At 50.2% G+C, this 68,704-nt stretch overlaps 1 protein-coding gene across 2 annotated transcripts; it reads right to left on the bottom strand.

Annotated features, from left to right (window-relative positions):
* Positions 1–12,888: 12,888 nt before the first annotated feature.
* Positions 12,889–40,599, bottom strand: RSPO4 (R-spondin 4; the record flags this gene model as incomplete). 2 transcript variants are annotated; one of them, XM_084247453.1, is made up of 5 exons in its annotated part: positions 12,889–13,045; positions 14,308–14,493; positions 15,690–15,830; positions 16,465–16,653; positions 40,521–40,599. In XM_084247453.1, the coding sequence occupies 5 exons, from the start codon at positions 40,597–40,599 to the stop codon at positions 12,942–12,944; spliced, it is 699 nt and encodes a 232-aa protein (XP_084103579.1). In that variant the 3' UTR covers positions 12,889–12,941. The 2 variants fall into 2 exon arrangements, with proteins under 2 accessions (XP_084103579.1, XP_084103580.1); XM_084247454.1 differs by lacking the exon at positions 14,308–14,493.
* Between the last annotated feature and the right edge of the window lie 28,105 nt (positions 40,600–68,704).

Below are 68,704 nucleotides of genomic sequence, written 5' to 3'. Positions count from 1 at the left end.
CCTTCCCACAGCACGGCCTTTGCTTGGGGCTCGGACCTTCTTTCCATGATGTGCCAGGAACTATTTATGGGGGGTGAGAACACAGTGGTGAGCAAAATAGATGGAAATTCTCATGGGGAAAATGGGCAATAAACACATAAGCAAACAAGAATTCAGACCAAGACGAGTAACCCAAGACAGTCAGTCGCGGGCAATGGGAAGGCAAGGGGAGGCGTGCTGCCGCGAACTCCCGAGCTTCATGTCAGAGGAATGTCCCTGACCTGGAGCTGAGAACATAAGGTGTGGGCCACATGAAGGTCTGGGTGAGGGTATTCCCGGCAGAGGGCATAGCATGTGCAAAGTGAAAGTGCAAAGGCCCTGAGGCTGGAATAAGCTTGTCATCTTCAAGGAACAGAAGGGAGGTCAGTGTGGCTGGAGAGGAGTGAGCAGGAGAGGAAGGGACAGGCCGCAGAGGGGGCCGGGATGGGACAAAGGAGACACTTTGATGGGCAATAGTGGGGGGAGTAGAGAACTCTCCTGTAGGAAGGGGGTGGCCAAGACCGGAGTCTCAGCCCACATTTCCCTCTTCCTCACTTGACATCTCTTTCCCCTGCCCTTCTGCCCAGTAGATCCTGCATCCCTTACAAGAATGAGGCCCACACTGGAACCCACAGACCCTTGGAATGGCAGGGGCACCCTCCTGCCCTCCTGGAGAGTCTGACATGGAGTAAAGGAAAGGGACAGACAGCCCTGAGTCAGGGTCCTCCCAGTCCCTGCCCGCCTCTACCTTGCTGCGTGACCTGAGGCTGGTCCCGGCCCCCATCCCGGCCTCTGGGCCAGTTTCCAGTTCTCTGTCCTCGGACAAGTTATTCAGTCACCAGTGCTGTAGTTTTCTCTTCTGTGCATTGCAAATGGCCTTGTTCCGGGGTGATGGTGAGGAGGAAATGTAACTGGAGAAGCAGTAACTGCTAGGAATTGCTGTCTCCTGATTACCATTCCATTGTGGTGAGTACCAGTGCGGAGGCTGCCTGAGGCCCTGAAGGTTTTCAGATTGTCCTGGCTGTTGCCTCTTCCTCTGCCCCTCTGTCAGTGTTGAGGGCCAGTGTCCCTGCACCTCACCTTCCTGGAGTGGGGGTGTGAGAATCGGGTTGGGCTCCTCTCTAGAGATGGACCCAATTCCCCCCTTCCTGCCCAGCCTTGCGCTGCTCGCCCGCCTGCCTTCTGCAGAGGTCCTCATTCCGCTCTCTGAAAAAGATGCTGCACGGAGAGTTGAAGATAGGATCAGAAATTGTCCCTGAGACAAAATGACTACAGGCAGCCTTATTTTACAGCCTGGGGAGCGCAAAATGGTGCATGAAAGAGACAGGAGGACACAGAGAAGAACCCGGAGCCCGCTGCTCCTGGCAGGAGAACTGGCCGGGGTGCAGGGGGCTAGCTCCCCCCACATCCTTCTTGCTTCCCTGCCCCTCCCCACCTCCCTGCTCCAGTCCCATCCTCCCACTTTCCTGAGGATGCTCCTTCTCCCCCAGTTCTGCCCCAGCCCCACGGCAGAGCAGCAACTTAGGCTGGTCTCTCGATGCCCTGCGTGATTAAAATGCAGAAGGCCCCTGTGTCCAAACACTTGGCGAGGCCCTAATGGCTCCCAGCCTTCTTGGCAGAGCCGTCGCCGGCTGCTGGCCGTCCTCATCCAGCACTGGAAGGGGCTTGCGGAGGCCACAGCAGGTCTTGAGCTGGGCCGTGCAGCCAGCCAGGCAGGAAGGGTGGCAAGAGGAGGGTGAGGTGGGCATCTCCCACCTCGCAGGGAGCATTCACTCTGGGCTTCCGTTTCCTCATCTGCAAACGAGGGTGATAATGGAATATTCTGTGCTCTGAACAGCCTGACCCAGGGTAAGCAGTCAATTCTCTTGACTTCAGCCTTCACCCGCTGGCCCCTCCTCCTGCCCTCCCTCCCATCTCCCAGGACTTCCACGGAAAAGGCTCTTTTAGGGACTAGAGCCACAGTCCTGGAAGGGGCCCTGGCTGCCTCTTCAGAGCTCTGCCATCACGAAGCTTTCACCAGGGGCCCAAAATGCCTTTGCCAATTTTGGTTGCTTCTCCTCCACGTGCCACGTGCTGCTCTCCCCCTGATCCTGGCACAGTTGCTGATTTAGTGAAAAAAATTCTACAAGGGTGCAAAGCAAAGAGTTACAGCTGAGGTCCTCCCCTCATTGCTCTCTTCCTGCCCCTCCCAGTCTCTACGCACAGACAGAACCCTGGACGCCCCTGCACTTGCCGCCCGCGGCCCCCTTTGTCCCACACAATGGGATCTGGGGGGGGCATCAACACGAGAGACTTGCGTCAAGCTTTTTCATCACTGCATAGTTTGCCACAGCAGGGCTGGGCCACTGTCAGGGGAGCCAGTGCCCCGAGGACCGCTGGGCTGTGGCTGTGCCTTCTGTCCAACAGGCCTGCAGAGAAGTCCTCGTTCAGGCCTCATCATCTGCACGGGCACCCTTCTCTAAGGCAGTTCCCTGTACGTGAGGCTGGTGGACGGCACGTGAGCTTGACAAGTGGAGTTGCCATCGAACCCCACCACTCTTCTGCGCATGCACCCCCCACCCAGTCCATGTGCAAGTGGACCCCCACTCCTCCAACCTGGCCGCCCCCTGCCTCCTTTCCTCTCTCATCTGCTCTTCCACTGCCAGCGAGGAGATGGCTGAGCATCCTTCCGGGGCCGTGCTGCGGTGCTTATCTTTGAGTCAAGCACCACTGGTCAGCATCAGCATGGTCTCCGTCTCAGGGAAATCAGGGATCAGTAGGAAAGGGTTCACAGAGGCAGTGCAGGGAACACTTTGGAGTTGGGGGTAGTGGAGCCAGGTGGTGTGGGTTTGAACTCTTTGCTGGCTGTGTGACCTTGAGCAAGTTACTTAACATCTCTGAGCCTCAGCTGCATCATCATCAGGAGAGTCCAGCGAGAGGGAGTGTCTAGCTCAGATGGCTGCTGTCAAGTTTGGATGAGTTAGTACATACTCAGTGCTTAAAGAACTGCTGGGCACAATGCTGGTTGGCATCGTTTGGGCACCCAGAATCTCATATTGAGACCTGGAAGGATATCAGGGCAGTAAAAACTATTATTTAGTGAATGCAGGCGGAGACGGCTTTGCATGAACTGGCTTACTTAATCCTAACAACTGGGTAACCGAATGTCTGAGAGGTGCGGGGCTGAGCCGGCCTAGAGCTGGAAGCCCCCCACCATGTGCATTGTTCTGGTCCCATCGGGGAGTGTGGCTGGTGTAAGGGTGGCCTGACCCGGCCGGCCGGGAAATGGGATTTCCAGGGCTGGAGCCCAGTCCAGAGCGAGAGCCTTGATGAGGAACAGATGCACACGGAGTCGGCCCGCCCCCCTCCTCTGCAGGGCGGGATGGCTTCCAGATGGCTGGACTCGGAGCTGTGCCTTGAGTGGCTCAGTCAGGGTGCCCTCAGGCGGGGACTGCAGGTCTCTTTCCTGGCTCTCAGCCCCTCTGGCGCTGGGAGATACTTGACAAGTTAGCTCAGGCAGGTGCCCCTGGGCATGCTGCCTTTGCTCAGAACCTCAGTTTCTAGTCTGAGAAAATGACATTCTCCATCAAGCCGGCCTGCCCGGCCCTTGTGTGCAGGGAGCCTGCGGGGAAGGAACCGTGGAGCAACCGGGCACCCCTGGGGAAGAAGGGCTTTTTGCTCGGTTTTAATTTTTTACTCATATTTATTTTCAGAACATGCAATCCTCTCCGCAGGACAAAATCTCAAAGGCACCAAAGGGGACGTAGTGAAAAGTGAGTCTCCCACTTCTGTCCTCCAGACGCCCCTTTCCCCAAGGTGACCCCTGTCACCAATTCCTTGTGAGCTGTCACATGTACATGCAAGAAAATAGACACAGGATCTTGAACCTGATCACAGCAAACTGCACACTCTTATTATTTAATAATACAATCCAGAGATCTTTCTATGTTCCTCCAAACATCACACAACTGTCCTGCGTGGTCACTGTCGCTGGTCAGAGTGCCTCTCAGCAGAGCGTGGCCTGCGGCTGGCGGCGCTGGGTCTGCGCTGTAGCTGTGTCACTACGTGGATGTGCTGGCGTGTAGCTGAACAGTCTTCAAGTGATGGGCCCCTAGGCTCTTCACAAGGTTTTCCTTATTCAGTCAAGGTTGTAGTGAATAGCCATCTTGTACAAAAGTGAGAGGATACAAGTAACATCATTTCCTAAAAGTAAAATTGCATTTTCTAGTCATAGATTAAAAAAAATAATTCAACCTTCACCTAATACCATGCACAAGAATTAGCAATAGGAGAAAGTCTTTGTCAAAACCTTGGGTTAGGCAGATTATTTATTTATTTAAATAATTATTTATTTATACAAGAACCTGAGTACAGGCCAGATGCGCAGGAGGGTGAGAAGATTCACCAGAGACAGAACAGGGAGCAGAACAAGCAGACTGATGAAATACACTGCTGAGGGGAGCAGCGGGCAAGACAGGAGAGGTCTGCCAGGCCATGTGGGACCCTCGCCGGTCAGCCAGGATTGAACCCGCGCTGCAGAGGCCGCGGACAGCTTCACAGCGTAGCACTCAACCGCCTGTGCCACCAGGGAGGCCCAAGCAGAGATTTTTTTAGATGGCATAAAAAAGCATGAATCATAAAAGAAAAAAGAGATATATTTGACCTGTGAAAATGAAAACTTTTCCTCTAATGTTACTATTAAGACAAAGAAAAGACCAGCTGTGGATTAGGAGAAAAAATATTTGCAAAATTCATCTTGGATAAAAGTCTTGCATCTAGAATAATATAAAGAGCTTTCACAGATGAAAACAGATAGTCCAATGAAATAGTGGGCAGAAGATTTAAAAAGATACTTCTCCCAGGAACAACACCATGTCAGTCAGCCAGGCAGAAGTGGGGAGGGCACTGGGTCTGCAGGGCCAGCCCCTGTCCAGCTTTGGGGCAGTGGAGAGGAACTGTAGAAGTTACCCTAGAATTCCTCTATTTAAAAATAGTGTTACAGTTTACCTACAGTGAAATGCAGAGACTTTAAGCATACAATTAGATGAGTCTTGACAAATGCATACCCCAGTAGTACCATCCATCACCCCCAAGAGTTCCATTATGTCCTTTTTCTAAAGGCACTACTGCTCTAACTGGCCACACGTAGCCTGCTCTAAGACATCCCAGAAATGGCATTGCTTTGTTCTCTCGTGTGTGTGCCTGCTTTCTTTTGCTCAACATGCAGATGCTGACAGGTAGCTGTGTATATCAAAGTCCTTTTCATTTTTTCTTGTTGAGTAATATTCCATGTAGAATGTGATTTGAATGCATTCAACAATAAAGGAAATAACATTCATTTCACCAACTGTCTGAGCCTACACTGGCTTTGAGCTGAGTTTCAAGGACACAACAATGACCTGGCAGACAGGGCCCTGCCTTTAGGTTGAGGGTCTCAGGAGGGGGAGCAGGAGTGTTCAGGCTGGGGTGGGGTGGGACTGGGACCAGAGGAAAGCATGCAGGGAGGGGCCAGAGGGACAAGGGGCCTCACCAGGGCTTCCAGGCTGGGCTGGGCTCTCCCGGAGGCCCAGCGCCCTCTGTGAGTGATGGTGGGAGCTGTGGGGATAAGGTAGTGGTGCCTCTGGAAACATCTTGATATAAGTGGGGGAATAAACCAGCCCAACAGCAGCTGCTGGTTATTAACCCTGTCCAGGACCTCCAAGTGGCCCGGGGCCTCTACTCTGGACTCTGGGAAAATATCACCCCTCAGGGAGGCTCCCTGACCACTACCCCTCTGTGCCCCCTATTTGGCATGGATCGTCACCTGACTTGTGTAGTCCTGTGTTGCTTAATGATGGGGATATTTCCTGAGAAAAGAGTTGAGCAATTTTATCTCTGTGCAAATGGTGGGAAACAACCTAGGAGAGATCTGCAACCCCAATCCAGGTCTCTAAACAAGACCACACAAACCCACAAAACATCCCTATGTGGTTCACAAGGACTCACACGTATTCAAGACCAGAGAACGGACTCTGGAGAGCCACTGCTGGGACAGGAAGGGGAACGGGCAGGAGGCATCAATAGAGAAATTCAATTAAGTGATAGAGCGGTTTGCATCAATTGAGAAATCACTAATTCAGCTCTCCTGACACCCAATGTCTTTTAAAAGGAATGGAAAAGAAGATAAAATAGCGATGATAGAAGGATGGTCACAGTAGGGCCCTCCTCCAATGAGCTAAAACGTGCAGAGCACTCAGCATGCCTGTCACACAGTAGGGGCCTCAGAGTTGTGCCCCCAGGTGAGGGCATTCATCTCCATCCTGGCCCTAGAATTTCGGGCTTGTTCTTTTGATTTCTTGGGCAGCACTGCCCCCTAGTGGCCTACACCATCTAGGACTCAGGGCGCTCCCCAGGGTCTCAGAGGAAGCGTGTGGAAGGAGAAGGGGCTTAGAGCCACACAAGGAGGATGGCTTCTGTTTCAGGAAGACAATGTGTGTATCAGGTAAGGCTTCCTGGAGGGGAAGGTCTATGTTGAAGCACTGAGAGGATTTGGAGTCAAGGAGATTGATGAGCAAATGAAAGAATCGAGTTATAATACCCAAAGTTACCATCACTATGCCCTGTTATATGCCAGGGCCTTATGTAAACCATATCATATCATTTTCTATCACTCCCGAGAATGCGTGTTATAGTTTTTAGCCCCATTTGAGGGGTAAAGTGACACAACCAAATTCTCGCTAACCATTGGTGTGTTCCTCTGTCCTCAGTTAAGGCTGAACCCAGGAAGTCCAGTGAGCTCAAGCACCATTTACCACTGAGTCCCGGTGTCTGGATAGTTTCAGTTGAATTTCACACCAGGTTAGCATGGGGTGGGGGATGGAAACAGAAGCTGTGTGGACAGAAGAAAGCTCATCGTGGCCAGTGTGCAGGGGCTCCCCTTGAAAACATGGCCCTCAGATACTCAAAAATGCCTCTAATCAGAGTTTATGTCCACATCATTTGAATCTTTTTATTTTTTTTTATTATAGAGGCATGTTTATTTATTTGTTTGTTTTGTTTATACATGCACTGGGTACAGTCAGAAGCGCGGGAGGGTGAGAGAATTCACCAGAGCCAGAGCGGGGAACAGAACAGGCAGACTGACGAAATACACTGCTGAGGGGAGCAGTGGGCGGCAGGAGAGGTCTGCGCGCCATGTGGGACCCTCCTCCAGTGGCAGGGGAGCAGCCGGGGATCGAACCGACGCCCCAGAGGCCACGGGCAGCTTCGCAACCCAACGCTCAACCGCTGCGCCACCGGGGAGGCCCCTCATTTGAATCTTTTTAAAGACCAGTTTGCTAAGTGTCTCCAAAGTGTTTCATTTTTATTTTTTTTGGACTTGGCAATGTATTTCCATGTCTTAAAAGTGTAGAGGAACAAGGAGAAAAGCAAGTCTCCTTTGAACCCGCGCCAACCCCAGCCCCCTGCACACTGTTCTGCAAGGGGGGGTGATGCTCTACGACTGCTCAGGGTCAGCATGCCGGCGTTCCCGGGAGACCCTCCTCCTCATGTGCTGTCCCACTGCGTGCCCATGACTGGATTGTAATGAGATCTCCCACAGATACTGAGGGTGCGTTGTTTTTGTGTGATCACCTAGTGGTTGCAGGGAGCAGCTGTATTGCACACACACTTGTCATTTTGCAAATGGGCAAGACTAATTAGAGGCAAAAGCCCTCCACGCAGATTGCTGGGGCAGGGGATGTGCACGATGTAATTTTGATAGATGTTGTCAATGCACCTTCTGTGCAAGCCACATGCCTCCCTGGAGGAAGCTAAGACAGCATCCGACTCAGCCACAGCTGGGTCAAGACCCCGTGATTTCAAATTTTGGCTCCTGGACAATCAGATAGGTGAAAAATGGTGGCAGCTCTGTGTGATTTCATTGTCATTTAATTTGAGTGAGGTTGACCATATTTTCCGGTGAGTGTGTACGAGGCCAACTGGAGTTCCTTTGGGGGTGAAGCTTTTGCTGTGCGGAGCCACACTGAGTGGAAGACAGCAGCTGAGCTCTGGAGGCCTTTCTGCTCACTTCCCTGGGCTGAGAGGGACAGCCCCACTGGGGCCCCACTGAGCTCCCATTCCACTCCTTATTTTTTGAGCCTCAGATTCCTCATCTGTAAAAAATCAGATTAACAAAATCCACTTCAGAAGGCTCTGGGGAGGATGAATATAAGTTTTTTTTAATGTTAAGTATCTGACCCTGGCACAGTTCCTGGCTCAGACTTAATGCTTAAGAAATATTTGTTGAATGAATAAATGAATAGATGTTAAATAAATATATGTAAATAATAAAAGCATTTCTTGAGTAAGTATATACTGAGTAAGTACATACCCTTTCTCAGGTACTTACTTATTTAAATCTCATAGTGACACGAGAGGAATACTCTCATTATCTCTTTTCATTAGTAAGGAAACTGAGGCACAGAAGATATGCAGGATCTTGCCTAAGGATTCATCACTGGTCAGTTGGGGAGATGAGATTTGTGGCCCCACCGTCTAACTCTTACCTACTTCATTTTCCTGACGCTTCACCCTAGGAGAAAAGTATCACTATGAACTCTCACTAACCCCGTTTCAGTTGTCCACTGCTGCAAAACACACAGCATGGGTTCTGCAGATCAGGAGTTGAGACAGGGCAGAGCTGGCTTGTCTCTGCTGGCACCGTAGCTGGGAAACCTACAGCTGGGGCAGGAGCAGCTAGGCCTGGAGGACACACTTCCCAGACGGCTTCCTCAGAGGCAGGTCTGGCTGGCTGACCTGTCCCACCTGATGGGTGCAGGTTGGATGAGAGACTAGGCTGGGGCTGAGGCTGGGAGTCGGGCCAGGCTGGGAGGGTGAAGTGGCCAGCAGCCCCAGGGCTGGGTTCCTGTGTTCCAGGGCCACGCAGGAGGCTTGGGGGTCAGCACCCCTTCGAATAGCTTCTTTTCCAGGCCTTGCACATGTTGCTTTCTCCAGCCACAACTCTCACCTATGTCAAGGCCTCCTCATTCTCCCCGCTCTCACAGGCTGCAGACTTGCTGCCCCTCCTCCTAGGTCCCCTGTGGAGGCCTTGTCACCCCTTTGAGGGGACTTGTCTACAGAACGAAAGCTCCAGAGACAAGGCCTGGGTGCTACCTCTGCATGAGGCACGGGGCAGGCACGCAGCGGGCACTCATGCATGTTCATTGAATGGATGAAGAGACTGGTGAATTGTGTGTGACTTTACTTGAGCCTCAGTTTCCTCTTCTCTAAGGCAGCTTGAAGGATTGCCGTGGTGGTGGCAGGAGAAAAGGGGTGTGAAAATGTAGGGCATACCGAGGACAGCAGAAAAATGGGCCTTACGATGAATATTGAGGAGAGAAGAGCAAAGGCAATGAGATCCTGCACTTAAAGCGCTTAGTGGGGTCTGCACACAGTAGGTGTTCAATACATAAAAGCCAAGCTTATTGTTATCATTATCATCATTACTGTTACTGTTGTTACTGTAAGAACGCGCATTTCCTGAGTCAGAAGAGCGACATCAGATGGTTTGAGATGTTCTTATAAATGAAATGGAGATGTGTGGCCTCCGTGAGTCACCGTGGGCTGGAGGGGAGGGCTGGGGTGCCCTGGCAGGAGGTCGGAATTGCCGCAGTCATTGGAACTGGCTGTGATGTGTCAGGCTGGGGATGGTGGGGTTGGGGGGGAGTCCCCCGCTGACTCAGTTTCTCACCTGTGCAAAAAAGGACTTTCTCTCAACCTTCAAAGTCTGACACACTCATTGCTGCTGTGCACACCATGCAGCCAAAGAACCACCACAGCTGGTGTTGTTTGACCACACCAGCTTCTGGTGGCTTCTCTCCACCCCCCATCCACGGCTCTACCATCCACTCCAGCCCACTTTCAGAAAAGTGCCCCTTTACCACCCCGTCTGGCCTTGTTCCTGACCCCCCCTACTGATGGATGTGGGATGACAGGTCAGCTGCGGGGCAGCTTCCGGTAGGAATGGGGACGAGAGCATAGGCTGTGGGGGAGTATAGGCAGCATAGGCTGCAGAGATGACCCAGGTGTGACCCGGATGGAGGTGGGGCAGTAGCAGTGGGCAGGAGCATCCAGATCCCACCCAGCCTTGTTCTCTCCCACTGGAATAGCACCCAGTAAGGCCCAAGCAGCTGGAACCTCCCCGGGGCTCTGCCCCTCTTCCTCTTACGGGGTGAATAGGCCAGTTTCTGAGCTTCTCTCTGAGCTGTGCTTGTAAAAGCCAATTATTTGGGAGGGTTTTCTTCCTCGTAAAGTGGTTCACTTCTCGGTACCGTGTGGGCGTGACTGGAATTAGAAAAGATTAGGAGCTCTGGGTGGGGCTGGAGCATCTGAGACCCCAAAGGTTGAGGAGGGTTTCAGGCCCTGAAGAGGGCCAGGGTGGTCGAGAGCTGGGGGTCTCCCAACTTGAAAATGTTAACAACAAAACCTTGCTGGGGACAGAGGGCCAGGTCCCTCTCAAGGAAATAACACAACCAGGGAACTGCAGGACTAGAATCTTCCACTCTTGTCTTAGACCCTGATCTTAGCACATGATCTTAGAACTGGAATTTACAACCTTGGGGATCTCAGAATTTGAGTCTTCTTAGGAAACGATATGTGCCTCTTTGTAGACGCTGAATTCTCTAGAGTCCGACTGTGGAGGCTGAGGTCAGAATCAGACTTGCAGTCCTCAGGTTTGGACCCCAGCACTCTGCAGCTGGAGTTACGGGAGAGCCCCCCTCTCCCTGAGCTTGTCTACCCTGCTTCTCAATTTGCTAGCAATTAATGTCAGAGGGGTACCCTGAAATCTGATTTTTTGAGAAGCTCCCCAGAGGATGCTGTTGGATCACCCAGATTTGGGCAATGGAGCTAATCCAGCCATGCCTCCGCCTTCCCTCCGTTCACCAGATGGGGACACTAAGACCCAGAGAGAGGAAATGGTTTGGCCTAGACCCCAAGAACAGCTGGTGGTAGGCTGGGTCTCCAGCCCGTGCCTCCCAGTGCTATGGCGGCTCCCACCGGCAAGTTGGGGTGTTTAGATGACCACAGGATTGTCACCCCTCCTAGGTGCCCTGGCCCCTCAGCAATGTCATACAGGGCACTGAAGGGCCTGCGGCCACATCTTCAAATCATGCGGCTGAGAGGCACCAGGACTGGGGGAATGGAGAGTGGCTCCCTTCTGTCTCCGGTTGAACCGCCTTCTCGAGATGGACCAAAGTACCCCCCGTCCCTGGCCCTCGACACACCCTGGCCTCTCAGGCCTGCGCATTCCAGTGAAAACCACCCCACATGGTTTAGATTCAGCTACTCCAAACTCATCAGCATCAGGGTTTTGTAACACCCGCTTGATGCACAAGAAGCATTTGCAAGTTTCTTTTTTTTGTTTGTTTCCCTTTATTAAAAAAAAAAAAAAAAGTTGGGGTATTAAAACAATGACAACAGAGCACTTCGGAGGCACAAACTTTTGCAGAAGAGAAGCTGGTAGTCTGGCCAGGCACGGCGGGGGAGGACCCTGCCCGTGCTAGGGAGTAGGGGGCAGTGAGGGTGGGTCTTGGGCAGACAGGAGGTCCCCAGGTGCCAGGCAGGGGAGGTCTGGGGTGGGCACCCTCAGGGTGGGGGAGGTGTGACTCTGTCCCTTTACCCCTCCTCCAGCCTGCTGACCCCCTTCCCTAGGCCATCCCTGAGCCCTGAGGCTCTCAGGCTCATCCGCTCCTGGCTGCTCGCCCCTTTCCACGCAAGCGGAGGCCGGTGCAACGGGGGAGCCCCTCCCTGGGCACGAGGGGGCCGCGGGGCGGTGGGACGACCAGCAGCGAGAACAAACTTGCTGCTAAGCTGGGCCCAACTTGAGACTCCTCCCACTGCTCCTCCTGCCTGGTGATGGGGCTCACAGTGACACACAAACACTTGGGGGCCAGTGGTGGTGAGGGTAAGGGGGGAGTCTTTCCTTACTCTCAACCCGGTAACTCCATCGCTTCCCCCAGAGGCCCCCAAAGTTTCCGCTCAGCTGGACAACCAATGGCTGGAAGGCGCAGCACCTGGCCGCCCTGGGGGCCTTTGGGTGAGTCCCTACTCAGGCCTCAGTTTCCCCGTGGGTACCACAGGCAGGAGGTGTGAGGGTGGGGTGCTGTGTGCCCTGGATAGCAGCCTCTTCCGGATTGCGTGGGTGGTTCGCCCAGGGGCGACAGCCTCCTGATGCAGCGCTTGGGTCCCCAAAGGACACGGGAACACAGTCAATTTGGGAAGAGAGGGCAGGGGGCTGTGAGAGGGAGGAGGGTGAGGGGGCCCTGGGGGTGCAGCAGGCAGCTTCAGCGGGCAGGCTGTCCAGCCGGATGCTGCGTGGTTCCTCCACTGTCAGCAGGGAATGTCCGGACTGTACCTGGACACCCCAGAACCTCCTCTGGGGACTCCAAGGAGAGCTGGTGGCAGAGGGCTTGGGAAGGGCCTCCAGGGACTGGCAGGGCAGGAGGCAGCCCTGCCCGGCTCTGGGGTCTCCTCTGGAGCAGAAGCTGGGCTCCCAGGACCCAGCCAGCCTGCTCTGCTGCGCCAGCCCTGGGGAGCCCCTTCTTTGCAAAGGTGGGGTCAGAGAAAGGCCGAGAGAAAGATGTTTGCTTTCTTTAAAGAGGGAGTGGCTGGGGGCCAGGGGGTGGGTAAATAATTTCTTAACGTGTGTGAGAGACAGAGAGAGAGAGAACAATGAAAGCTTGAGGAAAATGGGCGGAAAGGAAAAGCCAGCCAGCCAGCCAGCGGCAAAGGGGGAAAGGAACGAGGGAGGGAGGGAGAAGAAGACAGAGATGGGGGAAAAAGTGAAAAATGAATATACAATAAAAGAGGGAGATCGCCCCATAGACGGGAGAGGGGAGGCGGCGGGGAGGGGACGGAGGAAGAGCAGGCGGGCTGGAGGGCAGCAAGGCGGCAAGACGTGGTCTCGGGGCAGCCCAGCCCCGCGGTCAGGCCGGCGGCGGGCCAGGCCTCACGTCCAGCTTCCGGTCCAGTTTCTTGTCCTTGCGCGGGCGCCGGGCTTTCCGGCCCTTCTTCTGGTTGGGGTTTCTCTCTGCAGCAGGAGCACATGGTGGCGTTTCTGAGATTGCTTAGTTTGCAGGAGGCCTCTCAACTCTGGACGATGAGGGTATCCCCTCCGCCCCACGCCCCCATGTCAGGTGCCGATTTTGGAGTTTGGCCCACAGGTCAACTTCATTCCAGCTGAACTCTCCGCTCAGTGCCTTAGGAGGCGATGAGGGCTGCCCCCTCACGCCAGGCATCTGCTTGTGAGGCCTGGAGGTTGACCAGCAGTCCCCAGGGAGCACCACACCCCCAACCCACCCCCAATAGCAATAGCAACAGCAGTAGCAGTTAGCAGTTAGCTAGTGCTTCCCAAGGCCCGCCACGGCACCAAGTGCTCTCTGCTGTTCAACTCAGGACAGCCCCACGGCTCCCTTGAGGCAGGCATCCCTGGTCCGGACCTTACCCAGTTCCCACTGTGTGAAAACAGGAGGCTAACTAAGAATCTTAGCCCCACAGTGCAGGGGACCCTCCTGGAGCTGGGCAGGCTTCCGACACAAACACCTGATTAGTCCCACTTCTCAGATGGCCCGACTGGCACAGTGAGGGGTCTCCCTTGCTCAGGGGCCATCCTGGACTGGAGCTCCTAGTGTCCAGTCCTGGGCTTGCCCTTCTAGGTGGCAAACTTTGGCAGAGAGTTGAGTGCTGGTGGCTGGGAGGCTGGGAGAAATAGAAAGAGTCCCAGCAGGCCTGCTTGCCCCCATGTTTGAAGGCCTCTGAGGGAGCCAGGGGATGTGTGTTCTCCTGGCCTGCTGTGCCTTGACCTCCGACCTCCTCCCATGCCAGTCGCTGGCCTCCTCGCTGGCCCCCCAACACAGCAGGTCCATGCCACCACCACACCCCATCCTGGGCGGTGCTCTCTGCCTGGAATGCTCCTCCCGGAAGTTGTCATTATTATCAGTAGGTGAGGAGCCTGGCCCTGGGACTGCCGGATGAACTTTCTTTGACTTCACTTTTATATTACAGTTAGGGCACTAGACAGAATTTAAAAACACTAATCTGTGCAATTTCAGAATAGTAAAGGGTGCATTCCAAAATCCTTATTATTCAAAGGGAGGTGGGGGTTTGAAAGGATTGAGAACTTCTGACATGGTCAGCCTTCCTGCTGTGTCAGCGACTGACCCAGCAAAGAAGACCCTCTTTTGGAAGGTCACCAGGGAAATCATTGCTGACACACATGAGGGGGTGGGTAAAGGTGGACTTGAAGTCACCACGGGCTCACCCACCACAGCTCACGCGCCCAGCTGTGCTCACCTCCTGGGCAGGGCCTCTGGATGGGACATTTCCGTGACTCGGACAGCACCTGGCAGGTTGTCACCTCCTCCCGCCCAGCCCGGCCAGCCTCTCGCACCCGGGTCTCCAGGCCCCAGGCTGAGCCGCACGTCTTCCTTCTGTGTGTGCAGGGGCTCCAGCTGCCCCAGGGGCCGAGCTCACACTCCTCTGTGGGGTGGAGAGACAGACAGACAGGGTCAACCAGCAGTGAGTCCTTTGGGGGTCTGGTCCCTGAAGACATCATCTCCACATGCAAGGGACTCATAAACTTTTACAAGGAGTAGAGGGGAGACATTTAAGTAGCTATTTATAAACACGTAGGAAAAGAGCTGTCCCAAAGCATGCATCGGCTGCTGTGGGCCAGAAGCCAGAGCGACCAATTGTCTGGCTTTAAAGAAGGAGGCTTCCCTGAGGAGATGACATTGAAGCAGAGGGAGGAAGAGCTGGGAGAAATCATATTCTGGGCAGGTGTGCAAAGCCCTGGGAACAGGTGAATTGTGCAAAGCTGTAGCAAGGAAAGGTGAAGGTTTGGGAGGGGAGGGATTGGAGATAAGGCCAGAAGGTGAGCTGAGAGGCCCTCAAGACTGGACATGGCTTTTGAACTTGATCATGTGCCATTGATCAACTGTAGCAGGTGGAAGCTATGAAGGGCTGTTGCGAGGAAAAATGAGGTCACAGACAGGTGCGGGTGTGAGTCTGCTGCTCAAGGAGGGATGTGAAAGAAACTGTACAAGAGCCCAGAGAGAATGTGTGGAAAGTGCTTTGTGATTCAAGTGAAAACACTGGGGAACAGCCTCACGATAGGATAGACCACAGAAGAGGAGCTCACACAGGAGTCTGAAAAGTGGCAGGAAAACAGCAGTGACAAAAATGACAATAAAATGTGATAATAATGACCTATAGTGAGCATATACTGTGTGTCAGTTCCTGAATTAAGTTCTTTAGATTGTATTAATTCATTTAATCCTCATAAACCCCCATCTGTGATGAGGCTCTAAGTTCTATTGTAATTTTTTTAACATTTGGAGAAACTGAGGGACAGACTGCTCAAGTGACTTAGTTAAGGTCACTGATGGGTAAATTTTAGAGCTAGAATTTGAACCTAGGTAAATCTTGTTTCAAAACCAGGGCTCTTCTGTACCCTGCTGCCTCCCTTGGGAACAATAATGATGTTGGTGTTGATAGTAGTAATCATAATAATGGTGCTTATAATGGTTCCATTCCCATATGGACCTGACGTGGTGGTGGTGGACCTCAATCATGACATGATATTCTGTGATTTCTTTCAGGTGTTCTGACACCCCTGACCAGGCCTTCTGCTCCAGAGCAGGGAGAAGAGGCAGGGCAAGGAGGCCCCCACTCACCCTGGCATTCCCATGTGTTCTGTTGGGCTGCAGTGCCCGGCGGGCAGGTGGGCAGACACTTTCCCTTGTACAGGTAAAACCGCCTCTTGCACTGGATGCAGAAGTCCTGGCTGAAGCAGCTTTCGCACGTGGCCCCACATTCTGTAATAGAACCAAAGCCACCACTGGTGAGGGCACCTGCCCAGGGAGAGGGCCCTCTGGAGCTGCTTGAGGTAGGGGGGCCTCTAAGCAGCCCCAGGATCTGTAGCACTGGGGTCAGGATGCAGTGTCTCCATTGAAGTCAAAACTCATTCAAGATCAAACTGCGCTGCATTCAAAGACTCCCTTTCTCACTTGAACTGAGGCTCGGTGGGGGCAGGTGACAAGTCTAAAGTAACAGGTTTATTTGGATTTAAAGGTCACACAGCAAATCTGGGCTGGGGGTGAGGACTCCCTGCTCCATTTCCATGAAGGAGCAGAAATCGTCATAGCTAGTCCTAGGTCACAGAGAAAATTAGAGTTAAGACTTAGGACGCCTTTTCCCATCTGAGCTAGGCCAGGCACAGGTGAGTAACATGCCCCAGTCACACAGCAAACTAGGGAAAAAGGAAGGTTCCCGCTGTCACCAGAGAGGGCAACGGCTTGCCCAGGGTTTCTGTCTGAAACTAAGCCAGTGTCTAGTTCTGAGCTCAAGCATACACCTTCTTCCCCTGCGGCTGTGCTGAGCTGAAAGGTGGGATGTGGGCCAGAAGTTCCCAGGAGCCAATGCCAGCAAGGCAAAGGAAGAGCCACGTACTTTTGCATCTGTTGACCTCCTGGCCGCGGACGCCGAAGTAGCCGGAGGGACAGTCATGTACACACTTGCCGTACTGGCGGATACCTTCCCGGCGGATGAACAGGAAGAGCCTCTGCTGGCAGGTGGAGCAGCCGTTTTCTTCTGAGCAGATGACACAGCCTGTGCAGTTGCTCCCGAGACCAGTGCCCACTGCCAGTCAGACCAAAGCAGAAGGCAGGGGGAAGGGAGAGAGAGAGAGAGAGGTCAAAATAAATGTGTTGGCAGCTGAGACTCTCTCATTAAAATATTAACTGAATATATGGCCACCAGACAAATGACTACATTTCCCAGCATCCCTAGCAAGTAGATAAGGTCACATGACCAAAATCTGACTCCTGGGGTATAAGGTGAAGCAGTGTGTGCAACTTCTAGAAGCTATCTTAAAGGGCACGGGTGTACCCTTTGTCTTCCTCTCATCCTTCCCACTTGGTGGAACATGAATGTGATGGCTGGAGTATAAACAGCTATTTTGGGTCATGAGCATGTGTTGAGGATGGTGGAGAAATAAGATTAAAAAAAAATCTGGGGTTCCTGAGGAAAGCAGAACTGCTGTACCAGTCTTGGACCATCTTTGTAGACTGTTACACAAAAGAGAAATTACTGTTTTGTTTAAGCTGTTATTTGGAGTTTTCTGTCACTCACAGAAAAACTTAATCTTTACTAAAATAGTGCATATTTTTGAGTGTGTGGGAACTGCACATGATGTGGGGGTAAGGGGAGATCTTCACTCTCCTACTGAGTCTCTGGACAAAATTCCACTCCTCACCATCACCATCATCCAGAGTTCAAGTTAGCAAGTATAAACCAGGGGTTCTCAAACTCAGGCAGTGCCCCCATCTCCTAGAGAACTTGTTATAGCAGAGATTGCGGGGTTCTACCCAGAAGGTCCCATTCAGTGTATGTGGGGTGAGGCCTGGGGAGCTGCAGTTCCAACAGATTCCCAGGTGATACAAACACTTCCCAGATTTCCAGGGACCACACTTACAGGATGAACGACTTAGAGAAACTCCTGTGTACTCGCACAGAGGCACGTACAGATATGTTTGCTGCAGCGTTACTTAATACAAACAGTTCCAAAACCTGTCTGTGGAAAGAACAGAAATGCACCGTGGTACAGTCACGCCACAGCTATGTAGCACATACATATACCCCAGCCACAGCGAAGGGCTGGGGCAGAGTTACAGGTGTCCTTGTTGATTAATCTCAAAGACAATGCTGAGAGCAGAAAAGAGGGTTGCACAATGAATCCCATTGTAAGAAGCCATTGGCATAAAGTTCAAAACTCTGCAAAACAATACTCTACCATTTATCATACATAAATGTTTTAAAAGTATAAGGGACCTCAAAATCAAGCTGGAGGCACCTCTGAGGGGAGCAATGGGGGAAGGGTTTGGAGAAGAAGACTGGGAGCTTTACCTAGGTCTGCAACATTTAATTCCTTAAAGTCTGGGAAAAATGAAAATGACAACATTTTACTGAAGTGACTGTCAGAGACACGCAGAGCCTGGGGCCACAGGGGGAGACCTGCCAGTTATAGGACCTCTCTGCCAGTGGGAAGGAAGAAGCCCGCTGAAGTGACTGGGCTAGCAAGCCAAACTGTTACTGTCTTGGAAGAGTTAGGGACCCCTCAGCCCAACCCCTCACAGTTTCACTGGGGTCCCTGAGACCAGAAGGAGTGGAGACTTCCTCAAGGTGAGTCAGGTAGTCAAATAGCAAAGAATCCCCAGTTCAGGTCACAGCACTATTTGTAGAAGGATATTTTGATAAGCGGAAGGCAAAAAAAAACCCCAGGGAGTGTTTGTGCATGTCCATGTGTGTGTGTGTGTGTGTGTGGTGTGCACACACATGCACAGGATAGACTCAATAAGCACCTCTCAACCTCAGGTCTTTGAGGAGAGGCGGCTCTGCTCCTGCAGTCCTGGGTCTTGGCAGCGACCACAGTGCCCTCTAGTGTCTCCATGTTGGAACGGCACCTCTGACTTTGTGAATTCTGGTCTCTGGTTTTTCATCCCATCTCCAGAACTTGTTAGGAGAAACAGCATCCCCCTCACCTCCAGCCCCACCCCAGGTGATCTCAATGAGAGTCTGTACAGTGTTGCTTTAGAAAGATCCAAGCTTGATGTTTCTCAGATTTGACTGTGCTAAGAATCCCCAGGAAGGCTGACGTGTCTGCTTTGGGTCCAAAAACGTGCATTTTAACAAGTTCAAAATAAATGTAATAGGCACTTTGGAAGTGTTTGTCCCTGCTTACAGCCTCTGAGAACTTGCCCTGACAACACGTCTGCATAGCGTGTGCTGTTCCTGGGTGGATGGCGGGCAGACTGGGGGGCAGAGGAAGCTCATCCAGCCTGCGCCAATTAGACTTTCTCTCTTGAGAAGCCTGATTCTGGGTCAATAGACAATGGTCTGCCCTGGCTCCTGGACTGGAGGACATTTGCAGGTGGGCAGGGCGGCCTGCTCTGGGGTACATGTGTGAGAAGTTGGGTGGGCACTAGCATCCATGGTGTCCATCTCTTGCGTACAGAGCCACTGTCCCCCCACACTCTGGTTTTGAGAGTGGTTCATGTGGAGCCATCTCTGCCAGATGCACTAGATCTGGGTTTGGCAAATCAGAGCATCAGGTCCCCTTGACTGCAGAGATTGCTCCAGATACCCGCAAATGTCTCAACAAGAATTGGTCATAGGATTTCTTTATTTTTTTTTTTAGTTCACTTGTGTGCACACACGTGTGTGTGCATGTTCTTTTCCTTCTATTTGGATTTGGGAAGGTAGAGACCAGAGCTATTCCATGTGAGAGAAGAGTCTCCCAAGAATGGAGGGCACACAGTGGCAGCTGAGTCAAGAGAGACTCTGGCATCTGGATCCACCTCTGGGTGATGGTGGTGAGGCGGGTGTGTTTCCATAAATTCTCCTCTGTTCTCATGCCACTTTGAATTAGGTTTTCTGTCACTTACAACCAAAGACTCCTGACTAATACAGAAGCAGAGAGAGAAAAATAAATCAGCTGCAGAAGACAAAAGTCTGCAGAAACCTCCTGGTCCCAAAAGACAGAGCTTCTGACCATCTTCCAAACTCAGACTCCAGCCCTCCCAAGGCTTGGCTCACCCTAGGGTTCCAAAGGAAGTTACTCTTTCACTGGAGCTAGCTCCTCTTGTGTCAACTTACAGTCAAAATGCTGCAGCCCGCTAGATAGGAAACAGATCATGGTAGGATAGCTCTGCGCCTGCAAGATGAGGGGCCTGGAGTGCCACCACCTGGGCTGACCGCCATGGCACCCACGGGACCCTAGGGTTCTAGGGAGCACACTCTTAAAACCCCTGGATCCTTCTACACCTCACCTGGATCCTGGCTTCAACTTCGCCCTCTTCCAGTTCAGATATACTGTTCTACATAGAAGCACTTGAGTTCTAACTGCAACCTCCCACATTTTCTTGGGGGTATCAGAGGAGATGGTATCCCATGTGATTTCTCTTAATTGTCTCCCATAATCAAGACCATCCTGTCCTCATCAAAAGCCAGCAGGCCAAAAAGCATGACCCTGAGTTGTTCCAGCAGCTGGAGGGGGTTGACATGACATCTGAGTCACTTTGTCTTTCCCCAAGTGCCCAGGGATGAGCTGAGACTTGGATGTCAGTTTTATGGAGCATGACAGTGGGGTCCATCAGGCTTGGCACTTTACAAAGGGATGCAGGCTTATGAGAGCTCTGAACGAATGCGTTAGACCGGGGTTGAGTGACTCACGCATTCACTCATCCATCCATCCATTCATTCATTCAACAGTTACCGAGACCCTAATCCAAGTCAGATCGGGTGCAAGGGATTTGTGGTTATGAGCTTTGGGGTAGGGGGGCAGCTGTGTGATCACAGGAAAAGTACTTTCCTGCTCTGAGCCTTGTTTATTCTAGTTATAAAAGGGGGTAATGATGCTTACCTGGCAGAGCTATTGTGATGAAAGCAGATGGGAAGTGGAAAAATGTCAATCTCGGACCTGGTGCATGGCAGACACTTCATAAGTTGAAGCTTATTGAAGTGGATGACATTTTTTTGCCCTCCGAAGTCTAAGGACACGTGTTATGGTGTAGGGGCCCAGGGTCAAATCCTGGCTCCACCACGCACTGAGTTAATTAGACAAACACCCTCACCTCTGTTTCCCCATCTGAAAAGCTGGGGCAAAACCCTACATCTGGATACTCCTCCCATTTCACAGAGGAGCAAACAGAGGCAGGGCCACTGGTGGTCAGCAGGGGCTGGGGAGGCGGTCTTTCACCTTCTGGGCGGGGCAGAAAGAGCTCAGGACAGAGAAGAGAGGAGGCAGCTTCGGCCCTAGGCATCAGGGTGTGACCTGTGCTCTTCAAACAAGCATTCCCAATGTCAGGGTGCCCTGCCCAGGGAGGGGCCCCACGTACCTAGCTGCCATAAGAGCCAATGGCTCCTGCTTGCAAGTGATCTATTTTTTTCTGTGGGGATTTGGAGTCAGGGCCCCATCTCTGCAATGTCACACCTCCCTTCACCTTCATTCTGCAGAGAGCTTCCAGGAGGGGGTCAAAAGATTCAGGTGATGTCTAGGACCCTGAAAATTACCCATTCTCCCACTTTCCTCTCCTTAGCAGCCCAAAGCGAGTCTGGCACTGGGAAAACGCTCCATACCCAACAAAAACAACCACCCTAATTTGGACAGATAACCAATACTTTTAAAATCAGATCTCACACCCAAAGCTGAAAACTGAATTCTTATTATCTGCCAAACACTAGGCCTGCATTCCTGCAAGGCAGCAATTGGTTGTTCCCTTGTTGTCCTTGACACTGGGGCAAAGGTTTAGCACCACATCTTCTCACACCCACTTCACTAACTCATATTGGAAGCCAGTGGGGGGTGGGGGTGTTCTCAACTTGGGCACGCTCACCTGAGGGCTAGTTAGGCTGCTCAGCTCTGCTCTAGAGGCTGATTCAGTAGGTCTGGGCAGAGCCTGAGAATTTGCATTGCTGATAGGTTCCCAGGTGAGGCAGAGGTCACTGGTCTGAGTGGGCTAGGGTTAAGAGCAGATGGCTTTGGGTTCAAACTCCAGCTTTGTTCATTACCCTCTTCCATACGATTTTGAGCAAGTGCCTGAGCCTCTCTGTGCTTCAGTGTCCCCATCTATAAAACTGGAATCGCACCAGCCGACCTTGCAGGTACTGCTGTAAGGACAGGACAGGGCCTGCCCCTTAACGAGGGTCTAGGGTCTCGGGAGTATTGCTCTCACCACCATGATGACCCCAGGGGTGTTGACAGCCTTTGACTTGCGCCGCCAATCAGCGCAGAACTTTTTATTTTGATGTCAACACTTTTGGGGTAGAGTTTCTTCATAATTGGGGTGTGCCCAGGGAAGAGTCTGGCATGAGAGCATCATGTGTCATGGTAGACTGAGGATCTAACACAGCTGTCTTGATGGGCTCCCTAGGGTAAGAGCAGGGAAAGAGAGAAGGAGACCACTTCCCACTGCCCCTACCCCAAGGCAGTGCACTCGAAAGAGGGCCAGGCTCTGCCCCGGGCCCTGCTCTGTCCTTGGGAAGGATCCAGAACCTCGTAGGGGGGCCCCACGCAGAGAGTGCTGGGCAGCACATCCAGACCCCCGCCTGGCAGTGGGGGACGCATGTCACCAATGACCAAGGGAAATAAACAACATCTGGCCCTGGCCTGCCTACTCAGACCGCCACATATGGGAGGCAGCCACTGCCACAGGAGGCCGGCTCAGCAGAGCCCCGGGCACATTCCTGCCTGGGGGGCAGATTGCACCATCCCCAGCAAGGAGTGAGCCCTAGACATGATTCCTGGTGTGGAGACTCCTGGGGAGGCATATGTGGGGAGCGGGAGTAGATCTAGAGGTGTCCAGGACCCCAGATCCTTCTCCGTACCTAGGCAGGGGGTACCTAGAGCCTCGTGTTCAGCGGAACACCAAGGCGATAAGACTTTGGGGAATGATGAACCACCACCTCCTGGCCAGGTGAGCTTAGGTAAGTGACTCATTACTTTGACTCCTTGTCTCGTCTGCTGCAAAGCAGGATGATAGTAGCACCACCTCCCAGGCATTGGGGAGCAAGGCTTGAGCACATCAGGGCAGTGTGCAGCACAGCTCACGGTAGATGAGTGGGAGCACTATTTTATTACTTGATTTCATGGGCGATTCATGGGAGATTCATGGGAGCCACCCAGAGGAGCTCCCTTGAAGGTTGGGGCTCAGCTTGGTGTGTTCTCCAAACTTCCACAGCCTTGTATATTGCAGGTGCCCACTATGTCCTGAATGAATGAATGAACAAATGAATGATGGCTTAACAAATGTTCTCAAAGCCTGTTGTGTAACCTCGCTGGAGGCCGGGCTCACACATTGCGAAGCCAGCTGGGGAAGCCTGCGCAGCAAAGCCTAGGGCCAAGCCAAGCACGAGGCAGGCTGGAGCTGGCTTTGGAGACTGGAGTCTCCGGGGATGGTTTTCTGGGGAGACAGAGGTGAGGACAGAAGTAGGGCTGGTTTTTGTAAGAAGGGAGAAGGTTCTTAAGAGAGGCGAGTAGAAAACATGTGAGTTGGTGGCAGCGAGGGAGCTTGGGCAAGAAGCAGATCGCAGACCCCTGCTAAGATGTCAACACATGGCATCTAAGAGGTGGTGGCTAAGAGCCTCAAAATGTAGTACTAGTAAGCGCGTACCCTGAATGGAAGTTTTTATCCTTTATCCTCCAAAACGGAATTTCCTGTCCATCTCAGCCAATAGCTACTCTACTCATGTCCACACCCCTTGAGTCATCCTGCCTCTTTTCTTGCCCTCATAGCCCACATGTGATCCACTACAAATTGGTCCGTTCCACTTTTGAATTCACCTCTGCGGCTGCCACATTCTCCCCCAACTCTCCATCACTCCCCCTGTTCCAAACATGCTGACCTCTTCCTTGCTCTTCCTCAAATATACCAAGACCACTCACACCACAGGGCCTTTGCACCTGCTCTTCCCGCTTCCTGAACACGCTTCATCCACAAGGGTCATCCCCTTCAGGTCTACCAGGACTGTCCCCTTCCCTAGCACTCATTAAGAGCAGGTGCATTTGTGTTCCTGGTGAGTTTCTGGGGCACAGAGCAGCCACCAGTGACCTTCAGAAAATCACCATTTGTTACTGGGTGCTCATCTCGTGGTGAGCTGCACAGGGGAAGGGAGCATGGGATGGGGCTTGAAACCGGGACCAGGGAGGTGATCGCACCACTAGCGGCTTCTCCAGGACCCACCTCCCCAGAGAACCTAGCATTATCCCCGTTATCTGTGAACCTAGCATTATCACGAAGCTGTCCAGAGTGGGAAACTGTCAAAAAGGTCACAAAATTGACTCTTGTGTAAAACTGTTGTTATGTTGTCAAGTAGGTGAGATAGTGTAAAGGTTATCTTGCCACCATCCTGTCTGTAAAACTATGAAAGTGCCAGGTGTGTAAGGGTGCCATTCCTTTGATAAAATATTGAGAGGATGACCATTCCTTTCCTGTTTGTGCTAGAGGGACAGGTTTCCTGTGTGTGTGTGTGTGTGTGTGTGTGTTTGTGTGTGTGGCCTTGAACAAGTTGCTGAAATGCTATGTGCCTCGGTTTCTTCTTCTGTACCAACCAGGGGGTTATTTTGAGGACTGAATGCTCAAAATGGCATCTCTCACAGGAACTCCCTGCCACATACATGTGAATCTCCCTAAGGAACAGTGTGTCCAGCCTGCACACAGCTGCAGCCCCAGGACTTGGCAGATTAAGTGCCTGGTACACAGCAGGTGTTCAAGTGCTGGTGGGGTGTGGACGGGACTCAGACAGGGGTACTACTGTGGGGTTGCGGCTGTGTGACTTTGGACAGGTGTCTCGCCACTCTGATCCCAAGTCTGCCTTGCTTGCTGCAGGCACCCTGAGCCCTGGGATAAAGTGTTGGTGATCAGGGCCTCCCCGGTGGCGCAGCGGTTGAGCGCTGGGTTGCAAAGCTGCCCGCTGCTCCCGGGCCACCGGAGGAGGGTCCCACATGGCGCGCAGACCTCTCCTGCCGCCCGCTGCTCCCCTCAGCAGTGTACTTCAGTCCTTCTGCCTGCTCTGCTCCCCGCTCTGGCTCTGGTGAATTCTCTCACCCTCCCGGCGCTTCTGATTGTACCCAGTGCATGTATAAATAAATAAATAAACCTTAAAAAAAAAAGTGTTGGTGATCCTGGGGGCAGTGATGCTAGCTGCTAATTCCTCCCCGCCCCCACCCCAGGGAGCTGATGACTCCTTGGGGCTCTTCATCATGTGGAGGCCTCTCATGGCTCTTTGGAGGCTGTGACAGCTTCCACTTTGGCTGAGAAGGAGGGTGTTGCAGCAGTCAGGACCCTGGTGGGATATATCCCCCCACCCAGAGATCAGGACCAGACACCAGGTGGGGGAGGCCACACCTACTGGTTCAAACCAGGAGGCCCCCAAGAGCCCTGGGGAGGATATGGGTTCTAGGATTCCAGGGAAGATGGGAGAATGTTCTAAGGAGGGTTGGAAAGCCCTCAGTTGAATCTGACTCGGATTCATCTGACTGAGCAGGTACCCCTCGCCTCATAAAATTAGCCCGAAGGGAGCACTGGGTCTGCCATCGGGCCCTGGGGCTGTGTCAGGGAAGGAAGCGGGTTATAAGGGTCAGGGCTGGCTGGAGCAGGCTGGAGTCTGACCTCAGCACTGGCCAGGGATAGGACCCGTCCTCTAGCCAGCACTCTGGGGATCCAGAGGTTCCCAGGGGTGACGTGAGGTTGGAATCTAGTTTGAGCCTCCAGTCAGAGGATGAGACCACACCAGGCAGAGGATGAGCATCATCAGGACCCTGTACTGGGTCTGTCTTTTCCCTTCCAGCATCCAGCCCCCAACTCAATCCCAGCAGATGGGAAAGAGCCCCAGATCTTATCCCAGTTCTGTGGGTCCTCAAGCAAGTTCTGCCCTATCTCTGGGCCTCAGTTTTTTCCATCTGTCAAATGGACAGTTAAAATTAATATCTGTAAATCCACGCATCCATCCATGCACCCGGCAGGTATTTTTTTGAATGCCTGCAATGGACCAGGGCCTCTTCTAGACTCCAGAAACATCAAGATGTAGATCAGAAACCAAAAACTGCTTCTTTTTGTTTGATGTGTTTGTTAAAAGACAGATCACAAACCTATAGAACATTTTTGAGGGATACATGAAATGACACGAGATTAGGAGGGTCAATTTCCCAGGCGCTCTGACTTGCTCGCCCTGGGCTCCCAGCGTTATTCACGGGGCTGGGGCACACTGGAGCACTGTGATGGCTAGTTGAATGAATGAATGAATGAATGAACAGGGCTTATCTTGCTGAGATAGGTCTGAGAACCGCCCCCCTCCTCTGCCACCTTGTTCTAAAGAAAACTGCCTCAGGAGTATGAAATGGGGCCGAGGCCCACTCCAGGATTTCATGATGGGAACCAATGGCTTCACACCTTTCACTCCCCAGCCTCCCCGGCCTCCCCAGCAGGTGGAGGTAAATGTCTGAAGAAGATCTAAGAAGGCGTGGAGGCAGGACAGGGCACTTCCCCACTCCTTAAACCCAGGTGGGGTGGCAGAACTCCTTAAACCCCAGGGGGTGAGGCGACCTCCAAGCGTGGAGGCCACCGGAAGGAAATGGGCATTTCTTGCCCTGATTAGACACACGCTGGCTGGTCCTTCCCATGTTGAATGATGGTGAAGGGAGAATGAACAAGAGACGCAGAGGGGGTAAGCACGCGCTGCCACCATTTGGCAGATTCTCTGCGAGTCACGTGGACACTGAAGGAGTCAGCTGAACTTGGTCCAAGCTGCAGATTCCCACCCCAAAGGGGCAAGAGGCCCTGTATGGGACCACAGGTAGGGGGAGCTGGGAAGATCGGAAGAGTTCAAGCCCATGTTCCTGCCCCATGAAACCAGAACAGTGCTATAGTTAGGGCACCAGCCGCACACAGCGGGCCTGGAGGAGGCACCAGGACACTTAGATCTGACCCCACTCCCTGCTGCTGGCTGGGGATGGGCCCTCGAGTGTCATCACTCAGTGCTGCACCAGAGAAGCAAGTAGCATCAAAGGAGTAAGACATAGTAGTCCCCGTTGGCACTCCCTCCTCTGATCAGGGAAGAGAGGGTGTGAGAGAGCTCGCCACACCTCCCCAGAGGAAAGATCAAAGGGACCAGGAGGAAAGAGGTTTGACTCAGATCTGTTTTTAAAGTTGAGCACTGGACTAAGCTTTTCAATACCAGAAAACGCTGAGATCTGCCCAAAGTTATTAAGGATTGAGTTTTGGAGCTTTAACAGAGTGTTAGAAGGGAAGAAAGCATGTGTCACGTTTGTAACCCCCTGGTACACGTCCAGTGTGATCACTAAGCCAGTTAGATACAAAGGGAGCCAAGGGCTACCATCCTTAGTGTACAAAGAGCTCCTAGAAATCAGCAAGAGCAGGAACAAGGTGGGGTGGGGAATGGACACAGATAATGCAAGCAGTTCATAGAAGACAAACGTAACCATGTGAAGAGCTATCCTACTCGATGATTACTTTCAAAATGAAGATCAACATAATAATGAAATATTACTGTGACCTACCAGGTGGCAAACTGTCAAAGACTGACAGCAGTCTGCCTTCCCCATGAGAAGGGGAGTGGGGCAGTGTCTGTTAAAATTTCAAGTCTGTAGTAATATAGGGATGCCCCGAGGCTCAGGGGGGACAGGCCCTTGTTCAGAGATACATAGTAGGTCCCCGAAGGGCAGGGTTGAAATCCAGCCTCTGCATTGTGCCTTTGGTTCTTTATCTCTGGCCAGCTGGCCCTCCCTGCCTGGCCTGCACAGCCTGGCCCCTGACCCCTGTCACCGCACCTGCTCCAGGGCTGAGGATGGCGGGAACCTTGCTGTTCCAAGAGACACATTCTCCTAGTCACCCCTCCCTCACCACAGACGGGGCTCCAGATCAGTGCTGCTCACCAGGAGGTGTAGACCAGACAGCCCGAGGTTGGGGATCAGACAACCTGCTGCCAAATCCCCGGACATTTTACCCTCAGTTTGTGCATATGTAAATGGAGATAGTCACTTGCCCCTCGAAGGCTAATCCCTTCCATGAATATTTATTGAGGGCCTCCTCCATGCCCTCTGTCCTAGGCAAAGTGGACTCATCAGTGAACAAGACAGTCCTTCCCTCATGAAGTTTGTCCCTACACGAGAGAGATGATTTGAGACAGTGACAGGGAGTGATGGAAGTCAGCAGGGATGGCAGGCACGGCTGGGGCCACCCAGGAAGACCTCGCTGAGGCACACAGGACAAGGATTCCTGGCAGAGGGACCAGCAAGTACAGAGGCCCAGAGGCTGGAAAGATCTTGGCATGGAAGAGAGCAGTGAGGCCAGCATTGGGGGGTGGGGGGAGGTCAAAGGGTGGATGGGGCCAGAGCAGGGAGCGAGGGCTCGGAAGGAGTTCGAATGGGCCGGATTTTCCTGGAACCAAGAAGGGAAGGCGCTGTGGGGTGCACGCCTCGGAGTCTGCCTTCTGGAAAGCAGCCTCTGAGGCTGATGGGAATGGACTCTAGGGGTGGGGTGGGAGGTGGGAGCAGAAGCCTGTGGTCTTGACAAGGCTGGAGACCGAGAGGAGCAGGTAGGGAGGACAGGCCAGCTTTCCCTGTGGGTTGTTATGAAAATTGAAAGGTGAATGGCCTGGTCTACAGCACAGCATGCGGTGGTGCTCAGCAGACCTCAGCGGGCCAGCTGTCCTCAGCTCTAAAGAGACCCCCATGGCTTGGTCTACTCACGGCCTCCTCACCCACGGCCCTCGCTGTCATGGCTTCAGGTTGAGACCCATTGACCTGCTGTTTCTCCTTGACTTTCACAGGGCACTAGGCTGAGGTACTTGCTCTGTTCCCTCCACTTGTGCTCCCTGAATCTGGGGTGAAACCTGGGGGCCTTTGTGGGAGGTTCCTAAGTCACTCTCAAAGCGGAGACTACACCGTGAGTCACAGTGACATGGGTCCAGGCCAGGCCCCCAGCCAACTGTCCTGCGCTGGGTCGTGGGGTGGAAGACAGCACCAGGCAGGCAGGAGCCCACAACGGGCTGGAATCCCAGCTCTGCCACCTTGACCCTGGAAAGTCCTTGACCTCTCAGAGCTCAGCACCAACAGGAATGATGTTCTCGAAGGGCTGCTGGAGATTAAAGGGAGGTAACAGTCTGCACTGCGCCGAGTGTGTGCCCAGCTCATATGCCAAGTACTCAACAAATGGAAGCCATCCTCAGCCTGTGCTCTGTCCTGGTTAACACATGAAAATGAGCCCTGGCCTCTGAGTCTCAGCCTGGGGTCTGCCCTAGTGCCTACCAGTGTGGGAACCTGGACAACTGAATTCATCCACCTGGGTCTTCTGTAAAATGGCTATCATTCTCCTAAGGTTGTGGGCCATGTACACAAAACACCTGGCACTTAGTAGGTGTTCAATAAGTGGCATGACGCCAGCGGGGAGGAGTTGAGTGTAAGAGGGGCAACAGGTGGCGGTGGGAGCTTTGAGGAACAGGATGGACCTGGAAACCCCTCCTGTCCCTGGGGCACCGTTTCCACTAAACTAAAACCCCAGCAGTGGGAGGGACCTGGAAATCCGGCATCCCCGTCACAGGCCTCTGTTTCCTCAACTGTAAAATGGGCATAATAATTTTTGCCCAGTTGAAACCACGAGTAGGGACTGAAGTCAAACAGGCAGCCATGGCTAGAGATGCTGTGTCTGCGGGCTTTGGCAGCTCCTCTCAGGGACCAGGGCCTCAAACGGGGGGATCTGGGACTGCCCTGAGGTTGGTTGTAGCCAGCTCGGTCCTGACCTACCCGGGTCCTTGTGTTAAGTCATTTCAAACCCATCACTGCCCTACAAAGCTGGGCCTATGCTTACCCATGTTCATGGATGAGAAAACAGAGGCTCAGAGAGGGGAAGGGGTTGACCCAAGAACTCACAGCAAGGAGTCAGGTGAGAAGCAAACCCAAGCCCAAGCTCCCAACTGCTGGGGGCTGCTCTGTTCTGCTGGTTCCTGCTCGCCAGCACTCTCGGAGCACAGAAGTGCCACTGAAAGCCACAGTCTCTCAGGGCCCACCAGACACGGAGCCTGAGCCGTCTGTGAGGAGAGAGGCAAGCGCTCTGAACAACTTATTTTAGTCTGGACTGGCATGTGCTGTGGGTGGGACTCTTGAGCAGCCCCCAGACCTCCAGTGAAGCCTGTTTGGGGGTGGGGTGGGGTGATGCAAGAGAATAAGAGGATCCACAGATTGAAACCAAGTAGCCAAAGCAGTCCTAGGAAAATTTCACTCACTGGCTGGGGAATCTCAGCCCTGGGAGGACCCCAAGCCTCAGGGGGGTGCCGTTCAAGCTGCCTTCACGTGTCTCCGCGGGCAGCGGGCGTCCAGATGACATGTCTCCCGCTCTGACATTAGAACTCACTCCATTGGGCCTGCCGCCTCCATCAGTCCGGAACCCCCCAGGACAGGGTCAGCAGACAGCAAATGGTGAACAGACATTGCTAGCTGGGATGCGCTGGCCACATGCTGGACAAGGGTGAACAGACGAGCTGCCTGCATTTGAGAGTCCAGTGGTGTCCTGGGGAAGCACTGAGGATGCCGCATCTGGAACCCCCATCACTTCTAGGGAGACTCACTCATGGAACAGGGGTCCAATGGAGGAATAGAGAATCTGGGCTCATACCCTACTTATAAGACCTTCTTATAAGAACATTTTATAAGATCGAAAAGCCCCGACTATAAGGGAGAAGAACCTCCCCTCCCCCCCAGTAAAAAAAACTCAAGGGATTTGGCCACACGAACAATATCATAAATAACAATTTCTATTCTCCAAAGAATATCCAAAGTCAGACAGGTGTCAGAAGAAAGGTCTTTCAGGTCAGAATCAATAGGGGACTAGCATTAGGTAATAAAGAAAGTTTTTCTAAGAAAAAACTTAGACAGTCCAATAAAAAGGGGGTCAAGATAAAAGTAAGATCTAATAAAAAATGAGAAAAAAAAAGTAACAAAAAAATTTTAAATAAGATTCTGGGAAAGCAGCAGCACCAGATCCCAGGGGGCAGTCAGCAGGAGGCTGATGAGAGAGCTTGAAGAAATTCACAAATATGGAATGAAAAACTCCAGTAACATCCAGGTTGATGAAGCTCATTTATTGCCTGGCAAGGGCTTATATTGTAGTTCCCGGCAACCCTCCCGTTCCCAGCAGTGCCCATTCAAACCACGAAAATCACATTTAAAGCAAAGATCTATCACCTGCACATTGATAAAAGGGGGCAGATCTGTCTGCTAGTAATTTGTGCTGACAACTGGAAACCAGCATCCCAAACTGCCCAAGTGCTGTCCCTCGCAGCGCCGGTGAGCCGCCCCCAGCAGGAGCCCCCTCTTCAGGCCAATGTAGCTACAGCATACTCTAAGGGCCAGGGCACATTCTGTAAGAATGCCGGAGAATTTACGAAGAAATATGGGAAAAAGCGACCCATGGCCTAAAATCTGCCATGATTGATTCCAGCAAGTGTAAGCAGAGACCCCAAGCAGTGCATTCAGACACCCCGAAAGGCAGGATCGTGGAAAATGTGCAAGTGCCACTGCCTGGTGTTTGCTTGTCAGTAACTAACTCTATAGTTTTCTTAATCAAAAGTGGTCTAGGTAACCTGTAGAGTAAGGATGAAACATTTAAGATATTCCCCCAAAAAAGTTTAAATTAAGAGAAATAGAAATCGAATAAACACTGCGTTTATGAGCAAGGAGCCATGTCCAACAACAGAGAAAGGAAAATTTCTTCAACAAGTGATGTTGGGAAAACGGAACAGCCCTGTGTCCAAGACCAGAGAACAGTCTCTCTAACGCCATGCACAAAAATCAATGCAAATGGATTAAAGATTAGGCTATATAAAGACCCGAAACTATATAAAGGACATGTTTTTGCTTTGTTATTTTTCTTTAAAAATAATTAAAATGAATAAAACCATAAAATACATTCATACTTTAAAATGAAATAAGGTAACATAAAAAATAAAAATAAATTAGAAAAATAAAATGTACAAGTGAAATAAAAATACATTTGTAAATTTAAATGTTACATTAAAATGAAAAATACTTTAAAATGTTTAAATAAAGTAAGGATAAAATTTTCCAAGTAAGTGAAATGAATTTTAAGAGTAAAAAGAAAAAATCAGCACTTCTTAACGATTTGAAAAATAAAGGAAGAAAAAATAATTCAAAATGGGGACAAATCTTGTGCGATTGATGTTACTAATGTGCTATCAATTAAGGAGTCTGATTGGCGCAAATGTCTGCCAGAAGGGGAGCAATTGGGGTACGGGAAGGAAGGAAAGCATGTCCAAAAGGCAGCATCTGACTGACTTTTTCCAGCCTGTATGGCCAGAGGTTAGGACATCAGGCCCCGCCATGAGCTCATTCACAAATAGCCATCGCATCGTTTGTACACTTATAATATGCAGACACCACACACACACACACACACACACACACACACACACCCCCTATCCATTCCTCACTGCTCTCCTCTGAGGTCCACTTTTACAAAGGAGTGTACAGAGGCTCAGAGACAGCAAGTCACTGTGCCATAGTCACACAGCATTTAGTATCACCCTGTTCCCTGAAATTCAGCTCCTCAAAGTGACCTTCTTTGGTGGGCTAGCTTTGCTGAGGACTTTTAAACAGAGGCAGAAGCTTGTCTAACATAAGACTGGAAGAGTCTGGACACTAGAAAGAACCCACTCCCCCATGATGCATGCTCATTATGACAATTTGTGGGTTACATGCATAATCTTGATCTTCAAGACAACTGTCTGATGCAGATGCTATTATTGCCCCCACTGTATGGACACCGAAATTTGGGAGTGAAATATTTTCCCCCAAGCATGGCAGTAGCAGAGCTGGGAGCTAAGCCTAGACCTGTCACAGCCCCAATCCCACCCTCCCTGCCTGGGACTGGACACGTAAAAGTCACCGACTAAGTACTCGCTATGTGCTTGAATGGCGTTTCATAGCCTTTTCGTAAATCAGCCAACAGAGGCGCAGGAGGAGGAGATGACCTGTCCACGGCCACTCAGCTTGTGAGTGGGAGCACTCAGCCTTCGTGACAGCCGGCCGGCCTCCCGCTGCTCATCTGGGCCTTGCTAGAGACAGCTGTGCCAACTCCAGCGCGGGCTCCGGAAGGGCCGTTGTGACATTCCTTCTCTGTGTGTCTCCACCCCTGCGGATGTGGGCACCACTGTCAGGCTTCAGAGAAAGTGGAGGCTTCTGGCAAAAGGGAGTGGTTGCCCCATGTGGTCTGGGTCCCCCAGGCTGGGGAATGCCTTTCTTTTGAGCTGGTAAAACAGAACCCCCACACATACCCGCAATGGGTCACAGAGCAGGGCCCTATGAATCAGTCGGCATCACTGTAAGAAAGCATCCCAGGCAGTGGTGGCTGCGCCTGGGGCAGCAGTGCCTAAGAGGAGTTAGCCTGACCCATCAGCGGTGAGAACCAGACCATTTGCCTATGGGAACTGGAGGAATTCCCGAGAGTGGGGCTGAGGACATGTGTCCTCGGTGGTGCTAAGTTACACAGGGCTAAGAAAGGGGGTGCTAGCCATGGAGATCTGGGGCCATATCCCAACCTCTCCCTGTCCTCGCTGTGTGCCCTTGGCAAGTCAATTGCCCTCTCTGAGCTTTTCACTACAGAATAGTGAGATCACATCCCTGAGTGGACTATTATGTGGGTGAACTGGGAGAAGGGTAGGAAGGGTGTTCATGCACCCAAGGTTTGAAATCAGTTGCTTAGGTTTAAATTCTGGTTTTGCCAAGCTGTAAAATGCCAAGCAGTAAATGAAATTTCTATTATTTGGCTATTTTTGACATATGAAAGTGGCAGTTTCATATGCTTCAACTAACTTTCATCTCTCTTTTTAAAAAAGATTTATTTATTTATGCATACAAGAGCTGGGGTATAGGCCAGAGATGCAGTGGGTGAGAGGATTCACCAGAGACAGAGTGACAAACAGAACAGGCAGATTGACCAAAGTACACTGCTGAGGGGAGCAGCGGACGAGACAGGAGAGGTCTGCTGCGCCACGTGGGTTGCTCCCTGGCCGGCCAGGGATCGAACTCGTGCCGTAGAGGCTGTGGATAGCTTCATAGTGCGGTGCTTAACCCCTTGCACCAGCAGGGGGTTCATCTCCTCTAACTCAGTTTCCTCTATAAAATAGGGAGAACGTTCCCCTCGCAGGGTTGATGTGAGCATCACAGCAGGCTGAGAGGGCACTGAGCTCGTTGGCTAGAGCTTGGGCTATGGAACTGGGAAGGGTTTGCATCTTGGTACTAATGATGCAGGGAAAATTAACCTCTCTCTGTCTCAGTTTTTGCATCTATAAAATGCAAAAATAATAGTGCCCACCTCATAGGTTTATTGGGAGAATTTAATCAATTCACCTATACAAGTACTTAGAACAGAGCCCGGAGTGAGATAAAATACTACAGGTAACATTTGGTAGAGAGTAAATGCTCAGCATCCAGCCAAATCAAAGTGACTTTTTAAAGAGAAAGAATGTGTTCCCAGGAATACACGTGTGTGTAGATATAAAGGTGGAGAATGTGCTCCAGGTCCAGGGGCCCGGGGGAAGGACATGCCCAAGGTCCGAGGACAGGGCGGGCATCAGGCCAGGGTGGCTGTGTCCAGCCCAGGCCGCAGCCAGATCCCTCTCATGGAACCTCACAGCCAAGCCACAGACCCTCCGTGGCACTCAGGTAAAGCCCGAGGCCCCCGAGCCCGGCTGGTCACTGGTTATTAAGACACCTCAGCGGACAGCCTCAGGGCTAGGAGCGCCTCTGGACGCCGTCCCCTTGTCTGACCTTTGTACCAGACCTGCAAGGAAGGCAAAGCGGACGGAGTATTCCCAAGTCACGCAGGGAAGCTCCAAACCTGACTTTCAGGCTGTGGAACAGGCTGCCTTCCCTCATGCTCCATGTCTCCTGCACCCTCACATCCACCCCCAGATGGCTGACTATGCTTGAGCTCCCAATTTCTCAAGTCTGGGTTGCAAAGGTCTCAGCTGGCCTTTTCAGCCCTAACACGCCATTCTTCTATAACCCTTCTCCCGAGCTCCAGGCAGAAAGTGGAAGTTGAACTGAAATGAAAGTGCACCCGATGAAGTGCTGCGTAGTGAGAGGGTGGTCAATGGCAGCATTCGGTGGGTTTTCTAGAGAATTCTAGAGGGGGCAGGATTTGCTTCCATGGTTCTGGAGTCAGGCAGACCCTGGTCACACACATATTTGCGATGCGACCTTGGACGAGCCAGTTTCCCTCTCCGAACCGGCCTTCCTCTTCTAGAGGCGAGGAGGGAAACCAGGGCAGGGAGATGCGCATCCGGTGCACACTGACTGCCCGGCGGGGGGGCTGATGCAGGAGGACACTGAGAGCTTGCATGGATTATCCCTCCTTTGGGGGTCGACATCCCGACGTCTCGGGAAGGACGCGGTCTTCAGATTCAGGGTCATCAGAAACAAGCATCTGAACCAAAGGCCCCCAAAACAGGTCTGGGTGATTACTGCTTGTTGAGATAATTTGGTGTAGCGACTGGAGCTCCAGAGGCAGACTCCCTGGGTTCACATGGCGACTGCTGTGCGACCCACTGGGCCCGAGTCCCCACCATGACATAGGGGCCCTCTTGGAGCTCGCCCTTGGAGATATCACAAGGGCTGCCTTGGGAATAGCTGGTTCTGTGGGCGCCGTGCTTTTTGGACAATGTACAAATTATTTTTTTATATCAGCACATGCACAGTACACCATGTACACACTAGTACACACTCATTCACACACTTCCATTCCCATATCCCTGTGCGCACACATGCATGATTAAACACGTGTGCACATTCACCCGCTCATATACACAATCACCACAAATCAAATAAGAATATTTGACAGATCATATGTGGCTTGAAAAACCTAAAATATGTACTCTCTGGCCCTTTAAAAAACAGTTTGCTGATCCCATTTCTGTTTCACTCAAATGCTGACTGCACTTATTAAATACATTTCTGTGATCTGCTGATGGTTTGCAAACCTAAGTTTGAAAACCTTTGCAGCTCTGTTTTTTCACTAGATGGAAAGATGGGTGAATAAACAGAGACTGACACATGGACAAGAAGAGGCATGGGAGTAAAATAATAAGGTCACCTTATCCACGTGACCCATTAGTCAAGTCCCTGTGAGCCCCAGATTCCTCCACTGCACCTGGGCCCTCACCAACCCGCCTCTCCAGGCTGTGCTGAGCACGAGCACGGGGTCCTGATGGATGTTCCTGCATCTCCAGGAGACGCGGGGCACATCTCTGCCGTCCTTGTCAACACCTGGTCCAGAGCCAAGCCCAGAGGAGGGGCTCAATAAATATTTCTTCGTGACCATGGTGACAGGCAAGTGGTATCCGAGTCCACACTGGACTCTGGCCCCATCTATAATGGAGTCTCCACTTCCTCTGGCCACACAGCCCCGTGGCTCCTTCGTGGCTCCTTCCTACCTGACCAAACCTTCCCCTCTCCCTCCTGGGGTCCCCAGCCCTGACCCAGCTGCCACTTCTGACAAAATCCTAAATCCTACTCCTCTGATGAGATGCCTCTTCTCCTCTGCTGCCTCAGCCTTGCAGCTCTCAGCAAGTCACTAACAGGATTCATTTCCATTTCTATGCAGTTTGGGAGGCTCCAAAGCTCTGGTGCACATCCCAGCTTGGCTGCTCTATGTTCCCGGGCAGGTCACCGTTCCTTTCTGAGCCTCAGTCCCTTTACCTGGAAAATGAGTATTCATAGGGCTGTGCCACAGCGAGGGTTCCAACCCATAAGCAGAGCTCTTGGCACACGCCTGGCCCTCACCAAGTGGCCTCAAGGGTCTCCTTTGATGGCTGGGCAGAGGGGGTGGTTCCCGTCCACAGGAGAGGGAGGTGGGTTCCATGCAGGGATGGGGAGTGTGAGGTAAAACCAGCATCTCCCTAGAGACTGGGTTTGTCTGCAGAAGAAGCTGCGGAGGCACAGGAGGGTGCAGAGCTCACTTTATTGAGCACCTACTATGTGCAAAGTGGCCTGCTTTCCTCTTTTCAACCAGCCTGTATTTTATGAAGAGTCTCAGATCCAGAGAGGCAGAAAGACTTGCCCAAGGCAGCATCCAACTGACGCCCAGCTCCACTCCCAAGCCCTCGACATGCAGCAAACACCCCTCCTCTTGTGCATCTTCCCCTGGACACCAGGGTTGACTGGAGCACCACTTGTCAGTGCCCTGCCAAGGCTCTGACCTGGGGACAAGAAACCCTAGGCCTCCCCTATCTCTGCCACCTGCTGGCAGGATCCCAAAGACTGTGCACGGGGGACAGAACTGTGTGCCCAGCAGTCACACAGGCTTTGCAACTTACTGAGAATTTCTGTATTCACTCCAACCATGGGCCAAGGGAGCAGGTGCTCCCTGGCAAAGAGAGGAGGGAGGGGAATTCAACCCAGATGAGACTCCCCTCTCCACCTCCCAAGTCCAAGGAGCATCCCACTCAGCTGTCAGAGGGAGGGTGGTTGCCTTCTGCCCAACCACCAAAGAGGTAAGTGCAGGAGTACCCCCTTCTCATGAATATGGAGCCATGGATCAGAGAAGGCATATAGCCTGCCCAAGGTCATACAACTAGCTCAGGATTTGAACCCAGGACTTTCTGGATCCCAGAATTCCTGCCTCTGCTCCATGCTGTCTCAGTTCTAGAAGGAGCTAAAAGCACCATGTGACTGTGGGGGCTCTCCCCTCCACCAAGCTCCCTCCCCAGCCTGGACTTAGGGAAATTCAATCATGGCCTGTCTTCTCCTTGCCTGAATGAGGCTCCATATTGGGATGGGGGGCACAAACCAGGGCCCCCTCGCTCTGACCAACTGACCCAATGCCAGGATACCCCAGATTGTTTCAAGAGAAATGTCCCCATCTGGTTCTGATTCATTTGCACTTAATTAATCAAAATGTTGTTTTGTAAGAGACACTTGAGATCCAAGAACCTTTCTCAAGCCTTTTCTTTCATTCTTTCTTGTCTTAGAAACAGAGAAATTGGGTTTCATCAAAACCAGTGACGCTGGAGCCTGAGGAAGCTGGGTCTGTGGGTACGGGGTCCCAAGGGTGAAGCTCAGAGTGCAGGCTGCTGGGTGGAGTGTGTCTCTCCCCTGGACGCTGCAGAGCAAGCCGAAGGCTGGGGCCAACGGCGCTAACAGCAAGGGAGGGAGGCCGAGGAGGGGCAGGACAGGGACTGCACTCCATACTGGTAGCCCCTAAGGGGCAGACCCGAGGTCTGCGCACCGTGGCACCCCCAAGGTTCACAGCACAGAGGCTGTAACACTTGCTATGTGAACAAGTAGAAGGCTGAGTGATGCAGTGTCTTTCTCCTTATACCCAGGCCCCCTCATATTACATCCTCCTGCCATAGTTAGACCAGAATGTCCAAGCAGGTGAGAGCCTTGGGGATCTCAGGTGGATGTTTCCAAGCAGTTGTCTTATGGTCTGTGATGTGCAGTCTGGAATAGATGCTACCCTCTAGTCCCACCTCCACACCAGGAGAGCGCCCATGGGCCCCACAGTCCAGGAATCTGCTAAAACCGTCCTTTTCCAAACCTGCTTGGCCAGGACTCCTATGACCTTGCAGAAGAGGCTACAGAAGGGTTATTGTACCCCCACCCCCTAGTTCAGTGCCAATGGGGTAACCAAGGCTGTGAGTGGCAGGGGGAATCCACTCACCCAAGGTCACAGGGTACAAAAGGGCTGGGGTGGAACTGAAACCCAAGGTTCTCTCCAGTGGTTTTGATTGACAGATGCAATCTAAGGCATCTAGAGATGCTGGACAGGGCATGTGTGTGTCCCAGATGCAAGAGATTACCATGGGGAGGGGTGCTGAGAGCCCCCTTAGCAAACTGGGCAGTATCAGGAACAGCTATGCCCAACCTCCTCACTGGAGCACCAAGGCAAGTGGAGGTGAACTGGGGATGGAATTTTTCTTTCTCCTTATTCTCTCTCTCTCTCTCAAGCATCTTAAAAGATCTTCCAAACCAGCTCCTTACAGTTGGGGAAACTGAGGCTCTGAGAAGAAGAACACAGCTCAGGAGACAACTCAGCATCCCGTTAGATGGAGTGGGGTTCCAGGCCGCTTGCCATGTACCCACGGCAAACCTTGCACAAATCAGTGTCCCTCTCCTGAACTCATCCTCATCCAAAAAATAAGCATCTCCCCCTTCCTCTGCTCCGCTGTGGTGTGTAGCCAAGGACACAATGGACAGGAAGTGAGGATGACTAATACTTGCAAGTGCCTGCGAGGAGCCTGTGTGCTCTGCTACTCAGTTAACACAGACTAACTCATCAGTCTTCCCCACATCTGCCCTGGGAGTTGACTACTTAGGATTATGATTCCTGTTTAAAGAGGAATCAATGAGGATAAAGTTTACATTTTTATTTTTGGGTCTTTTTAGAACTGAGAAAGACCTTGGACATCTTCTGAAAGACCCTCAAATGGGTATCCCAAGGCTCAGAGAGGCAAAGTGATTTACCCAAAGTCACTCAGCTGGTAAAAGGGGAAGCCGGGATTTGAACCCAGACAGGTTAAGAGCCCATGCACTTACCTACTCTACCAAGAGGTCCCCCGTTCATCTGAAGCCCACCCACTTCTGCCCGGAGGTGACTCTGTCCAGTCACACTGGGGGTTGCAACCCTTCAGTCCCATCTCCCTGCCCCACCCAACCCCACCTGCTGACTCGCCCCAGCCCCTCTCAGCTTCCCTTTCCACTCCAGGTGTCCCTAAGGGGCTTTTCACACAAGTGACCTAGCAGCCCCCAGAGGCAGATTCTTGCTCTGTTCCCATGAAGGCTTTCCTAGACACGGCAGTTGGGAAGGAAGAAAGCACTGAGTCTTCCATCCACCTGCTGGACAACTTAGCACCGTCATTCAGCCTGTCTGAGCCTTGACACCTGGTTTGACAAAATGGCATGACCCTATGTCCTGAGGATGTGGTGGGGACCCCAAGTGTGTGGGTCCTCAGGCTGGTGCCTGGAGGCTGAAGGGCTGACCAGCTCAGGCAGGAGACTTGTTCACTGGCTCATTCTCTTCGGACCCACAGCTCTGCCACCTCCCACTCTGCAGGGACAGCCTCAAGCCCACTCCGCGAGCACATTGTGATTCTCACAGCAAGGGGCTGTGGCAAGGACCCAAGGTGAGGGTGCGCGAACTCTGGCTTTGTGCCCCAGGTACATTTCTATCTTTTTTTTTTATTTTATATATTTTTTACATCATTTTTCATTTTTGCACAATGTATGCACTTTCGTCTTGGTTATAGTCCCCATACAATTCCCACCCACCTCGTTTTGATCCTACTCCCTCCTCCTCTAGACATTGGACCATCTCTGAGCGGCCCTAAGAGATCAGATGGAAAAACAGTTTCTTGGAGAGACTGGACTTCTCTCAGGTCTTTCCCAGAATAAATGGAGCTGTGCTCAGGCCTCGGGTGTCCCTGAACTTACAGCACCTCATGCCCTCCCAGAGGGAGGCCCATGAGGAGCGCTGCCTTCTCCAGGTGAGGGACTGGGTGCGAGGGGGTGGTGGTGGGACAGGACTTCTGCACACCTAGCCCGGGGTTATTTATGTCCCCTCCTGGCTCAGCATAAATGCCTGGCATGACTTCCAAGCTCTTCTGACCCCCTAGACCCTGTGCCCTTCACCCTGGCATCGGAGGCTCCTTATCTCTGCCCCGCGTCAGCCTTCCAGCAGTGCTGCCAGAACGGCTAGCAGGGGCAGAGAGAGAACCCTACCAGTTCTTTCCCTCCTTCAAGGGCTCCCTTGGTCCTGCTTGCTCAGTGGGTGCGGGCGCCCTGAGGGCTGGGGCGCTCCATCTGGAAAGTGGGGCTGACAACTATCTGGGGGAGTCAATTGCCCATCTGGCAAGTGGCTCAGGAGCCCCCTGGCTGCCTCGCTGCACGTCAGGGCCACCCTACCCGGCTGCCCCGGTACCTTGCTTCTTCCTTCGATGCACAGGGAGCATGTCCACGGCGTGGGCGACCAGCAGCAACAGGCAGAGTGGCGCCCGCATCTGGGCAGCCGGGTCCGCGCGGGCACGCAGGGCTCCTGGCACCCGCGCGGCGCCCGCGGGGGCTCCCCGGGACGCCCGACGGCCCCGCGGCGGCGCTGCGGGCGGCTGGGGATGCGCCGGGCGCATCCGCGGAGCGCGGCGTCGGTCCCGCCGCCAGGACCCGCGGTCAGCCCGGCTGCCGGCCCCCAGGTCTAGCGAGGGCGGCGGAGGAGCCGAGACTCCGTCCTGGCGGGAGGAGCCAGGGCGCTCGGGGCGGCGCCACCGCCCGGACCCGCGCGACCCGAGAGGGGCGGGGGTCGCCGGGCCGGGGGCCGAGAGGTCGAGCCGTGCCGCGCCCGCGTCTGGCCTGGCTCACGCCCCCCGCACTGCCCCGCGCCCCACCCGCGGCGGGCCGGCCCCAGGGCCCCGCCGCGCACACTTACACACACACACACACAGAGGCACACACGTACAGACTCGTGGACGGCAAGAGACCCCCATCCTTCTGCTCTCGACACCTTCCCACGCACCCCTCCAATTTTCTTCCTTTCCTTTCTCTGCTTCTTCTTTTTTCCAGTCCTGGCCCTCAGAGCCGCTCCTCTGCTGCCTCTGTTTTCCTTTTCGTCCCTCTTGATCCCCCTCCCCCCAAGCCTTGCTCCGAGGCCCCTTCCATCCACCCCCAGCTAGTCTCCCCTTTCTCTGCAGCCATCCTTTCTCCTCGTTGAGGCTCACGCTCGGCCTCCACCTGTCTGACCCTCCCTTTTCTCTTTGCTCCTCTTTCTCTTCCCTCAACCTGCAGGGTGGGATGTGTGCGGGGCGCCCCAATTCCTACCCAGAATATTTCAGCTTTGAGTGGGAGGTGGGGCGGGGGGCGGGGGAAGCCCCTAATCTCTGACTCTATGTGACCAGCACCTCATAAATTTGCTTGTGAAAAGGTTGCAACCTGGGCAGCTTGCTCCCAGCTTATCTACAGGACTGGGAGGTGGTTCCATTTTAACCCTTTTAGAGCCAACTCCCTCCTCCTCTCAACAAACAGCACATTCCTGCATCCTGTCATCCTGCCACTAAAAACAATAGCAACAACAATGATGCTCGCTCTCAGGCCAAACACCTGGGGCTGTGCTAAGTGTTTTACACAAGCTTCAGAACAATCCAGGGAGGTTTTATTCTGTTTAGCCTCACTTTACAAGAGGAAAGGATGCTCGGGGAGGCCGAGTGACATGTCTAGGCCACTCAGCAGGTGGCCTAGAGCTTCTGTCCATCTACCCAGTGCCCACCCTCTTAGTTACTACTTGGGGCACAGAGGGATTTACTCTTGACACCCTCTTACCGAACGGTTGTCCTTTCTTTTTCCCATGTGTCTGGTGTGATCTAAAAGAAAAGGAAGGTAAATGTTGGTGTTTCCTTCTCCAGCCCTTTCTCCCCATTCTTAACAAGTCAGGGCAGGTCTCAGGGAGAGAGACAGATAGAGTGAGACAATTCTCTCCTGCCCATTCTTCTTGGAATTACATGAACAGCGGCAGACAGCACCCTGGGGATCTTGGTGGAATGTCAGAGACATCCCACTGAGATGGCTCCATTTCTCAGATGGGGCCACTGAGGCCTCAGCCCTGGGGGTGACCTGCTCAAGTAGACCAGCAATCCAGCCCAGCAATTCAGATACTTCAAGAGCTGCAAAGGTGTCCAATGTGTTCCCTCCACCATGGCCTACAAGGCCTCTTCTTACTTGTCTGATCTCAATCTTGCTCACTACCCCACCCCTCTCCTCTTTAGCCCCAGAAGTCTCAACTCCTCGCAGTATTTCACAAACACCTGTAGGCCTTTCCTCCCTCTGAGCCTCTCACGTGTGGCCTCTCTATGGAATGTCACCCTCTGTCCCAACCCCCACTCCACTGACTCCTTCAGGACCCGCGTGGATATGACCCTCACCCAGGAAGCCGGCCATGTTCTCAGGCCGTGCCCAGTGCCTCCTCTGTGTTCCCATGATCTTTTACCACAGTTCTGATTATACCAGGTATGACTACAGGTGTGTTCTGTCCCTCCCTCTAAATTGTCAGATCTATGAGGCCAGAGAGGAGGTCATATTCGAACAGGGTAATCCCCAGGGAAACGGAGGATTTAGGGTTTTTTTTAATTTTATATATATATATATTTTTTTTTTGTAAATGTAAGAATTTTATTTTTTAATAATAAATTTTATTTTTATATTCCCCATACAATTTCAACCCCCTTATTTTGACCCCAATCCCTCCCCTCCTGCCCTCTACCCCCCATAGAGTGTCTCTGGTTCATAGTTTTTTGTTGATTTTGATTTTCACTTTCTTATAGTTATTCATTTTCCTGGTCCCTTATTTAAGTTTTCTAGATTCCTGCTATGAGTGAGACCATCCAGTATTTTTCTTTTTCTTTCTGGCTTATTTCACTGAGCATGATCCCTTCCAGCTCCATCCATGGTGCTGCAAATTGCATGAGTTTATCTTTTTTGATTGCTGAGTAATATTCCATGGTGTATATGTACCACATCTTCTTGATCCAGTTGTCTATTTTTGGGCATTTGGGTTGTTTCCCAAATAGTTCTAGGTTTTTCTGCCCCACACTAAGGCCAGGTGGAGCCGGGCAGGGGGGAGAAGCTGGAGAAGATGAGAAGGAAGGAAGGCAATCAAGAAGGCTGGAGGAGGCACTGAAGCAAAGGGACGTGCGAAGAAGCTGAGACTGCTACTCTCCTGGGACTTGTGCCAGGGACTTGGAGACATGGAAGGAGACTCTTGGAAGAGACAGAGATGTGGGCGCGAGACCTGTGGGGAGGCTGACAATGGCCTTTATCTTGATTTTGATTTTACTCTTTTCCTTTGACACTTGCCTGGCCCCTCTGCCCTTTCCTAGGGGACCCCACCAGAAGGTGCCTTAGACTTGTGGCAAAATTTTGGGCCTCAGTGGTCCTGCTTTGGGCTGACCTGTTTGGCTGGGCATTTACCCACAAGGGGATGGGTAATTTGGGGTGCTTAATTGGAAACAATTTTAACTATATTCTTTCTCTTTATTGCACACTAATTGTACTAAAGTTCTTTTCGCTGAAGTCTTATGCATCAGAGTCATGCATTTTGTCTTAATGCGGCGGATGGCAGGCAGAACCTACTGAGCGGGCTGGTTTAAGTGTTCCTGGGGTACCCTTTCTTCTGCCCACTAACAATATCTGGGTCCCTGGAATCTAGCACATGACAGACAATAAGTAGGTGCTCAGCATGTTACTAGAATGAATGAATGAATGAATGAATGAATGAATGAATGAATTCTTCAGATACTTCAAGAAATTAGGCAACCCCAGAAGATCAAGTGTTAGGGGCTGGAAAATCAGCCCCTCCCCAGCCACTCCCAGTCCTGAAGTCTCCAAAGTCCAGAGCAGGACAGTGCCCAGGTGGGCAGGACTAGGGAGGAGCAAGGTCTGTGTAGAGGCCAGGGCTACTGGATCACCACCCAGTGCTGCAGGTGTCAGCCTCTTACCCTGTCCCACTGCACTGCCTCTGCTCTGGCCATGCAGGCCTGCTGCTGTTTCTCAAACTTGTCTGTTTTGTGTCCTCAGCAGGGTTTTTTACTCTCTGTCTGTCTGGAAATTCCTTCTCAGATGTCCTGAGGGCCTGTCTCCACTCAAGGTTATCCCCTCAGAGAGGCCCTCTCTGACTCTTGCAGATAAAACAGAAAGCTCATCTCTTGTATCTCCTTGTCCTGCCTTATTCTTTGTAGTACCTGTTCATATTGGCAACTTGCTTATTTGTGAGTTCCATGAGGACAGAAATATATTTTATCCCTTGCCTGAACTTAAAGTGCTTACTAAGTACTTATGGGGTAAATAAATGAATGAATGAGCACTCACCCCTTGATTCATTGTGGGACCTCATGTACCACCTGCTCTCCTGATCTCAGCTTCCCCGTTTGCTCAGTGGTGCAGCAGGGAGTGTGCGCCTCTGAGCGTTCCGCCAATCCTTTCACAATCCCATATTTCTAGGGCTCGAAGGGCCAGGACTCAGGTTCCCAGCCTACCCTAGATGCTCAGGTCTAGGTCTGTGTAGAGGGCACTATCTTGGATCCCTGCTGCCTGGCAGCCCCTCATCTCCTTCCCCAACACAGATGCCCAGGGAGGTCCTTGAGGCCAGTGGTGCTAATGACATCCCCAGGAGGTGTACACACCAGGGGGCTCAATTAAGGAACCACTGGACACTCCCATGAGTAGATGAAGACAAATACAATGACGGCAACATATTATGCTCACAGCACCTGTTCTTGATTTGCAAATCCTTCTCCTACCAAGGAGAGCTTGGACCCAGTTTCCTTCTATCTGTGCTGTACTCACCTAAGTACCTGGCTTAAAGCTCATGCCCAGACAGGGCACAAGGACCACCTTTGGTGAGGGTAGAGAGCATTCCCCAAATCTCATTGGCCAAAGCTCAATCATATGGCCACACCTTCCTGCAAGGATGACTGGGAAATGTAGTCTAGACACGGGCTCAGATGGAAAAGCAAGGCAGGGAACTTCAGGCAAGTCTGTCACCTAGAACCACTCCCATCCCGCCCCAGCGGTGCAGCGGCTCTGGTCTATGTTGACTCTGGCTGCTACAAGCAACTCTTCCTAAGCAACTGAAGGATTTCAGTTTTCATCTTGGTGAAGCTAGAATTCCTCCCCAGAGCTGCAAGGGCTACAGGGTGGTAACCAACTGTCCCAGATTGTCAGGGATTGAAGAATTTCCTGGAATATATTTTTATCCCATGCATAGCTTCCTATAACTACTATTGCATCAGGATTCCAAACTGGATCATCACAAGACTCCCTCGTGCTACGTTTTTATGACTCTACCCACTCCTACCCCTCTACTCTAGACCCTACAACTACTCATCTGCTCTCCATCTCTATAATTATGCTCTTACATAAATATTATATAATGAAAGCATGTAGCAGGCATCTTTTTGAGATTGGCTTTCTTCACTCAGCTTAATTTCCTGGAGATTCATCCAAACTGTTGCATGAATTAATAATTGCCTTTTGCTGTTGAGCGGTATTCCATGGTATGGGTTTAGTCATTTTCCCATTGAAAAACATGTACATAATTTCCAATGTGGGTGCATTAAGAATAATGCTATTGTGGACATTTGTGTACAAATTTCACTATGTCTTCTTTTGTGAAATATCTATGTGTGTCTTTTGCACATTTTTGAAGTTGTATTTCTCTTTTATTCTTGTACTTTAAGAGTACAGTTCTAGACAGAGGTCCTTTGTTGGATATGTAATTTGCTAATATTTTCTCCCAGTCTATGGTTTATCTTTTTATCCTTTTTCTAGGTCTTTCATGGAGAAAAGATTTTAAATTTTGATGAGGTCCACTTTATTAATTTTTAATTTTATGTATCATGCTTGTGTCCAGTTGAACGTTTTACCTAGTACATGACCCATTTAAAATTAATTTTTGTATAAGGTGCAAGCTGAAGCTTCATTTTTTTGCCTAAGGATGTCCAGTTGGTCCAGTACCATTTGTTGAAAGGGCTGTCCTACCTCCACTGACTTGCTGTACCCACTTGTGAAAAATTCCTTGGATTACACAGAGTTCTGTCTGCCATCACCATGCTGCCTTGATTAGCTCTATAATACATCTTGAAATTTGGTAGACTTGTCCTACTAATTTATTTTAGTTACTCCTGTTCCTTTGTCTTGTCACATAAGTTTTAGAATGATCTTGTCTATGCCTACAAAAAGTCTTATTGGGAATTTGATCAGAATTACATGAAAGGTGTATATCAATTTCAGGAGAAGTGACGTCTTCATTGTTGAGTTTGCCCATCCATGAATGTGCTGTTTTTCTCTCCATTTGTGCCATTTATTTAGACCTCTGATTTTTCAAATCAGTATTTTTTCATTTTAAACATCCAAGTCCTGTGCATGTCTTTTCTTTTTTCCTCCAGCAATTGTAAATAACATTGTATTTTTCATTTTACTACCCATGTGTTCATTCCTAGTATTCAGAAATACAACTGATTTTTTGTTGATCTTGTATACTGCCACTTTGCTGAACTCAGTAATTAGTTCTAAGAGTATTTTTGTAGATTTCCAGGGTTTTTCAATGTAGACAATGATTACAGATAATTATTATGTTACCTGAAAATAGGGACAATTGTATTTATTTCTGATTTTTGTGGCCTTTTATTTCCTTTTCCCAATGTACTTCACTATTAGAATATCCTAGCACTATGCTGAAAAAAAAAATGTAATAGAGCAAAGATCTTTGCCTTGTTTCTGATTTTAGTGTAAAAACATCCAGTTTTTCCTCCATTAAGTATGATGTTAGCTAAAGATCTTGTAGAGGTCCTTTATCAGGTTAAGGAAGTTCCTCTCTGTTGCTATTTTTTCTGAGAGTTTTTATCATGAATGGGTGTTAATTTTATCGTATGCTTTTTTTCATCTATTGATGCAATCATGTAATTATCTTCTGTAATTTGTTGACATGATACAGCACATGAGTTGGTTTTTGAATTCTGAGCTAGCCTTCCCTTCCTGAAATAAACCTTGGTTATGGTATATAATTCTTTTCACATCTTGTGTAATTTTTCTTGATAATACTTTGTTGAGGATTTTGCAAATATATTGTTGAATGTTGAAAGATTTATCTATTGTATATTGTTGCTGTAGCACTGTACTGTATTGTTTGGATAATACTGGCTCCAGTAGCAGCAGAAGAACAAAACAGACAAGAATAGAATTGCAAGAGCTCTGGAAACGAAACTCTTATTGCAACTACACTCCCCAAACAGTGAGAATGTCTGCTATAAAAATAGATTTAAATAGGACCTGAGGTTTCCTAATATAATAGCCTAAATGTCCAGGATATACGGAAGATTACCTGCCATATCAAGAACCACAAAACCACAGTCTGAATAAGAAAAGGTAATCAAATTATGCTAGCATCAAGATGAATCAGATGTTGAAATCATCTGACAAGGATTTAAAAGTAGATGTCCTAAAAAATGCCTTGATGAAAAATTATAAATTTTCTTGAAACAAATGGAAACAGAAAATTTCAGCAGAAAAATGATTTATAGAAAAGAACCAAGTAGAAATTGAAAAACTGAATAATACAATCATTAATCAACTTGCTGATAGATTTAATAGTAAGGGCAAGACATTCAATGATGTTTCAACACCTCCAATTCTCTCCTTCAACAAGTGGGATAGCTGAGGCCTATTCTGTGCTGTCTCCCAGAACTCCCCAGACCACTGAGCTTCGGATGTCCCTGGGGATTACTGTCTTGGTAAACCACCTTCGAGGGCTGCCTTCCCATCCTGTCTGAGTCCCCATTCTCATCCCTGTGTTTCCAGGGACCTATTCCCAAATCAATTTCTTGAACGTGAATCTTTCTCAGGGTCTGCTTCTCTGCAAGTCCAAACCAAGAGAGTCTCTTACTAATCTTCATGACCACTTAAGTCTCCACTAATAACCTTCAAGATTTGTGGCTCAGTTTCATCATTTATAAAAAAGAAGTGCTGAACACACACCTTCCTCCACTGGGCTTCCTCTCTCTTCCATCACAACCCCTGTGACCCTATCTTCATTCTTCTCTTCCTCTGGTTTTTCCCAAGGGAAGGCCCCCAGCTGGTCCCTGGGATGCACAGACAAACAAAGGAGCTGCTTCAGGCCAGCCACCCCCCTTGCCAACCCAGTGGAATCACTGCCTCCATGGTGGGTTGGGTTGTTGTTTTTAATACCAGTGTGAAATAAATTGAAAAATTACCCATAAAATACAGGTTTTCAGCAGCTGGACTGAAATTTCTTTCCATAAACAAACAAGTTTAAAGAGATGCCTTAATGCCACCCGCTGGCTCCTCCTCTGGCCTTTCATGTCCCATGTGGGAGTGGGATCTGCTGAGAGACTCAGCCTCCGGGCAAAGGCAGCTCCTGGGGGGCCAGAGATCATCCCCCAGACTTTCTCCAACTTGCCCCTCTCACTCCCCTCTGTCTGTTCCATGAAGAGTCACTCGGACTTGTCCTACCAACCCCACCCCAATCCCCCAGACTCCTCCAAACACCCAAGCACTCAGCGCTTGGAAATCAAACTGCTGAGTGTGAGTCAGAGATTTCCAATATAGTAAGGCTGACTTCATGCAAATTACTGCTCTCTGCCTCAGTTTCCTGCTCTGAAAGTAGGGATATTGTTAGTGTCTACTGTGTAAGGTTGTTGGAGGATTAAATTAAATCTATGCACATGAGGCTCTCAGAACAGTGCCTGGCACAAGGTCATGCTGTATAGCTGTTAACTATTATTAGTTTTATAGGCGGAAGAGAATCTAGGATAGACGTTGGAGTAGGAGGCTTAGTGACATTTGGACTTTTCCAGTGAGTCTCCTTTGGGGTTTTCTCTTGGTGTTTACATAAACATTTGCCTAACACCCTGCAGTTTGACATTTAAGTGTGAAAGGATTCAGACAAGTGTTATGATTACTCCTAGCTTATAAAAGAGGAAACTGAGGCCTAGTGGGTGAACTGACTTTTACCCATGGTCTCAGGAAGTGTAGACTCCTATTTAGAGATGTGAGGCCCGGGGTGAGTACTGATCCTGGCTGGTTATATACCTAATCCAGACTCTCATCATAGACTGAGCCCTGATCCTTCACCACACGCTGATACTTGATCTTGGTCCTATAACAAATCATAAACCCCATCCTAGGTGGAGAGTCTTGATCACTGACCCCTAGATCCTAAATCCTAGATCCCATCTTGGTTTGGGTCAGAATCCTGAAGGCTGTTTCATAGCAAACTGACTGAACCAGGGTTATGTTCTTTAGATTGAGCCCCAACCTGTGGCATACTGATCCCGATCTTTGTTATAGACTAAGCTATGATCTTGATCCCCAGATGACTCGTAACCCTAGATCCATATAGAACCCTAGCTCTGGGCCCAGATTGAGCCACTAAAGGTACCTCTCACCTGAAAGCTCACCTCCAACCCATTGTGGCTCTGCTGTATGAAGCCAGCTGCCCATCTTTCCCGGGATTTAGTGCTTCATCCATGAAACAATAGGGGGAAACCTCTCAGCACCCTCTGGAGAAGGCCCAGGCAGAGAGCAGGAGTCACAGCCAGACCTCATCTCATCTTCTGTGTTTGCAAAGCCCCAAACACCACACTGGGGGCAGCCTCAAAGCCCCAAGCCCTCCTGATGCCAGAACTTGGAGGAGTTCTATTGTTTGGGTGGTTTTCAGTTTTAATTATTTAATGCAGTTGTTTCTGGTTTTATATTCACAGCCCTGGTCGACTGGGGTAAGATTTTTCTTCCCCCTGTGGTTGAAGCTGTAATACTCTTTCAAACAAAGGAAAATTTTAAAAACAATAGTGAAAATATTTCCAAAATATGTTCACAATCAAGTAGATCTCTCGGTAATTGGCTCAGAGAAGGGGAGGACAGAGAGGCTTTTCACAGCAAGGGACCAGCACTGTGGGCCGCTCTGGTCTCTGGTGGCTGGTGGCGAGGGGGCCCAGCCATGGCTCGGGGTCTACACAAAAGTGGCATGGGGTGAGGGGAGGGTGGAGAGATGGCGAACTAGGGATGGGAAGGTGGAGGAGAAAGCCATGGTTTGGGCCTCCCCTTCTGACTCTGGAAGGAGCCAAGACTCTGAGTCTCCTACTTGCTGCGCACCCTTAACTCGGACACTCTCTTTTCTCATCTGTGAAAAGGAGACATTAACACCTATGCCGGGAGCTCTCTGGAGATCAGAAGACAAGGCAACTGCGGAGCACACAGCAAGGCCTGACACTGCAGGTGCAAGTAACAGTAGCTGCTGCCTTCGTTATTCTTTGTATCTGATGCGTATCAGCTGGAAGATGGCAGAACCTGGCGGTGCATGGAGGCAGAGTCAGACCGCCTCGGTTCTAGTCCCGGTTCTATCCTTACTACCCCTGTGACCTTATGCAAGTATGCAAGTTGCTAAATTCCTCTTAGCTTTGGTTTCCTCACCTGTGAAGTGGGGATAGTATTCAAGTTATTGTTAGGATTAAATGATTTAAAATATGCAAAGCACTTAGAACTACACCTCACCCATAATGAATGCCTATTAACTAGATGGTAATCCATTCAAAAAAACTTCCTGCATACCTACTTCCTACCTGTGGGCTGTAGGGATAGACAGATTACTTCAATAAGGTGTAGTAAGCAACCCAATGTTCCCAAGATTTCTTGCTCCTCACCCCATAATCTTGATTCCAGCCATTAGCAGTTGATTTGCTAAGTACCAGGTGCCAGCTGCTGCCAGGAATGGTGAGTTAATGACACAGCTTGCTCAGGAGGCAAAGTAGGACACTAGCGGATTACAACAAAGTCAGACAAATTCTAGAATCCAGATGCGTGGAAGGGGTATGGGAACCAGGGAGGTACTAGAAAGGAGACTTGCCAGAGCTGATGCCTGAGCAGAGTCCTGGAGGCCTGGCAGGAGTTTGCACTGGCCCACATGCTGAGGGCCAGCCAGCAGCACCACAGGTCCAGAGCAGGCCCCTTGGAGCGGGTGTTCCAGTGGGGAGAAAAGCTGCACGTGTGGGCATGGTGAGGCTTATGAGACAACCAGAGTGGGGTGAGGGGTTGGAGAAGGAAAGAGGGTGGTCAGAGAAGGTTTCTCTTGAGGGGTGACCCTGGACAGACACCAAATGAAGTGGCGAAGCAAGCTGTGTATAGATCTGGGGCGAACTTTCCAGGCAGAGGGAAGAGCAGGTACAAAACCCAGCGGTAAGAATGAACTCGGGGCCAAGGCCGTGAGGAGGAGGTGTGACTGAAGCAGAGGCCAGGAGGGGTGTGTGGGAAGGAGAGCAGAGCAGCTGCAGGGGTGGTGGGATTGGGGACTACAAGGCCTTGGGTGAGTATTTTCAAGAAGATGGGAAGGAGAGTGTAAGAGCAGGACAGGCCACAGTGCAGGTTCTCTGATCCCATGCAGACCGGGTAAAGGAGGAGTCAGAGTCCTCAGTGGTTTTTTGCAGGTCTTTTATTGGGGTTCAGTGGGTACGTGGCAGGCAGGGGGGCTGGGGGGCTGGGAGGCTGGCAGTCCTCCCAGCCCCCAGCAAATCTTCACTCTATCTGGGCTCTCTGGCGTTCTCTGCTTCAGCTGCTGCTTCTGCTGCTGCTGGCGTCCCTGTGACGCCACCCTTAAAAGAACAGTCTCAGCCCAGGTGAATCCCATCTACCTATGCCCACACCCTACTCCAGGTGCCCGCCATCAGGCATGCATTCAGGACCGCAAGGATCCATCATCTATCCTGATGGCAGGAGGGCAGAAAAGCCTGACATTTTTCCTTACCCTACAGAGAGGAAGTCAGAGGGGTGGCGAGGAGCTGGAGGGGGGCTGTGCGCTAGGACTAAGGGGAACTCTGATGCCCTGGGGGAAAGGTGGGAGGAGGGTTTCCAATCTTCTCTGAAAGCCATTGGTGGTTTCTGGAAGGCATCAGATAATGGAGGGTCAAGGTCAGGCCTTGGCATTAGAAAGCCTGGGGCTCTGAGTCCTTCCACTGCTCTCCTTTAACTTCCCCAGCCCATTTCACAGGCTGGGAAATGGAGGACCCAGAGAGTCACAGAGTTCTAGCTGCCTCCAGCTCCCAGCCCTGGTTGCCTGAGCAACTCTGTCTTCTCTGGCCTCTGTGACTTAGCCCCAAGGTCCTCAACACTCACAGCCTCCTGGCCGAGGCCTCAGCCACCTCCTTCCTGGCCAACTCAGGCAAAATTGGACTGAGGAGGAATTGATAAACTCCAAACCTCATCTTCCTCAGCCCCTCAGGCAGGCTAGGAGTGCGGGTGAATTAACAACCCCAGGAGCAGCCCTCAACTAAAGACGCCGGAGTGCATGGATCAACCCCCAGCTCCGCCACCCCTTGGGTGGGCAGACTATCTCCAGAGTCCTCAGCAGGATGTTTTGCACGATCTCCCCAGTGGCAAGAGCAGAGCCTGCAGGTTCATAGCCCACTTGAGCTTGAGGAGTGTCATTTTGGCTGCCTTTCCTCTGGTCTCACCCCCCCCCCTACACTTTCCAGGCATCATCTACCAAGGCAACCATTTGCTTGGCTCCTCATCTCACTGTTGGCTTCAATGGCAACCTAAACCAAGATGTATCCCTTTTCTTTTTAAGATACAACACAAATCATCAGAGTCTTCATTGTCCCTGGATCACAGAACTTCATGAAAGTTGCAGCCTCTCTCTTTAGAGCCCATCTATGGAAGCTCTTGGCCTCCGTTTTGAGACTCTTTGGTCTCAAACAGCCCCTCATCTGACATTCAAGTCCCCTCCACACTTTGTTCATGCTGTTCCCCCTGGTCTGAAGTGAATGTCCTTTTGCTTAAGGTTGTACCTACCTTCCAAAATTCCTCTCAAGTTCATCTCCTCCAGAAAACCCTCCAGACCACACTAGTCTTCGAAGTATTCCCACAGCCCTATGGGTCTGCTCCCCACTCACAGCACAAGTAAGATACTGAATTTTATTTGGCTTATTCTGTTAACAGATAGTTAGGTTGGCGTTTTCTCTGTGCATGGCTCCAGGAGATGAGAGGTGAATCAACGCAGGTTCTGCTCTGAGATCTGAGCAGTCCACTGGAGTAGGTGTATAGGAGATGGAGCTGATCATTAGCCACAAAGAAACAGACCATTTTTATACATTATGAGAAATGCCCGAATAATTTGTCTTCAAAAAGGGGTTTGCAAATTTCATACCTGAAACTAAATGTAAGAAGCACTGATGATACAGTGATGAGCATATCTCATAGCTGCCTTCCAGAAACCAAATGCAGCCCACCACTTATTTTATAAATAAAATTTTATTGGAACAAGGCCACACTTATGTACACATTGCTCATGGCTGACTTTGTACTATCGTGGCCCAATAGTTGTGACCGAAACCTTAGGGCCTGCAAAGACTAAAATATTTACTCTCTGGACTTCTACAGAAAATGCTCAATGATCCCTGGCTTAAGACACCAATAATTATTATTTCACAGAGTTGTTGAGGGCTGGGAATTTGGGAATGACATCGCTGGGTGGTTCTGGCTCAGATGTCTTAGGAGGGTGCTGTCCAGATGTTAGCGGGAACAGCACACACCCCAAGGTTTGGCTGGGGCTGGAGGATCTGCCTCCAAGATGGCTCACTTGTGTGGCCAGCAGGCTGGTGCTCGCTGTCGGCTGGGGTCTCAGTTCTTCTCCATGGGCACCCTCCACGGGACTGTTTGTGTCTCCTCACAACATGACAGCTGGTTCCCCAGGGATGGCATTTTGCACACAAGTTCATTTAATCCCCCCTTAAGGGACAGGAATGATTATTATTGACATTTCTCAAATGAGGAAGCCAGAGCTCAGAGAGAACTTGCCCAAGTCAGGGACAGAGCTGGGACTTGACCTCAGGCTCCTCTGGCTGCAAAGCCTTACTCCTGGCTGCAGGCCACCTCTCCCCGTCTGCAGAGTCCCAGCATATGACCTGTGGCTGCAGAGCCCGGATCATTTTGTCTTGATTTGGACCCCCCTTGCTGGGGGCACAGTCCCCCTCTTTCTCCAACTGCCAGATCCACGTGTGGGCTCCATCTCTGTCCATCTCCCTCCATCAGGTGAGTCCCAACTTCTTTCCCAATATCGCTGCTATCCACCTCTACACTTTTTAAAGCATTGCTGTTCCAGTCCCATCTCAAACCATCTGGCCTCCCACCTGAATCAGGCAGGGGAGCAATGTCAGGAGTAACTAAAACAAGATGGTACTCAGGGACGTCCTCGCTGACAAGGTGACATTTGAGAAATCCAAGGAAATGAGGGAGCAAGCCCTGGGACTACTTAGGAGAAGAATGTTCTAGACAGGGGAACAGCTGTGCAAAGGCCCTGAGGAGGGGACAAGCTTGGCTGGCCTGAGAAATGGCAAGCAGGCCAGTGTCAATGAGCAGTGAGGAAAGGAGAGACAGGAGAAAAGGACACCAAGAGGGGCCAGATGACATCAGGCCTTGTTTCTGTGAGTGGCTGGACCTTATTTCAAGAGAGTTGGTCAACAGAGTCTCCCCAGTAATAGAGTGATTTCTCACTCTACTCACGCTCACCCCAGGGAAGGGGCCACAAAACCATATACCAGTACTTTTTTTTTTAAAGATTAATTTATTTATGCGTACGAGAGCTGGGGTACAGGCCAGAGAAGTGGGGTGGCGGGGAGGGGGTGAGTGAGAGGATCCGCCAGAGACAGAGTGGAGAACAGAACAGACAGATTGACTGAAGGACACTGCTGAGGGGAGCAGAGGAGAGGACAGGAGAGGTCTGCTTCACCATGTGGGTTACTCCCTGGCTGGCCGGGGATCGAACTCATGCTGCAGAGGCTGCGGATTGCTTCATAGAGTGGTGCTTAATCCCTTGTGCCACCAGGGAGGCCCTACACCAGTACTTCTTGATCTCTCCTTCTTCAACCACCCAGCCCAGGAGCTTTCACACCTGCAGTGAAAGCTGCTGTCAGAGACGGGGGCTCAGGAGGACAGGCTTTGTGCCTCAGCTTCCCTGGGGGGTGACTGTGTCCTTCATTGCGTAGAGAAATGGGGGTCCAACCATTACAAGCACCCTTCACATATTGTAGCCCCACATCTTCGCACTCTCTACAGGTGGCATCCCCTGCTCCATTTTGCAGAAGAGGAAATTGAGGCTCAGAGAGGTCATGAACTTGCGTGAGGTCACATGGCCAGTAGGAGGCACCATATTTGCCCAGGTCTCAAGTCTCAAATCTACCTTTTCACCACTCTCAGTAAATCTGTAAAATATCCTTTGAGTTCCTACTGGAAGCTGGACTCAGGTGAGAGATGCTGGTAGGCCGCTGCCAGTCCTGGAGGGCCCCCACACGATCACTGGGCACAGCAGGTGGGCAATGGACGCTCCTTCAGTTCACACAGCTTAGAGAGGATGAAGCCAGAGACTCAAATAACTGATTTTCATACAACTCTTCATGGGAGGGGAGCATAAGAGCTCTCGTTTTCCTCCTCAGTGGTAGTAGTTTGACTTGGAGGGTTGGAGATATTGACTTGAATATGTTCTTAGATTTTTTACTTTAAAACAAACTACTGTCCCCACTAATTGCCATTGTGTTCGGTGGGAGGGAGCCTAGAACTTCACTGTGTCCACTCTGGTCAGTAACTGCCTCACATCAGCAGATCTGTTAAAAGTGGAATTTATTAATTCATCAATAGGTTTCTTTTTTCTCTGGTTTTATTGAGGGATGATTGATACACAACACACTGCATAACTTTAAGGCGTACAGTGTGATGGTTTGATTTACATAGATTGTGAAATGATTACTACAACAGCTTCCATTAGCATCCAGCATCTCATATAATACAGATTCAATGAAAAAGAAGGAAAGAAGAAAAATGTATTTCTCCTTGTGCTACGTGATCTTAGGACTTACTCTTCTAACGGCCTCCTAATTACCATACAGCAGTATTTATCATGTTATACCTCCCAAGTACTTCTTTATCTTGTAACTGGAAGTTTGTACCTTTTGATTTTTTTGGTCCCTTTCTTAATTAATTGATCAATTATCAATAATTTCTACATTTCTATTGTACAACCAGGGTTGAGGTAACTTAAGGAAGTGAAGGGTAGAAACCGATCATCGTCTGTGCTCCTTACATTCCATTTATTGGGAACATCAAGAAATGTGAAAAAAGAGAAAAGAAAATATCCAGCTGCTACAGAGCTGGGGAACAAATTCTTGGTATGGAAGTAATTCTGCTAAGGCTAGCCTCCTCACAGTGCATTCCAAATGCTTTTCCTATTTCCAAATTTAATTAGAAGACGTTTCTGTCGTGTGAGTCATCATTTAATAATGGGGGGCGTTTATTAGGGAATGGGTGGAAAGAGGACAGGACAGTTGGACAATTCAAGTTCTGCGTGTCACTCAGTGGACTGTGTTACCTTGGGTGGCCACTTCACTGCCTTGACCATTGGTTTCCTTGCCTGTAAATTAAGATTTACCTGGCAGGGACTTGGGGCAATCTAAACTAGGTGACAGACAGCAAGACCATGCCACAGCACACCGTCACTGCCTTCTCTTCCCATTTCTGTCCTCATTCTCTTCTCATCTCCTAGACAACCCCAGGACAGTGCTAGGGGTATCGATTACTTTCTCCAGCATGACCTATAATCTTTCAGAAAACATTTGGTCACCCTTCCAACGTTTCAGGTAAAATTGGATGCAGCACATTATTCCTGGAAAGCCAATCACATTGTCATTGCTGTTTAAAAAAACTGTGTTTGCATGGGGTGGCAAGTTCAGAAGAAGGAGAAATATCCTGGGTTGGGGTCTACAAGGAAAGATACTTAGAGAAGAAAATGCTAGGATTTGGTTAGATGGTAAGATAAGGGGTTGGCGGAGGTAGAAGCAGCAAAAACCAGTATGTGGAGGCAGGACTGAGTTTTACATTATGCTGTAGTTGAAGGTGACAATCATAGATTAGCCCCCAAAGCTACTGAGAGTTCCAGCTCGAGAGGGAAAGGGATAAGTTTCCAGTAAAGAAAGACCAGAGTCACTCACTGGCTGGCTTGCTCTGGGGACAGCATGCTCATCCCCACCCTCACTGGGAGGCTTTTGTCCCCTGGGACAACAGGCATTGGTCACTACAGAGTTTTGCCACCACACTTTCTTTTTCCCTCTCTGTCTCCAGGGAACTGCTCCCAGACTCCAGGAGCCTGGATGGAGCTGTCAATCAAGACACCAGTCACTCAGGCTGGGAGGAGAGGGTTTTCCAGGTGGCGCCAGTTGGAATCATTTTGCTGAGACTGCAGAGGAGGCTTCCCCTCTCCGGGCTGTCAGAATGTAGCCTTGGGGCTGCTGATGTCATTTTGTGCCACATGGAGGGAAACTGTCTGAGGCAGGAAAGACACTCCCCAGCGGAGAGGCAGAAGCAAAGCTGTGCAGAGGTTGGTCAGCCACTGATGCTTGGCGGGCGGCCAGCCAGACCTGCAGCCCATCAGATCAGCCCTTTATGTGAATCAATAAATTCCCTTAGCGTGTTTAACAGGGTTTCTGTCACAGGCAACTAAAATAATTCTGAATCATACAGCCATCAAATTAGAGATAAAGCTCCCTTTTAGAAGCACTGCAGCAGGGGAGGAGACACAGCGAGGCTGACATGGGCTTCTCTGTCGCCCATAGCAGCACTGGCCCAAGCTGCTGCTCCTCGTGGGCCAGTTTCACCATTTGTTAAATGGGCTGCTATGAACAGAAAATAAAGTCCGCTATGGATGCCCCTACTGGTGACAGAAATGATTTTAGGCAGCTCATGGATGTTTTAACGCCAGAAGATAGGACAAGAATGGACAATGAAATTGTGGAAAAGGAAAATAAACATGAACTCAAGGAGCAGGTCAGGTCGCTGAGGGCCTGTTGTGAGGTTCTGGACACTTACTAAAGGTGAATAGAAAAGTTGGTTCTGAGCTTCCTTGAAGTCAAGAAAAGGGAAATGCAGTTATATGGATTCCTAGAGGGGAAACCGCCAACCAATTCCTGGAATAAATGTCTGAAATAAATTTCCTAGAGTTCTCTGTCATAAGGATTTTGTGATACACCATGAGTAAAGATAAAAGGCAAGAAACAGATTGGAGAAAATAGTTGTAATGTATATGTCAAAGGATTAAAATCCATAATAAATCAAGAGCTTCTACAAGTTCATTAGAACTCCATCAAAAAATGCGCAAAGGAGAAAAGACAATAGAATTCATAAAAGAGGGCCTCCCCGGTGGCACAGCGGTTGAGCGCTGGGTTGCGAAGCTGCCCGCGGCCTCTGCGACGCCGGTTCGATCCTCGGCTGTTCCCCGGCCACCGGAGGAGGGTCCCACATGGCGCGCAGACCTCTCCTGCCGCCCGCTGCTCCCCTCAGCAGTGTACTTCGGACCTTCTGCCTGCTCTGCTCCCCGCTCTGGCTCTGGTGGGTTCTCTCACCCTCCCGCGCTTCTGACTGTGCCCAGTGCATGTATAAACAAAAAAAAAAAAAACAAAACAAACAAACCAGCAAACAAATGAATAGAGCATGCCTCTAAAAAAAAAAAAAAAAAAAAAAGAATTCATAAAAGAAATAAAAGTTAGCAAAACAGCAAAAAAATCAAGTGAACGAGTAACACCCGTGTTGGTAAAGGGATGGGGAAAAGAAAGCATCTCTGGACACTCACTTCTTTTAGCATTTCCCCTATGTTTCTGTACTTAAGTATTTTAGAACTGTTCTCCTGACCAGATGGTGAGTCCTGCAGGGCAAGGACTATTTCCTGATCACTGGTCAATCCCCAGAACCTAGAACAGTAAGCCTGGAACAGCCAGGGCAGAGTGAAGGCTTGATAAATATTTATTATGCGAGTCAAAGAATAGACAGTATGTAAACTGGTGTAATATTTTCACTAGGCAATTTGGCAACACCCACCAGAATTCTAAATGCACATTCACTAACTCACATATTTCTCCTTCAGGTATCTGCTCAAGTAGATATAAATCTCAAAGGAACAGGTAGATGATCTCCTCGCAGCATTGCTTAAATGACAAAAGTTGGAAATGACCTAAATGTGCAACAGCACTGCATTGATCCAGTAAGTTCTGGTATGTCCTCAGTGTGGTAGACTGTGCATACTTCCTTTTTTTTTTTTTAAAGATTTATTTATTTGTTTGTTTGTTTGTTTGTTTGTTTATAAAAGCGCTGGGTACAGTCAGAAGCAAGGGAGGGTGAGAGAATTAATGAGAACCAGAGTGGGGAGCAGGACAGGCAGACTGACGAAGTACACTGCTGAGGGGAACAGCGGGCGGCAGGAGAGGTCTGCGCGTCATGTGGGACCCTCACCAGCGGCCAGGGATCGAATTGGCACTGCAGAGGCTGCGGGCAGCTTCACAGCCCAGCGCTCAACCGCTGCGCCACCAGGAAAGGCCCTGTGCGTACTTCTTAAAGAGAACAAGAACAGATCTGTGATACTAATGTCATCTGACCTGTAAGGCATATTACTAAAGAAAATAGCCAGTCATAGAACAACAGTATGTAATATTTATGGGAAAAGCAAAACAAATTCTAGCTAGCTATTGTCCAAATATCTCTCTATCACTCTATCTTTCCATACATCCATCCACCCCCCCCAATCCATCCATGCATCCATCCATCTATCCACTCACCTGTCTGTCCGTCACCATCCGTCCATCCATCCATGCATCCACTATCTATCAGTCTAACAATATAAGTAAATTGAAAAATATCTCAAAAGGAAGCACCAAATGGCAACATCGGAGCTTCTAAGGATGGGAATAAAATGGGGAGTTGTACAAAGTGCTCTTTTTTACTTTAAAAAATTTGTTGAAGTATAATATAGATTTAAAATGTGCCCGTGGCCTCCCCGGTGGCACAACGGGCTGAGTGCAACGCTGTGAAGCTGTCCACAGCCCCTGCAGCGTGGGTTCAATCCCCGGCCAGCCAGGGAGCTACCCACATGGCACAGAAGACCTCTCCTGTCTCCCACGCTGCTCCCCTCAGCAGTGTTTTTGGTCCGTCCGCCTGGTCTGCTCCCCACTCTGTCTCTGGTGAGTTCTCTCACCCTCCCGTGCCTCTGGCCTATACTCCCGTTCTTGTATAAATAAAATAAATCTTTAAAAGAAGTAAAATGTGCACATATTAATTTTCACATTGATTAACTTTCATACACTGTGTGCATACCTGTAACCAGCACCCAAATGAAGAAAGAGAATATTGCCAGCTCCCCTGCAGGACAGAAGAGAGTTATTCATTATCCTTGCAAGGATAATTATCACTACCCCCCCTCGTCCCTTTATTACCTTAGATTTGTTTTGCCTAACTTCAAACTTTATATAAGTGAACTCAGAAGGTGGGTAAATTTGTGCCTACCTTCTTAAAGGCAACATGTATTTCACTGTTATGCTTTCCATCACTTTTGTTTTCTTATTGATATACCTCTGTACATTTCAACTATCTTTATTAATTTTATTTAATTTTATATAACTTTTACATCATTTTTCATTTTTGCACAATGTATGCATTTTCATCTTGGTTATATTATCCACACAATTTCCACCCCCCTTATTTTGACCCTAATCCCTCCTCCCCTGCCCCGTAGTGTGTCTCTGGTTTATAGTTGATTTTGATTTTTACTTTATTATAGTTAGTCTTTTCCCTGGTCCCTTATTTAGGTTTTCTAAATTCCTGCTATGAGTGAGACCATCCGGTATTTTTTCTTTTTCTTTGTGGCTTATTTCTTTCTGGCTTATTTCCAGCTCCATTCATGCTGCAAATTGCATGCATTTATCCTTTTTTATTGCTGAGTAGTATTCCATTGTGTATATGTGCCACATCTTCTTGATCCAGTCATCTATTTCTGGGCAACTATCTTAAAAGAGAATGTGATGCTTGTAGTCCACATATGTGAGCTGGATAATCACAATTTTTTTTTCGTTTTTTTTTTTTTAATTTTCTAGAGGCATGTCTTATTTATTTATCTGTTTGTTTGTTTGTTTGTTTGGTTTATACAAGCACTGGGTACAGTCAGAAGCCGGGAGGGTGAGAGAATTCACCAGAGCCAGAGCAGGGAGCAGAACAGGCAGAAGGACCGAAGTACACTGCTGAGGGGAGCAGCGGGCGGCAGGAGAGGTCTGCGCGCCATGTGGGACCCTCCTCCGGTGGCCGGGGAGCAGCCGGGGATCGAACCGGCGCCGCAGAGGCCGCGGGCAGCTTCGCAACCCAGCGCTCAACCGCTGCGCCACCTGGGAGGCCCTGGATAATCACAATTAATTAGCTAAAGTAAATCAACACAGACCTTGGGTGGGGACGAGCAATTTGCCTTCACCTAGCACAGCAGGAGGTGTCACAGGTAAGATGTGAGAGGAGAGGAGGAAGCAGGGCAGGTGGGGACTGCTCCTTTCAGACCCTCGTCCGGAGCAGGTGACTGAGTCCTAGAACCTGTTTTGTGGAAGATTCTTGGAGCTTTGGCTGAGGCATTTACTGGGGTTAGAGGTTTGGCAGATGGGGTCCATTTTCCATGACAACAGCCACTTCCAGGGTTGGGAGGGAGCGGTCCCACCTTGCCAAGCTTTTGCAGACTTCAGCTCATCTGAACACAACCCAGGAAGGAGACGTGACTCGGTACAGCGTGGGTTGACTCAGGTCGGTCTGGCTTCAGGTTCTAAAGCAGCATTTTACAGCCTGCTACTAAAATGGGCAGCCAAAAAAAAAAAAAAAAAAAAAAAAGATGACAATATACTAATGAGGTACATGATTGCACAGAAATCCACTCTCAAGAGCTGGGTGGTGCGTGTAGTGCAGGGAGGGGACAGGAGGGTGAAAGCTCGGGCACACTTGTGCAAAGCAGAAGTCTGCATGCTGGGGGAGGGAAGGCAGCTCCAGGAGGCATCTGGGGTTCCTCTGAGACCTTCCGGTTCCCTGAGTCCTCCCCTGGGGGTGGAGGGACGCTTGTCTCTACCTGGTGTCTGTAGGAGAAGAAGTCCTGCTCTGTTGTCTGTGAGTTTTTAAAATGCGTTTCCTACACTGCACCAGGGCAGGAGGTACTGAGTTGACAATATTTTTTAAAAAACTAAAAAAAAAAAAAAAAAAAATTTCCTGCTTTCTCCTCCTCTTTTCCTTTCCCTCCCCCTTCCTTTCCCAGCTCTCTCCTTTCACCTTTCTTTCCTTCTTTTTCTGCCTCCTTGTCCTCCTTCTTCCTCCTCCTCTTCCTCTCAACGCAGATGCAGAAGCAGAGTCTGGAGTTTTTTTTAAACCTCTAAGTGTGCACACACGTGTCTGGACCAGTCTCAGTTACACCACAGCACTGGGGCCACCTCACTTCTGAGCCTAGTTCTGAATGGGCCATGCAATTTGTACCCGCTTCTCTTGGCTCACTCTGGGGGAAGTCGGCCCTCAAGTAAGTCACCTCCTCCAGATCCCCATGCTGGAAGGCCACCTATAAACCCTGCACCGAGAGTTCCAGCTGAGTCCAGCTTTACAGCCCTCCTGGACAAAGGCACCTCCCTCTCAGATACCCCCTCCAACCAGCTCATCCACCAGCTGAAAACCATGACTGACCCCCACCAAAACCACGTGTAGATAATCACCAGCCAAACCCTCCCTGAGTCTCTAACCCACACAATTAATCCATCAACTTTGGGGGCAGTTTGTTGGGCAGCAATAGATGACCAGAACAGACTCTGCCTCACGTGGGGCAGAGAGACAGGTGCTCTGGGATGGAACATTTGTGGACATTTGTGTAATGCAGCACACATATTTTTAATTCTAAATGCTGACTCTTCCTTTTAATAGTTTCCTGTTCCATGTCTGATGGATGCAATATTTTTGTATAAAGATAAACTCATGCAATTTGCAGCAACATGGATGGAGCTGGAAGGGATCATGCTCAGCGAAATAAGCCAGAAAGAAAAAGAAAAATACCGGATGGTCTCACTCATAGCAGGAATTTAGAAAACCTAAATAAGGGGCCAGGAAAAAGACTAACTATAATAATGTAAAATCAACAAGCAACAAGCAGCTATAAACCAGAAACACACTATGGGGGGGTGGGAGGGAAGGAGATTAGGGTCAAAATAAGGTGGGTGGAAATTGTATCAGGACTATAACCAAGAAGAAAATGCATGCATTGTGCAAAAATGAAAAATGATGTAAAAATATATAAAATTAAAAATAAAAATAAATTTAAAATAAATTTAAAATAATAATAAAAAAAGATATTGCTAGACTTATTTTTAAGTTTCTCCTGTTCCTTGCATTGTCTCTTTCTCTAAGTCCTCTTCCCCCATCTCTACGCTTTGCTTTGGTCTCTGTCTTTCATATTGGAAATATCTTTAAATATGGAGTGATCCTTTGTTGTCCACTCATATTTACAATCTAGGTGGGGGTGGTACTCGTGAGCTTCTGTGTAGGACGGGAGATGGGTGGCTGGTTGGCTTCTTCTGTTGAGCATGCTCCCTACTCCCATCTTACCCCCCACCCCATAAACAGTTGTCATATATGTAGGCCTTTGTCTTAGAAGTGGTTCTAAGTGCCTGAGGATGAAGGGAGCACAGAAGCCCACCCACTGATATTCTGGAAATGACAGGTGAATGTTGCTAAGGCGCACACGTTTTCTAGGCGTGGTGTCCCTGCTCTTACAGCTTGTGGGCCCTTTCTGGATGCAGAGGGGGCTCTTGCCTAGCTGGGCAGGTGGGGGTCTGAGATCCAGGGGTCCAGCACTCCTTGTACAGACTCTCAAACCATCTCTCTGCTTTCGTTCTCTGTCCAGTAGCACCTTCTTATGCTACCTGGTAGCTCTAATGTTTGAGTCTTTTAGGCAAGTCCACTTGCTCCTCATTGCAGCAATCCAGCCACGCGGAGACCACCCACCCTCTCTACTAAACCACTGGTTATTTTTCATCCACTTCCCTCCTTGACATATTGTGGTCCAGGCTTACAACATCTCTCGGTTTTCTCCAAGACAGAGCTTGTGTCTATTGCTGGTTCTTGTTTGTTCACAAGAGTTGGGGAGCAGACATGCCTTTGTCTGCCATCTTAAAGATACCATTTTGTTATAGGTTTCAAAGGTAGAAGGCGATTTCACTGAGTAGAAATGTGTCTGCAGTGTGGGATTCATGGCTCTCCCTGGAGAAACAGCCTGTATCTTAACCTGATGGCTTCAGGCTCTGGTTTTATAAATGCATTTGATACAGTTAATAAAATAGCAAATTACATATTTAGGAAAATACAGATAGGTCATTGCTGGCTGGGCAGAGAGAAGGAGAGTCCAGCAAGTCATGGCAAAAGCTCAGAGGTGGAAGGAGTGGCAGTGCCAGGCCAGCCTGTCCCTTCTTGACAGAAGTGCCACTGTCCTTGCAGCTCACCCCTTCCTCCCTGCAGGGGAGAACCCTGCCTGCCCACCACTTTCTCCCCACTTACTCTCCTTTATTTGTCCTCACCCGACTGCCTGGCAGTGGATCAGATATTGACTTATTCATCTTTAGTGTTTCTTTCCTGCTGGAATGTGAGCACATTGAGGGGTTTGCGTGGAGGCTTCTTTTCCACTTCTGTATACCCAGAGCCTAGTACAGTGCCTGGCACATGAGCACTAAAATAGTACACATGGATGAGTGAGTGAGCATGTGAATGCAGCTAAGACAAGGCAGGAGCTCTCTGGACACAGATGGAGGCCGAGAGGGAGGGCGAATCTTGCTGCCCAGGCGGGGGTCCAGTGAGTGCTGTCTACCATGGCTGCCCTGCTCTCGGGGGAACTAGCCGCTTCCTCTCTAATAACTCCCTTCTCCCTGGAGGTCAGGGGGCTATGAGAAAGGGAAAGAACAGAAAGCCCCTTTATTTGGAGTTGTAGATTGCATCTCGAGACAAATTGTTACCTCCAAGGCCACCAGCTGCCTAGCTGGCCCATCACCATGGACTCCCTCTTGAGGATGTGGGCACAGGCCTGGCTGGGGCTGAAATTTCCCTGGAAACCAGTCTCCCCTTTAATTAACAGGGAGAGCGACCAAGCTTGCTAGCGGGGTGGAGCGTGGAGTGGGGGTAGGGTCAAGTTCATAACATCCCCAAAGGATTAAGGCCTCCTTGTTTATTTTCCCAAAAATGTTCCCCTTTACCCAGAACAGGGTGGGGGCCCAGTGGGCCGCAGGCAGGGAAAAAACTTTAACCTCCAGCCTGCTCAAGCTCAGCACGTCACAATTTGACTTGCATTTTTTTAATAATTGCAAACTTAATGAAAAAATAACCTAACCCGAAAACACAGCAGGGACTCGTGGCCAGCAGTTGGCGGGAGCCCCTGGCAGCTGTGAGGACAAGATGGAAAGGGTACAGAGGAGCCACTGAAACACAGGGGATGCCCTTCATCTGGAGGATCCCTCCGCCCAGAGCCAGCCTTGGCTCCCTATTGCCTTTTGTATCATAACCAAATGTCTCAGTCTATCTCTTAGGTTGGCTGTTCATTGGCCCTGTGTGGAGGACCCCAGTACCCCAAAGGCAAAGGAGGTGGTCAGGTGGTGTGCTGTGTGAGAGCTGACGTGAGGGTGAGGATGGTTGGGACGAGTTCTGAGAGAGAGTTGGAGTTCCAGTGGAAATCGGCCTGTGCTCTGACCCCACCTCCCATCCCCAGCACCCCCGCGTGACGCTGTGTGGTAAGCGAGTGGGCCCTAGTGAGTTTTGTGAGCTCCCAAGAGTCTGTGTCATTGTCTTTGTCATTCACAGTCTTGTCTGTGTCATTCACTTTGTGTCCCCTGCGCCTAGACTATAGAACTCAGCATACAGATGCTTAATAAATACTTGTGGAGTGAATAAATGAACAAAGATATACAGACCTAGAAGTAACTTCCAAAGGAACTTCCTCAATTCTCCCTTCCCCATTTCAGAACTTAACTAACCTTGAAGTGGACAAGATATAAAGGGGCTCCAATACAGTGCAGGATCACTGAGGTTTGAATCTGTAACACCTAAGATGCCTAAGACAAATATAAAGATGTAATCCAACTTTCCCTGAATAACATAACTGGAGGGGGAAAAAAATAACAAAGGCAGGGTGAGAACTTGGCTTTTATTTGAAGGACAATAAAGAGCCACAGCAGGCATTGAGAAAGGGAGTTCCAAGCTAAGGGATAACTGTCTCCTTGTGTCTCTGTGGATTCCAGGATTTAGTCAAGGTCAAAGAACTTTTGGCCCAAGGTCAAGTGCTCTCCCTGGGGGCGAGCCACTGAGGGCAGAGGAAGGCACGCCTCAGAAGTTGCAGGTCCCAAGCTTTTCTTGCTCTTTGGACTGATAGCTAAGAGTCTAGGATCAGCCCAAACAGTCAGGCCCTCAGCTTGTAAATCCTGGGGCAGGGACGCCAAAACGCCAGGGCCATGACCAGCCTCTGGGATCAGAGCATCACTGAATCATCAGTCCATGTATGAATTAAGAGCTTTCAATATTGAAGTCTTGGAGACCCAGAAACACCCACCTCAGACTCTGAGGATTTTGAAACTTTCCAATCTAGAATAATGGTAGCCGTGAAACATTTGTTAAATGCTTGCTATGCTCCAGGCACTGAACCCATTAAAGCCTCACAATAAAGCCACCAAGTAGTAACTACTGTGTTCCTGTGTTAACGGATGTGGAAACTGAGGCACAGGAAGGTCATGGGATTTGCCCAAGTTCACCCAGCTACTGTTGGTGTGTCTGGTAGATGAACCCAGGCATCTGGCTCTAGAATATCCTGCAGTCTCAGTTGAAACTCAGACCCTGCGTATTTCAAAATCATAGAAAATTATATGGGCAGCATCTTAGAATCGTAGTATCTTAGAATCCACCAAAGTTGACTTGTCAAAATCTGAGTATAAAATCAGAATTTTTATTACAATCCTGGAATCCTAGACTATTGGGGTCTTGGAGGCAGAAGTTGAGGTTCTGGGGCATCAGACCCACAGGAAGGACCTTAGGTTGCAGAACCAACTTCAGTCCTCTCATGGACTGGGAAACTGAGGCCCACAAAAGGGAAGAAAAGGGCTTGTCCAAGGGAAACGGAGCCTGGCAGACTCCATGTTGGTGTTTGGAGAAAGAAATTCAACTGAACAAAGGCAGACCCTGGGCGGGCGGGCAGGGATCTGTTTGTGATTAGCAGTGGGTTTGATGCTGGTGAGGAATGTGCTGGAAGTTACCGTTCCCAGGCAGGTTGCTGCCTCCTTCTGCCCCCTCAGATGCTCTCCTCAGAGCCTGCCCTCGCCAGGCACAATATCCTGTTTATACTGTCGACAAATTGAATTTTCAGAAGTTGGCCTCCAGAAGCCGGCTTATAGGTTTTCTTTGCCTGCATGCTGTTTCTTGGTGAGAGGCTTGCTCTCCAGGAGCCCATGGAAGGCCAGAGAGGTTTTAAAAACACTCAAATCACCAGCCCAGGAGGAAGGAAGGACAGGAACTGTGGGGCAGGTAGCTGCAGACATGGACAGATGCAAGGGCAGGAAAAGAGATGGAGTGTCCCAAGGTGGGAGGTGATAGGCCTGCAGGAACTCCGTGCTGCCCTGGGGAAATGCACCTCTGGGGGCCCTAAATCTCTCAGAGACATCATGCAAATGGGGCTTGTCCAGAGGAGGGTTGGGGAGGGGTGTGCGGGCCTGTGCCGGCTGGAGGGTTGTCAGCCTGGAGCAGATGGGGAGGAAGAATGACTTCTGAAGTTGAGTCATCTGGTGCTGCTCCTCTGAAGGCAGAGGTGTTGTCCTCAGGACAAACACAAGGCTGGAGGTTGACACTACCCAGAGATTGGCGTTCCATTGAAAGGCACAATTCTCAAAGTACAGTCTGGACTCCCTGGGGACCCAACTCTCCAAAGTTGCTATGACACTGGGTAGCACCATCACTCTGAAAACAGTGGAAAAGATGGATACAAAATTCATCATGATGCACAAAATATCAAAATTTGAAATAACGACAACACTGATATTATTGAGTTGATCTTTTGCCTCAGGCATCTAGATTTTTCAAAATATTTCATCAAGATGTATTTTCTCACTGATTGCGATTTTTGGTACCCCTTAAATTTTTGCTCAAGGTGAGTGCCTCAGTCTGGACTCTGGATATAATCCACATAGCAGGAACCTTTCAGGGTCCTCCATCATCGTTAAGGGTGTAGAGGGGTTGAGAGACCATTGAATCTCTGATCCAAGGGCTAAATTTCCCTTAGCTCAAAGTACCCAACAAAGGAAGGGATCTATGCAGGGCACAGAGTCGCTGTCACCTTGCAAGCAGAGGGATTAAAGATCAGGCAAGGGGGAGGAGGCCAAGCATCCAGCCTCTAGTCCAGAAATTGCCTCTTGGCCTCCTGTGGCCTCATTGTCCCCTGACAGCCAAGGGCTTGACTCACCAGCCCACTTGAAACCTTCCAATGGTTTCCCATTATGCTCTGAGCAAAACCCAAACTCTGTTCCACTGGCTCCAAGTGGATGCCTGGCTCATCCCTAACTTGTCCACTCTTCCCACACCAGCCTCTTGCCTGTTCCTCAAGGTGCCAAATTCATTCCTCCCGCAGACCCTTTGCATATGATGTTCCCTTTGCCTGGAATACCTTTCTCACCTCTCTCCTCTCCTCTCCTCTTCTTTTCCCCTGTCTTCTCACTGTTGCCC

Source organism: Talpa europaea (assembly GCF_964194135.1).
Source record: "Talpa europaea genome assembly, chromosome: 11".
NCBI lineage: Eukaryota > Metazoa > Chordata > Mammalia > Eulipotyphla > Talpidae > Talpa > Talpa europaea.
The sequence above is the reverse complement of the archived record's forward strand: the minus strand, read 5'-3'. Positions and strand labels throughout refer to the sequence as shown.